This window comes from Papaver somniferum, chromosome 9 (genome assembly GCF_003573695.1).
Source record: "Papaver somniferum cultivar HN1 chromosome 9, ASM357369v1, whole genome shotgun sequence".
Classification (NCBI taxonomy): Eukaryota; Viridiplantae; Streptophyta; class Magnoliopsida; order Ranunculales; family Papaveraceae; genus Papaver; species Papaver somniferum.
In genome coordinates this window covers 164,514,949-164,587,037 of record NC_039366.1, presented here as the reverse complement: position 1 = coordinate 164,587,037, position 72,089 = coordinate 164,514,949, and the positions used below count along the sequence as shown (strand labels likewise).

The window sequence follows — 72,089 nt, the reverse complement described above, 5'->3', positions numbered from 1 at the left end:
GGTCTGGACAATACTTAAACAAATAAGGATCATCCCAAAAGAAGTGCTTAACCTCGGCTAAAAACCTAGAACGATCTTGTTTACCCCAATGTTGGGGCATTCGACCAGTAACAAGATAATTCACTATATTCGCATACCAAGGTGCTTGGGTAACAAAGAAAAGTTGTTCATCAGGAAAACTATCCCTTATAGGAAGGGAATCATCAGGGGAATCAACAACTAGCCTAGACAAGTGGTCTGCTACTACATTTTCGGCACCCTTTTTGTCTCTAATGTCTGGAGAAACTCTTGCAACAAAAGGATCCACCTAATCAATCTAGGTTTCGTATCCTTCTTAGACAAAAGATATTTCAAAGCAGCATGATCAGTATATGACGATCTTAGAACCTAAGAGATAGGGTCTAAACTTGTCTAAGGCAAACACAATGGCTAACAGTTCCTTCTCGGTAGTGGTATAGTTCAACTGGGCATCATTCAGAGTTTTGCTAGCATAGTAAATCACATGAAGTAATTTGTTTTCTCGCTGACCTAGCACAACACCAATAGCATAATCTGAAGCATCACACATGATCTCAAAGGGTAAGTTCCAGTTGGGTGCCTGGACTATGGGGGCGGTAGTGAGTAAAGTCTTAAGCTTCTCAAAAGCCTCTAAACAAGCATCATCAAAGACAAACTTAACATCTTTTGCAAGCAAGTTGCAAAGAGGTCTAGAAATCAAGCTAAAATCCTTAATGAATCGACGATAAAAACCTGCATGCCCTAAGAATGACCTAATATCTCTTACGGTTTTTGGGACCTGTAAAGTCTTGATAAGGTCAACTTTGGCTTTATCTACTCTATACCCTTAGAAGATACGATATGCCCTAAGACAACCTGATCGAACCATGAAATGACATTTCTCCCAATTAAGCACTAGATTCTTTTCCTTACACCTAGTCAACACTAATGACAAATGATGCAAGCACTCATCGAAAGACGAACCAAACACTGAAAAATCATCCATAAAGACCTCTAAAAACTTTTCTACCATATCGGAAAATATGCTCATCATGCAACGCTGAAAAGTCGCAGGGGCGTTACATAGCCCGAAAGGCATGCGTCTATACGCAAAGGTACCAAAGGGACAAGTAAAAGTAGTTTTTTCTTGGTCTTCTGGGGCAATAACGATCTGATTGTAGCCTGAGTAGCCATCTAGAAAACAGTAATGACTATGTCCAGCTAATCTCTCTAGCATTTGGTCGATAAAGGGAAGGGGAAAGTGGTCCTTCCTAGTGACCTTGTTCAATTTCCTATAGTCAATACAAACACGCCAACCCGTGGTCACTCGGGTCGGGATTAACTCATTGTTATCATTCTGGACTACAGTAATACCGGATTTCTTGGGAACAACCTGAACGGGGCTGACCCACTTACTGTCTGAAATGGGGTAGATAATGCCTGCATCTAACAGCTTAAGAACCTCGGTTCGAACTACTTCTTTCATATTAGGGTTTAGTCTTCGTTGCATCTCCCTAGAAGGTTTGGTATCTTCCTCTAAATAGATCTGATGCATACAAACAGTAGGACTTATACCCTTAATGTCTGCTATGGTCCACCCTAAAGCTTCCTTGTTGTTTTGAAGGACGGTCACTAGCCTACTTTCCTGATCACTATCCAAGTCGGAAGCAACAATCACAGGTAAAGTCTCAGACGGGCCTAAAACACATACTTCAGGGTATCTGGCAATGGTTTTAGGTCCAACTTAGGAGGCTCTTCTAACGAAGGAACTAGGGTAGACTTAGAAACTGGTAGTGGTTCGAACTTAGGTTTCCATCCGTTACTAGTGTCTAACAAAGGGGTTGAATCTAACAAAGCATTCACCTCATTAATCACATTATCATCATCGAAATCAATCCCAAAGTGAGCTAGGCATTTCTCTAACGGATCTTCTAACAAAGTGTTTGGTAATGACTCCTCGACTAATGTTCCTATCATGTTTACCTCTTCTATGCTCGAGTCATCTAGTTCAGAGGGTAGCTTACTAATATGAAAGACGTTCAGCTCAATAGTCATATTACCAAAAGACAAGTTCATAATACCAGTTCGACAATTAATGATCGCATTGGATGTTGCTAAAAATGGGCGACCTAAAATCACTGGTATCTGGTTCTCTGGGTCAGGGACAGGTTGGGTATCTAGGATAACAAAATCCACTGGATAAATAAACTTGTCGACCTCAATAAGAACATCCTCGATCACACCACGAGGAATTTTAACGGACCTATCAGCTAACTGAAGTGTCATCTGGGTAGGTTTCATATCACCAAGTCCTAGCTTAAGGTACACATGGTATGGAAGTAAATTCACACTGGCTCCTAAGTCAAGCAAAGCTTTCTCAACACGGTATTTACCTATTGTGCAAGAAATGTAGGGGACCCTGGGTCTTTATACTTAGGAGTAGTGGTATTCTGAATAATGGAACTCACGTGACTAGCTAGGAAGGCTTTCTTTTGGACACTAAGCTTACGCTTTCGTGTACACAAGTCCTTAAGAAACTTGGCATAAGCGGGAATCTGCTTAATCGCATCCAACAATGGTAGGTTGATAGTTACCTCCTTAAAAACCTCCAATATATCATTAAAGTTGGACTCCCTCTTAGTTGGAACTAGCAGCTGGGGAACGGGGCTCTGGGAACAAAGCCGGGCTCAACAGGACCCTCATTGGTCTCTTTAGAGACTCTATCAGTCTCCTCATTTTCTGGCTCAGAAGGGTGAACTACAACATGTTCACTTTCAGGCATGGTGACCTTATTGTCAACTTTCTTCCCACTCCTAAGGGTTGTAACAGAATTCACATGATTGTACGATTTCTCTCCTTTTGGATTAGGATCAGTATGACTAGGGAACCTTCCATCTTCTCTCTCAGTGAGAAACTTAGCTATTTGGCCAACTTGAAGTTCTAATTTAGCAAGAGACTGGGAACTATTCTTAAAATTCTGCTTGGTTTCCTCTTGAAAATTAACCTGGCTCTTTATTAACATTTCCTGGCTCTGTGATAGCATATCCTGGCTCTTTTTTAATATACTAAGAGATTCCTCTAAGCTAGTCATTCTATTCTCAGAAGGGTTCTGGAACTGGGCTTGACCTGAAGAGTTCTTAGCATAACCAAAACCTGGGGGAGGCTGAGAATTACTAGACTGACCTTGATTCTGGCCCTTAGACCAAGAAAAATTAGGATGGTTTCTCCAATCAGGATTGTAGGTCTCTGAGTATGGGTCAAACTTCTGACAGTTCTCAAACCTAGGATTGTTATAGACATCATGGGCATGCTCTTCACTAAACTGACCTTCCCAAAATGAGTTATCGGGTTCTATTCCACAACTAGAGACTTGAGAGGCTTTATTGGGTTCAACAAGAGACCTATGTTTAGGCTGATTTAATTCCAAAGCTTCTAACCTTCTAGACAAAGCAGCAAACTTAGCATCTGACCCGATGCTTATATCTACTACATTGGTGCTACTTTTATTGACGAAGAGTCTTTTAGGGGGTTCAACACAAGACTCTCACTGTTGGGATTTTTCAGCAATAACTCCTAAGAAGGTAAAAGCATCATCAGCATTTTTACTGGTGAACTCACCAGCGTACATAGACTCGACTATGGATTTGGTCGAATAGTCTAAACCATTATAAATAATCTCAACAAGTTTCATCTTATCAAATCCATGGTGAGGACACTGGGATAGGAGATCATTGAATATCTCTAAAAACCTATAAAGAGACTCTCCCTCTTGTTGCACACTAGCACTAATTTTCTGCCAAACAACTACAGTTTTATGCTTAGGGTAGAATTTCATATAGAAAGCAGCAACAAGTTCCTGCCATGTTTCAATGGACTCAGGTGGTAGGTTGTTCAGCCAGGTCTTGGCTTTATCTCTCAAGGAAAAGGGAAATATCTTAAGTTTCAAAACTTCATCTGTGAGGTCTTTTATTCTAACTGTCCCACAGATTTCCTCAAAGTCCCTAATATGAAAATAAGGGTTCTCATCATCTTTTCCTAAGAATATAGGGATCATCTGAAGAATACTAGGTTTTATCTCGAAATTAGCCGTATTGGCCGGCAATTTAATGCACGAAGCTCGGTTGGTCCTAGTTGGGAACATGTAATCTTTCAAAGTTGCCATCGCTGGCACAACTGAAGTACTAGGGGTACTTTCTTCAAAAAGAGACATATTCTCAAAACTGCCAAAAATGGGGCTCTCAAAAGAAGAGTCTTCGAGCTCCCCGCCTTCACAAGAAGAACTACTAGGTTTATCACTAATCAAACGACCTAGAGTGTTTCTTTTCCAAGCCCGCTCTCGAATAACCTCGGGCATACACTAGAAAAACAAAATAAAAAGAAAAAATCCTAAAAGGAAGGGAAGTTCTATGCAAACACAAACAAGGCTGACTCCACCACAGCAAACCTATTGATTTCTAGCAAACAAAAAGCATGATGGATCCACTTAGATTGTTTCTAGACCAGCTTTTAATTCTTCGAATGGGAATTCGTTACAATTTGAGCAAACGCCTCTGGAATCAATCTGAGTCAAAGTAAGTTGAATAGAGGCGAGGGAATCTGCATAGAGCTTTGATACCCAAGGCCTCACCGCATTCCAAGGCGGCGCAGTCACGCATTCAACTCACAGAAACCATCATGAACTTCGAAGTATGCTCAAAAGAGTAACCAATATTTTTCTGACGACTTTCCTATTAAGCTCGTTACCCTATAGGTCTCGTTCTATTCCAAATTTTAGGTTTAGGTTCGCGTTTGATTTTGTTTTCCTAAGGCGGGCAAGAAGAGAACGGTGATGAAATCCGAACCCTTATCTTGTAGGGCCAGTCCTTTCCCTTTACTAGGAAATTAAAGCAGCCGTTTTCAAGTCCTCAGCATATATGCAAACGAAGGAATACAGTAACTCGCTGACAGGGGATTCACGAGTGTTTCGACAAACTTACCTCCCGTTCCAGACGGGGGATGAACCGCTGAAGTCGACTCGGGCCACAACTCCAATGTCGTGTACGAACCCGAGGGGCCGAGGTGATATCGTAATCACCGTCCTTCTCTGCAAACAGTTTAATATTTAATACTACCCTTCCGTAGGGTTTAATAATAAAAGAATGTCCAAATGTCCAAGTCCAAAGTCCAGAAGAAAAGGAAAGTCTAAAAAAATATAAAAATAAATAAAAACAAAATAAAATGTCTTTTCTTTTTCTCTTTTTTAATAAAAACAAAAAAAAATCTTCTTTCGCTCCTTTCACTTTGTCTTTTACTTCAAGTCTTTAAGTATTCACCAAAGCTTTGGCAAAATTTTCTTTCGCTCCAAATTCCAAAATTTGTAAGGAAAAGACAAAAACCCAAAAACGTAAAGAAGAACAAATAAAATAAAAACAAATAAAAACCTAAAAAAATCTAAAAACTCTAGCCTAAAGACAAGTCCGCGTCGGCGGCGCCAAAAGTTGATGTGACTAGATAATGTTGTAGTAAAAAGGTTCGTTGAGGCTTGTGAAAGCAATGGATTTTTAGACTTAATAAAAATTTAAAAACAAACAAAACTTATTACAAAATTGACTTCAAGATATGAGAAAATAACCAAGACAGTGATTCCACTATTACACATGAATTAATGATGGTAAATAATCCAAAACTCTAATTATCTTTTAAGTCCTTTATATCTTAACTCACTAATAATCAAGCAAATTCTCAAACATCAATTGTATCCCTTAAGCATAGATTATCTAAACAAAGCATAACCTATCTAATTGAATCACAACTGATTAGGAAAATTACGCAAACAATTTAAAACTCTGCAAAAGCAGTGATTGAGTGAATTATAATTAAATATTAGAGAAAATAAAATAGTTACCAATTATTCATGCGTAAATAGCTTCCTCATTGCCTTGGTTGTGGGAGAATTTAGCCTCTCATCATGTTGGAAACACGCTCAAAAGTTGATTTCATTTATGCTCAAAGATGGGTTTACAAATGATAAAAGTGTGAAAATAATTAAAGTTACAGAGAACGATATATGTTGACTGTCGTTGTCACTGTAACAAATAAGACTGCCTTACGACAGTCGCTGAAACTGTAGCTTTTAAGACTGTTCTGTAACATTCGCAATCACTGTAGCATAAACGGCACAAGGTTGTGCGTCTTATGTTCTTCGTGTTCTCCATCAGCAGCAGAAAAGTGGAAGCTCTGTAACTTGATTTTTTTCGACTTTCTGGTGATCTAAAACTCTCCCAAACTATCCGTCGTCCCTCCATGTAATCCCAGCAGCCTATAAATACTACTCCAGGCACCAGAATCACGCGTCATAACTTTCGAAAATTCTTCATTTACTCGGAAATATTTTTCTTGCTGGCCACGAGATTCTTCCCTGAATTAACTTCCCACGCTGTTAACGACTGCTGAATAGTTCTGAATCTTCCTTTTTTAACTACTTCACGCTTCTGCAGCGGTCAGTCTCTATCCAAACACATGTATCCACGCTGTAATCCCGTGAATATTTCCTTTGAACCGTGCTTGCTCTGTTTTCTTCTCGCAGAAAATCTGGCCACGCTGGACTGAAACGAACACGTATACCACGCATGTTAAGCCAAACACAACCTCCCCACATGATTTCAGATGTTGAGTCTCGTTGAAACTCCTAAAACAAATCCAACAGAAAATAACGCAGTGAACTGCATCATTTTCCCGCCAAAACAATATTCAAACGAGAAAGGAGATGGGTGCCCTTATCCAACATCCAGGGTGCCGGATAAAACAGTGGGTGCTATAGACAAATGGGATACACATAGCCGTGGGTGCCCCTTAGCAAAAGTGGGGGTCCGTATAGTGATTTTCCTCTGGGGATGCTCCGAGCAACTTTTCGAGCCGAATTTTCCAACAATATTTATTTCCAAAAAATACCTACAAGCACACAAAACACCATAATAAGGACGAAAACGAGTACTAACAATACGAAACATTGAGGACAAATTAGACACATAAATGCGTCTATCACTTATCTATTTCTCGAAATATGTGTTGGTAAGCTTTCGCTTTTGCCAAATTCATCTTTTCCTAGTGACTAAAGTCATGTTATGTTTCAATCACTTTGGAAATTGCTCTGACGAAAAATGGTATGTGAATAACGGCTATATATAACGTCCTCTGAGAATGTTTCAATGATTGAAATGAGAGTTTAGATTACATAACCATTGGTAGGATATAAGCATTGTTGTGGAAACACATATATGTATAAGTCCTTATTCCTTGAACAAAAGTTTGTGAACTTTGTTGATCAAGAGAAACGGAATGTGGCGTGAGCCAAGTCCCCGAACTCAGTCCGCGAACTGGCGGAAGTTCTCGACCCGAGAATTTCTGCTAGAGTTTGTGAACTCCTTTCGTGAGCTTAAGTATGCGAACCCAGTCCGCGAACTTGAGGACGTTATATCTAAAACCGGTTGTTCTTGAACTCATGTTTATATAAACTAAGGAATGCTTTTGCAAACCGCGGCTATAAATTTCATGAACCGATTTGAGTGAATCAACTCTCTAACTAGTTCATTTGAGTCATTTGAACTAGTTATGGTGAAGAAGAATATGGTGGATATGAGAGTAATCATATGGCTAACCATTTGGTTAACTATTGTTGAACCAACAAATGTTAATGTTTGGGAACGGTTCGTAAACCTAAAATTGGACATTTCATTTGTGTGTAACAAGCTAAGTTTTCGATCCAACGATTGATAAATATTAGCTTGAATCTAATCAAGTTTTCATCTAACGGTGAATATTGAATACTTTGTTACCAAGCTAACATTGATTGCAAACCCTGATTTGAAAGACTATATAAAGGAGAACTCTAGCAACTGGGAAACCTAATCCCCACACCTTACGTGTGATACTAGTTTCATAGCTAGAGTAGATTCTCCTTTAACCTTTGGTTTCTTCTTCTAAAACCGGGTTAACGACTTAAAGACTTCATTGGGATTGTGAAGCCAGACCGATACTACTTTTCTTGTAGTTGTGTGATCTGATCTTGCATCTTCTATCGCTACGAGTACAATTGTAATAATTGGCTCGAGATTTATATCTCCGATAGGCAAGATAGAAAAGTAATCACAAACACTTCGTCTCATCATTTGTGATTCCATAATATCTTTTTTCGCTGCGTCGATTAGGATTATTATGAGATGATTGATAATACTAGTCCGGTTTATCAATTGGTTCATCACTAGTGGAAAATGGAAGTTAAACCACTGTCAGAACAAGAAGTAATATGATTAAAAATGACTGTGTCCATCAGCAGTAATATTTAAGTGGTTTTTTCCTAAATGACTGTGCCTGGCAAAGGTTGAATTCATTAGAAAAACTACTTTCTTTGGCAGTAGAGTGACAAGCACTGATAGCCACAGTTTTTTAATGAAGATATTTTAAATAAAAAAAATGATATTGATTATTGATTCAGTTGAATCCAAATCTGGCTGATTCAACTGAATAAAAAACTAAAAGCTAAATCATGATTAAATTAACAATGACAAACTGAATTTAACAAAATTAAATTGATAATAACCTTAAAACCCAGTTTGTATTGAAAAGTGTATTCAGTTTACAATTTCAACTACCTAAAATACTGCAAGTTCCAAGTCTCAAAATATTCTAACAGTAAGTTGGAAAAACTTAACTTATATTCATATAATTACGAGCATAAGATAACAAATTGGATCAACTCAGCAGCAAGGTTCTACCATCAGTTAATCAAACCCAGTTTAAAGCTTTGCAACTATTCACCATGACATTTTAGCTTCTCTTGCATCAAGCTTTGACTGCTGTAATTGTGGTTAATATTCAACGGCTACGGCTCTTCATCCCTTCAGGTTCATTCTACATATCATGCTTATGCTTTGCATCAGTTCTTGTCGAGCTTAAATGCATAGGTTTTCATATATATATATAAATATTATGTAAAGGGTTGAAAATAAAGGGAAACAAAAACTTATCTTTGAATTAATGATTGTTCAAAGATAATGACGACTCTGTAACGCCCTTTTTGTTAACTGCAACCATTCAGAATTCAGATATTGTTCAACTGCAACACTGAAACAAAAAGGAAGTTTAAAGGATAAGATATGATATCTTTTAGGTAGATCAAATAACACAACAATTACATATGGTACGCCGGCTAGGAACTACTTCAGATTGACAATGCAAATCTGGCAAACCATTTGCCAACAATTACACATTTAAACTAAAAAGGCATTCTGGAAAACCAGCTAGCGTGTTGAAATATTTTAATTGGGTGGCGTGTTGATATATGCTCAGTAGCTTACCCTATTCATGAAAATAAGTGTTTTTTCTGCATCAGCTCTAGTCTTATATTCAACATATACAACAGTTCTAATTAGAATCCACCTTAAAAACATAATAAACACTACCTGAATCTGGTCCTTGTTTCAGGCAGTAATGTCTGAGACAGTACATCAAGCTTATTTCACAGAAGGCTTGCATTCAAACAGACTTTTATTTCCGGCAGTAATGTTTGAGATAGTCCAGTAAGCTTCTTTCTTGATGCTTTTTATGGTACTGAATCAACAGGTTCATGAGGTAGGAAAGTGCTTGAAGTTCAAAGATACACTAGATAGAGGACAGGAAAAAAAAAACATAAGCCAACATAAACAAAAACCATTTACATATAACAATTCATCACATTCCATAAGGATTGATACCTGGGTGTGGCGATCATCTCCAGTAACAGTATTTCCAACCGTGCATAGGGGATGATTGAGTACAGTAGGAAATAGGTCTAGAAAATGTAAGCTGGGGGAACTCAGAATGTGCAATAAAAATTGCGATAGGTCTGTGATCAATGACTGCTATAGTATTCTTCGAGGTTCCAGAAGAAATGTTCACAAGATCCTAGGCCACCTCCAACTGTTCAACAATCAAAGTCATGAAAAACTAGTGCACACAAAATAAGTGGAACAACCACAATGTTTCACTATAAAGAAGGGGAAAAACCAACTCACTTTAAGAGTAAGGCCTTCTGCTAATGTACATGTAACTGTTAGCATAGTAAAGAAAAATTAACAATGGAATAAGAAAAGAGGAAATGGAATTCACATCTGACACTGAAACGAGTGATATTTTATATTTACAGAAACAACACAAAGATCTCAACATTCAAATCCTTATGAATAGAACCTACAGAGAAATCATGATAACCTTTTATAACCTCGAATAAAATTGCAAATTTGTCATAGATCTACAAAACTGAAATCAAACAAGTATAAAACAAAAACGAAAAACAAATTTAGGATGACCATATATCAAATTTAGGATTCTCTAGTGTTCCCTGCAACAAAAATAAGCACCAAGGATGACCATATATCTCCTAGCAAGGTTAAGGTTTATGCTAGTCGAAGAAGTCATGTAATAGGTGTAACGATTTTATGAGAACTGTCCGGCATTATAAATGGTGCAGAACTCTATATCTAATCTAATTGGTGTGGAAACTGTCGAAGGAGAAAATAAGGGCGGGGAAACTTGACTAACACATTGTTCACGAACGAGGAATGGTATATTATGGCTCATACTATCTCGACTCAATTTGATGTTCAGGATCCCAAATCAAAAAGTGATCTATCACATACAAAATCAGATGTAGATAAAAAACATACAAAATAAAGATCCTCTATGCTCTATTAGTTCAGAAGTCATCTATCATTGCTGCCTGGGGAAACCGACAATCCTCCAATCTAATTCAAAATTTATTCATCCAAATCTCGTAATATAGATTCTAATGAATTTATGCAATGATACCTAAAATCTGCTACACTTAACAAGAAACATCATTTGCTAATGTCTGTATAGAAATTCAGCCACTTCAATCTAAGTAGATGACACACATATATCTTCATCCATGGAGAACCTTAGAAGCTAATAAAAATGAATCCTTTTTCTGCAAATTACTTTGTGAATCATAGAATTCAGATATTTAGATGAAAAAAATGAAATCTAAGCAACAACCCAAATCTTAAAATACCAAATTGACATACTTGAAAAACCAAAAATCATAAATTGTCATACCAAATGAACACCAAATAAATAAACAACATGACCGAATCATGGATCTGAACTTGAAGCTGAACAACATGACCAAATACAGTTATTATCAACAAATACAATTGAAATCATACAAAGAACTAAAATATGTGAAATTCAACATATAGACAAACAGTGAATCCAAATTCCTTCACAAAAATTAAATTGAACAAATTAGATCTACTAAAAACAAGTCAAACTACCAATCAAAGTCAAAAAATCTTACAACATACATCCAACATGATTCAATCAATTTCTCCTCCGATCTTCACGAGCCCAAAAAATCAATTCGTTTTTCTTTTTCTTCTTCAAGACTTGTATCAATTTTTTATTCAAAGTTAATAAAAAAAATTATGAGCATTCCCTAGAATTTTTCAGAGATGAAGACAAAAATGAAACTGCTGCAGATTCTAGGGTTGTAAAAGAAATACGAATTATTTTTTTTTATTTTTTTTGGTGTTATTCAAAGTCTGAAACTTCGGAGATGAGATTTGGGTTTAGGGATTTTGGGTATTATTAAGTTGTTGGTGGTGAGTGAATGGAGATGCAGAAGAAGAAAATATGGTGTGCTCGGACTAATGAAGGTGGTAGATTGGTAGCTGTGGTGGTGAGTGAATGGAAAAGAGAAGAGGGATTACAGGGTTAGGGTTTGGTAGTTTCAGTTTGATCTTTGTTGGAAGAGATAACTAAGATGGAAGAGAGAGGCGCAGAGGTTAGACTAGAAAGAGATAAAGATAGATAAAGTTTGGGGGGACAGAAATTTCGTGCTATAGAAACTATTTACTCTCACAGTGGTTCTTAAAACTCTGTATTTTTACAAAAATGCCCCTTAAAAAAACTGTTGTGCCTGAGACAAGTTTTTATAAAACAACTGTTGCTCACAGCATCTCTAGTTACGTCAGCCGAGTATCAGCGGTTTTCATGAAGCCTAGGAAGTGGTTAAAAATTTGTTTTCCACTAGTGCCTGTTCACCTTGATTTATCAAAAGACAGAACAAAATTCATAGGTATATTCGTGGGAGACGGATTTATCTAATACCGTAGACTTTTCTGTGTGATACAGATTTGTTTATTAAAGTCTTCGACTTTGGGTCGTAGCAACTCTTAGTTGTGGGTGAGATCATCTAAGGGAATCAAGTACGTAGCATCCTGCTGGGATCAGAGGCGTAGGAGCATAACTGTACCTTGGATCAGTGTGAGATTGATTTGGGTTCAACTACAGTCCAGACCGAAGTTAATTTGGAGTAGGCTAGTGTCTGTAGCGGCTTAATACAGTGTGTGTTCAATCTGGACTAGGTCCCGGGGTTTTTCTGCATTTGCGGTTTCCTCATTAACAAAATTCTGGTGTCTGTGTTATTTCTATTCCGCATTAAATTTGTTTATATAATTGAAATATCACAGGTTGTGCGTTGTTCAATCAATTGAATATCCAAACTTTTGGTTGTTGATTTAAATTGATTGACACTTGGATATTGGTCTTTGGTACCATCCAACTTATCTCTCTAGTATTTGATAAACTCTTTGATATACTTTTTATCTAGATTGAGTTTGACTGTTTACTTGATTCTCTAGAAAGTATTTGGAGTTTGTCCATACAGATTGCTAAGCGAAATATTGGGTGTGGTTGTTGTACCCCCACTTTTTCACTCTTCTTTTTATTTTTTTATCTTATTTTATTATTTTCCTAATCTTATGAAAACTCCCTTGTTTGAGCAAACTTCCTCATTTGAGCAAAACTCCTAGTTTCTCCATATTTCCTCACACAATGAAAAAAGAAATTATTAACATATAATCATAAACTCGGTTGAGAAAAAGCTCTGCAACTCGGCGACTGAATCGGCGACCGACTCAGTGTTTTTTCTCAATTTTCTCGTTTTTTGTGCTTGTTCGTCTCATTAATTCAGGTGTTCATGATGATTGGTGTTTCATCATGGTTGTTTTCTCATATTAAATCTTCTTAGAACATGTCTGAAAACATCAATATTCATCCAGTAAATCTTTATAGTTGTAAACCTAATCAAAAATCTTCGTAATCAAATTTAATGGAGAATATCGAGATGTCTGAAGCTCAGAATGCTCCTTCTTTATTCATACCAGATGAGGTCATCGATGATGCTTAGATGAATGGAGATTTAGCTTGATTGGTAGATTGGATTTGGTCAAATTAAGATTTGAAACTGCTGCTACTGCTTTGAGGAAACAATGGAACACTAAAGGTAATATCCAATTAATTCCTCTAGGTAAAGGTTATTTTATCTCAAAATTAGAAAATGAAGATGATGGGAATTCGGTTTGGAAAGGGCATTGGGAAGTTGGAGACCAAAATTTAAAACTTAGAGCATGGGAACCAAATTTTAATCCAGAAAAACAAAAATCTTCCTCAATTTTTGTTTGGGTTCTCTTCCTTGGTCTAAGTATTGAATATTGGAAGGAGGCTATTATACTTCAAATGGGCAATAAAATTGGTAGAGCTATTAAAGGTGATGCTACTACTCTGGAAAAGGAAAATGGCTATTATGCAAGTGTATTGGTAGAAATTGACTTGGCTAAGTATATTCCCAGCGAAATTCAGGTGGAATCCAAATATGGTAAATTTGATCGGTCTATTCAAATACCAAAACTCCCAAAATTTTGTAACCATTATAAGTTTGTGGGACACTTGGTTGCTGAATGTAGAACAAAGAAGCATGAAGCATTGTCACAAGACTCAGTCCAAGATTTCGTAGATGTCAAACCAAAAAGGCAATGGAGACCAAAATCTTTAAAACCTCAAGTCACCATTGGTTTTAATATATGCTATCCATAAGCAGGTGAGACTTCAGAGCAAACTTTAGATTCTACTATTGGGGGAATTAATAAGGGTGATATTTCTTCAGGGAGATTTAATGTTCTCAAAGATCAGCCAGAGGAAGTTGGTGAAATTTTGTTTCCTCCCGAAGATTTTCCATCTTTACACGTTGATAAATCTATTTTATCCCCAAAAGTTTATGCATTACTAATACTGTGACATCTAAGGAACAACCAGTTCAAGTATTAGATTCTCATATTCCAGATTCTGAGGTTATTATTACTTCAAGTTTTTCTGATCCTGTAAGTGAAGAAAACAGTTCTTTATCCAGCTTTGAGGATGGAGAAATAAAAGAGGTCAGTATTTCATCTCTCATCCATAATAGTAATATCCCTCAAACTATTTTCATCTTAAAAAATGATGTTGTTGATAACTCTGTAAAAGGCAAGAAAACTGCTCAAGAAAGGAAAATTCCTCCACTTAAAAAGCCACCTACTATCAGAAAAGCTAGTAAAGAAGTTCAGAAATTAGTGATCAACAAGGGGAGTTCCACTCCTCCCCATTTTTCTTCTCAATGAGAATTTTATTCTGGAATGTCAGTGGTCTTAAAAGAGTAAAAGCCAAAGACAAACTCAGATCTTTAGTTAATCAAATAAATCCATCTCTTGTCTGGATAGCAGAACCTAAAATTCATTATAATTCTAAGTATAGAATAAAACTACATGGTATGCATCACCAAATAATTCATAATACTTGTGGTGATAGGAAAGCTAACATTTGGTTATATTGGAATTGTTCTATTTCTACTCCTTCAATAATTTTTTCTTCATGGCAGAGTATTACTGTGGAAATTGGTGGGGTTCTGGTTACTGGTGTTCATGCAGATGTTCTAGTAGTTAATAGAAGGGAATTATGGGCTGATCTTACTAAGATAAGTAATCTTCAAAAACCATGGATGGTTATTGGCGATTTTAATACTATTACATCAGTGCATGAGAAAAAAGGTGGTAGAAGTCCTCTTACTTTGGATATGTCGGATTTTAATGAATGGATTGATTATTGTGAACTTCTTCAATCTCCCAAAAGTGGCCTTCAATTTTCTTGGTCAAATGGAAGGTGTGGCAGAAAAAGAATACTTTGTAATCTTGATAGGGCCTTATACAATCTTCATTGGTTGAATGTTTACAATGGGTAAAAATACTAACTGTCTTCAAGATGGATTTCATATCACAATTTCTTGATTGGTACAAATTCATACATTCCAAAGCCATTAAATTCTCCTTACAGATTTCAATAAATGTGGACAACTCATCCAAGTTTCATCCAGTTGGTACAAGATTCCTGGAATGAGGATATTAATGGTAATGCCATTTATATTTTTATGAATAAACTGAAAAGACTGAAAACTATTTTGAAGAAGTGGAATTGAGAGGTTTTTGGTAATCTACAAATGACTCTACAACAAGCTGAAAAAAAGTAACTGAAACCAATATCTTGTCTGATAATGATCTTTCTAACACTGAGCTTTTGAATAAATATATTAATGCTAGAGGAGTCAGAGACATAGCTGCCCAAAATTATCATACATTCTTAAGTCAAAAATCAAGAATCATCTGGATCAAATTTGGTGATGCAAATACTAAATTTTTCATACTTCTATCAAGCTTAGGTAAGCAAAAAACTTTATATCTGAACTTGAAGATGATGCAGGTAATATTGTTACTAATGAATCAGACATTGCTACCTTACTTATCAACTATTTTCAGTCAAAATTTAAAGCTCAACCAGTTCAAATATCTGAAGAGATTCTTGAAGCAGTTTCATCTCTAATAAGTAATGACGATAATAGTTTTTTGGAACTGATTCCTACAGCATAAGAAATTAAACAAGTTGTCTTTGACCTGAACCAAGATGGTTCTCCTGGTCCAGATGGGTTCACATGGGTATTTTACAGGGGTAGCTTGGGAAATCATTTATAAAGACTTGATAGCTGTTATTCAATATTTTTGGTTCAATCAAGAGATTCCTGCAGGTTTAAACTCAAACTTTCTGACTTTACTTCCTAAGATCAAAAGTGCAAAGAAGGTTAATCAATTCAGACCCATTGTTCTAAGTAACTTTTGTTTCAATATTATCACAAAGATTCTCACTACAAGAATAAATAAGCTCATACAAAAACTATTCTCTCCTCAGCAATGTGCCTTTATTAAAGGGAGAAATATTCATGAATAGGTCTTATTGGCATCTGAATTAGTTAATGAAATGAGTGTCAAAATAAGAGGAGGAAATGTGGGCTTAAAATTGGACATATCACAAGCTTATGGTGCTCTCAGCTGGGATTTATCATTAGATGTTCTAAAGAAATATAGTTTTTCTGGAAGGTTCTGTAACTGGATATGGGTACTTCTAAAAACTACTAAATTATAAATCATGTTAAATGGAGGTCCCATTGGCTATTTTGGAGTTGGAAGGGGTGTTAAGCAAGGTGACCTCCTATCACCTATACTTTATATTCTGGTTGTTGATGTGCTGAGTAGAAGAATACTCCAATTCATCCAAGAAAACAAAATTCAGCCTTTAGTAATCAGAAAAGGTATTTTCCCTTCCCATTTATTCTTTGTAGATGATATCTTTATATTTTGTAATGGTGGTAAAAAGTCTTTCTTTCATCTTAAGAATCTGCTATTTGAGTATCAAGCTGGTTCAGGCCAACTTGTTAGTGCTGCTAAGAGCAAGTGCTTTGTTGATGTTACTTCTAATACTAGATAGTTATAAATTGCTGAATTCATGGATATGAGTCTATCCTGTTTCTAGGATAAATACCTGGTGTAATGCTTGTCCAAGGTAAAATTAAAGTTGTGCATATGTGGTCTTTTGTTGAGATGTTACAAAAAAGATTAGCCTCTTGGATAGGAAGATTCTTAAACTTTCAAGCTAGGATTACTCTTATAAAATTTGTATTGAGTAGTATTCCAATTTACAATGTCTATCAATAAATGGCCAAAGAAGGTAACTGAAGATTGTGAGAGAATTATTAGAAATTTCTTGTAGAGTGGGAATACAAATGAGAGAAAATTCATAACTATTTCTTGGGATAAATTTTGTTCACTTCTTGATGAAGGAGGATTGGGAATTAGAAGTTTTGAAGATATCAATAAAGCTTTGCTGTTGAAATTACTATGGAAAATACTTACATCAAATGAAGATTGGGCAAAAAAAATTCTAGTAAAATATAAGGATAAACATGGTAGATGGATTACTTTCTATAAAAAATCACCCATATGGCCTGGGATTAAATGGGTAATTCAGGATTTTGAAGAAAACACCAGATGGTTAGTTGGGGATGGAAGTAATATTTCTCTCTGGTATGATACTTGGATTCTTGAATCAAGCATCATCAAAAATTTCCCTGACAATGACTTTATACAGCAGCACATTCATATGAAGGTGGAAGATTTAATTACTGATAATACTTGGTCTATCCCATAAGCATTATTATCTTTTTTCTCTATTGAAGACCTGCCTGTTCTTTCTTCTAACCAAGATAAATTAGTATGGACTGCAACTCAAGAGGGCATCTTTACAGTTCATAGTGCAGTCAACATAGTAAGGAAAAAACAACCAAGATTGCACTGGTTTAAGAAAATTTGGAAATCATGTGTGCGTCCCTGCACTGCTAGTAATATATGGAAAATCACTAGAGGGGCCTGCAACACTGATGAAAATGTGAACAAGAGAGGTATGCAGTTGGCTTCAAGATGCTACTCGTGTTCTAAAAATCAAGATTCTACTCATCATATATTGTGGGATTGTGATTATGGACAAATACTATGGAATTGGATTGGTGGTGTTTTTGCTTTTAAAACCCCCGAATCCTTTGATGATATGATTAAATTTTGTAAAAGAAAAGACCCAGTAATTCAAGAAATATGGTACATTGCTGCTTTCAACATCATGGTGGATATCTGGTTCACAAGGAATAATTGTTGTTTTGAGAATATAAGGCCTGACAGCAGAAAAGCTATCCAAAGAATATCTAGAATGATCTATGACTGTGAAATAAGGATTAAAGGAGTCATGAATAATACTGCCTATGATCTGCATATATTAGAAATTTTCCATATCGATTGCAGAAAGGTTAAATCTCCCAGAGCTATTGAATGTTCATTTACTTTGCATGTGCCTGATACTATACTCCTATGCTGTGATGGAGCTTCTAAAGGTAACCCTGGGTATGTTGGTTATGGATTTATTGCTAGAGATAGTGAAGGTAACTATATTACAGCTGAAAGTAGAGGTCTTGGTATTACTACAAACTTCACTGCAGAAGTGGTGGGGGTTATTGCTGCTTTAGAATGGTCAATCATCAAAGCTAAAACCAAAGTGATTATTAATTCTGATTCCACTGCTTCAATAACTACTTTTACTAAAAATATACTGCCCTGGTGTGTGTGGAACAGATGGAAAGTCATTTGAAAGAAGATCAAGAGCATTCATTTTAACCATATATACAGAGAAGTAAATTTCTCTGTTGATTACTTTGCAAAGAAAGGTGGCTACCTTAGTAAAGGACATGTAATGACATTCACTGAAAGGCCATCAGCTATGTACAGGATGGAATTCCCTGACACAATCTATTATAGGTTTCAGTAAAGGATACTAGCTACTTAGAGCACACTCTTTAAATGGGCTCGAGACATGTAGTCTACTTTAAGCATATGTTTTATGTCTATTTTTTCTTGGGCTTGAGACATGTTGTCTATTTTAGCCTGGTTTTTTTTTTTTCTATTCTGTCATTTCCTTTGGTTGTATTCTTTTGTTTAATCAATAAAAAAAATTGGTAAAAAAAAAAACTCACACAATGAAAAATAATAATGTATTGTTACGAGAACGGGCCCACTGGCCCGCCGATCATGCCCTAGCCGTGGCCAGTCCCACAACCTCTCTAATTGCTTATTTTATTATTATTTCTTCTCTCATCTCATAAAACTCTCTCGTTTGAGCAAAAACCTGATTTTTCCATATTTCTCAAATATTGCTCAAACTATCAAAAAGCCAAATGGTCACACGACCATCTAGGCTCCTCATGGAAAATACTAAGATATCATTATTTTAATATTCTCAAAATATTGGTCGCACGAGCAAAGTTCTACTCGTTCATTCAAGCAAAATCGAGAGTTTCAGTAAAGATCAAACTCTTCTGAAAATCCAAAATATTGCTCAAACGCGCACCAGAAAATTCCAAAATTCTCAGAATTGAGTCACGAGCAATATGGTGACACGGGCATGCCACCTTGACCGACCAAGGTCAGCCCTTTGGATTGTGAGATGCCGGTCCCACACATTTTCATAATTCTGACCTAATTAATCTTCTGCAGATCATATTGGGTTCAAACTCTTTCCAAACAACTTGGAATTTGATCAATTAACCATCAGCTGGTCCCACGACCACCAAGAGCCGGTTATATACTCCTTGGTTGGTCCCTCCTCTCTCCAAAATTAGGTTTTATCACTTAATGCTCAAACGAGCATTATTTTAATAAATGATTAAACCAGCATTTAACCATTCTTTCACCAACTGGTCTGCAAAGGACTTTGGTGCTTGCTCATTCGAGCATCTGGACGCTACATGGTCGGCCCATATAGCCGGTCCCTCTCTCACTCATTAGTTGATTTTCATAAATCATCCCTCGATTAACCAAAATTACGATTTTGAACCAAGTGCTCTGTAAAGCATAATTTTGAACAGGTTCAAACACCACTATTTTTATGTTGATCCAGCAGTCAACATTTTAATTAATTGTGATATAATATTTGGTCCAGCTGCCATCATTTTAATTAATATTTTATTGGGATACCAACAATTCATTAATCGAACAATATTTGTTCAATCGAGCAATATTTGCTCAGACTATAAATATTGATTCAACTATCAATATTTAATTCTTCAATCGAGCAATATTTGCTCAGACTAACAAAATCGATATAACTATCAACATTCATCATGTCAATTCTTCAATCGAGCAATATTTGCTCAGACTAACAATATTGATTCAACTATCAATATTCATCATGTCGATTCAATGATGAATGTTTATTCAAAAACTATACATTTGTCTCCGCAGACATGCTCAATCCATGAATCATAGAGCATTCGTCAATCATGCTCGACTCAACAATACTAAGACTCATCGTCTAATCAAGTCAACAAATGACTAATTAAATACACATCTGCCTTGCAGACTCCACAATCATGAAACATCGATCATGTCACATGGGGGGATATTTATTAGGATTTTGGTCTGGCGGCCTGCGGCACATGTGTACATCTGCGATGAGAAGTGTGAGTAAGTCGTGTAATCGCACTTTCCCACTCTTTCACTCGAGCAACCGTCAGACTTACTGGAGATCAATGTGTCTACATTCTTGCAATATAAATAAGTCTCGAAATTCATGATCGGGATAACCTCATATATATGGGAATTAACACAAGAATTCTCATATGAACAATCACTCTCAACATAGCAGAATTCAGACTTATTTGAACTCCATAGTTCATTAATTTGCAGAAACCTACAACACATTCACGATCCTTAGATCTCACACACACACACTTCTCTGCTTCCCTCATACAGATCGACCCTTATCACTCTTTGTGACCGAATTGACTCTTGAACGACCATTGTCTTGGTTTAGGCCAGAGTCCTACAGATTGATCTCTCGAACTCAAAGCACTCACGTGCAGTGCATTTGTTTGCAAAAGGTTAGGAAAATTTGCTCATTTGAGGAATCAACCCTCGTCTCACCACTTTTCCTCAAAAACCAATAAATCGTTTTCTCCCATCAACACTTCCATACTAGAATCGGGCAATATGGGCATGAACATCAACCGATTCTGGTCAAATGCTCTTCAACCAGAAAAACATATAGAATAATCGGTTGACGTGGTCATGAACATAAACAAATTATTATAAGGATCGATCAATATGGACGTCGACCGATTATGGTCAAACACAGAAAACCAAGATTATTTGTAATTTTAAATTTTTAATGGATTAATCAATCACAAATATAACTAAGAGTTATAGGTTGCAATCGACGATGTTTAGTTTGATTTTTATTTCAAAAAAAAAAAGATAATGAAATTTCCTTTAAAACGATCGATGTAGCTAGAAACGATTGATGAAATTAGGTTTTAATTTTAGTTTGTGAGAGAATTGATTTGAGTGTGTTTTAGTTTTGATAGGATTTTAATAGGTTTGAATCTAGAAGGATAAGGTTTAGGATTAAATTTTAATAGTGAGGGAGACTTAGTACTTTTGCCTAGTTTAGACACCCCTTATCCCTTTAGTGTAGATGGGTGAAGAAAATGATAGGCCTCAAATAATTCTTATAGGCCTCAAAATATGAAGTAAATTTAAAGGTTGATGTATTAAAAAGAAAAATATGTCACAAAAATTGGCAGTGCCTTACATAAGCTTTCTAGTTCAAAAGCATACCATCTATTGGGACATTCCTAATGTTAATTTTCTCTCTCTGAATGCCGGATGCTTGCGAGACCCTTTCTTCGCTAATAAATTTAGGATGGTTAGTTTATACCATAATGTGGATAATCTCACATGCAACTGAAAACGGAATATGCTAAAATCTTGTTGCTAGAGTTGTTCTAATCAAAGTTGTTACCACTATGGGATTATACTAAATATGAAGCTTTAAAATTTTAAAGAAGATTACTCGAGAGTTGAACAAGGTTTAGGGGTATTTTTTCTGGAACAAAGAGCATGGTAAACTTAGGAGTCTATACCTGAAATCCCGAGATACTATTTGCAAATCAAAAGAATGTGGAGCTATCGGTTATCTGTGAATATGGATAAGTACGATTTTGTTATTCTTTCTAAGATGGGTTGGAGGCCGATGAATCAGCCTAATATGTTATATGCTAAAGTTATGAAATTTAAATGCTATAAGAATTCTGATATTATGAGGATCTTCACTACTCCAAATGATTCTGGCTCTTGGACGCAAACAAAACATTATGTTAAGAATCATTAATATCCAATAGGCCAGGGTCATGGAAAGTTGGAAATAATAGTTTTGCAAACATTTGGGGTGATATCGGATCCCTAACATAAATTCACCAATTATTAATCCTGAATAGTGTTCACAAAATATGAGAAAAAAAAACTTTGATGACCTTCTTCTCAACAATGTTGATTGAGATGATAACATTATTTCTCAATGTTTTATGGGGCTACTATTTCCAAGATCAAAGTTATTATTCCTAAAGGTCCTAATAATGATGATACTATAACATGGCCTCGATCAAAGTCTAGTGATTTCCCCATGAAATCACTATATGACTCTATGGTTACGAATAACAACTCTTCTTCTACACAACAACCATGGATAAAAATTTGGAAAATGAAAAATCACCCTATCAATCAAAATGTTGTTATAAAAAATGATAATGTTATTCGACCAATTAGTGCTACAGTTGCAAAAATATTTCTTCATATTAGTACCTATTGCAAGTTGTGCAATGTAACTTTTGAGACTATGTCTCATCTATTAATAAACTGTAACTTTGTCAATGAAGTATGGCAATTGCTAAGTCTTGTTTTTTTATAAAAGAGGAAAGCCCTCAAAACTTACAATGATAATTACCTGATTCAAGTAGGGATAAGTTATATGACTCACTGTAATCGAGAATTTCAGGCATTTTAAAACCATCATGTTCAACACAGCTAACATCAAATTTCTAAATACAATCAACAACCCATCTAACACCAAATTTGTAAATACAATCCTAATTCTTAAGAAAAATCTTATCCATTCCAAGAGATCGATTCAAGAGATGCATAACTAGGTTAAATGGCCTGGTTAGGATAGTTATTTTATCCAAACTGATTTTCAAATCTGAAAAATACAGAGTTGTTAGGATCCACAAAGGACCCAACTGTTTCTCAAGATTTTTTTTCACCTTTATAGTAACAACAAGGGTTAAATAGTCTGATTTGGATAGCGAATCTATCCAAAACTATTAACAAATTTGCAAAATGCAGAGATGTTAGGATCCATAAAGGACCCAACCACCTCTCATGATTTGTTTCTTCAACACTATACAAAAGGAGTCAACGGGATTAAATTTTTCATGCCGAAATCGGTCGGTATCTTTATCAGAATTGGTGTGTCGTAGCTATTTGTTGGTGTCATTGATGTTGTTTTGTGTGTAAGAGTCTTGGATGTTGTTGATGCTTCTGGTGTCTCTGATGGTATTGTTATTGATGCTTCTGGTGTCTTTGATGATGTTGTTATTGCAACGTCCTGAGATTGCGTTCTCTTGAAAAGAACCGGGCAATTAATCTTGATAAACTTTATCATAACTAGATGAAAATTCAATTCAGGAATCAATTATATCTAGAACATGAAAAGAACAACTTAATAAAAAATAGAAATAAAATAAATCCTAACAAATTTATAAGTAAGTAGAGAAAAGATATATGAAGATTGAGGAAGTACTGGTCTGTTTTGCTCAGATATGCTCCGAAGGAGCCGTCTGAGCAAGATAAATGCATTTGCTATGTCTATATATGAAAATTTGTGACTATTATATGGATTTCCATGAATGGATGACCCGTTCGCTTCTATTGGAATATACAAATATACTAATATGAATATAAAACGTATGATGGAAATGACTATATGAAGGGGACATTTGGCATATTTGGAAGGCAAAATGCTGGTGTGTCTTTCAAGTAAAAATCAATACTCCACAAAATAGTACTACTATAATTATAAAATTCATAAATTTGCACAATGTTGTTTTGGAAAAAGTTTACATTCAAAATCAAAACAAAGTTACCTTGATAAAAAGACCTATATGCACAAGTAGGCTCAATATTCAATCTGATTGACAAAACTAGGCCCGTTTATTTTTTGCATTTTGCAAAGATATTCCTATCGTCCATATCTCCATCCATCTTAGTTAAGTCAGTTTAACAGTACTTTTTTACTCTCCGCATCATTTTTCAGGTTCGTCGAGCTCGGTTCAGGATCGTTACATTTTTTTCGGGTTCATGACATCATTACCAAGTGTCTTGGGGTTTTAGTTGGTGGGAAATCGACTTTCTACGAAATTTTTCAGGTTAGTCGAGACTGGTTCGGGATCTTTACCAGCTTTCAGTTTCTTCGAGCCCGATTCATATTCGTTACATCGCTTTCAGGATCGTCGAAACATTTACAATCCCCACCAAGGAAATGTGGTTCAAGGATAAATATGACTTTTTAATAGGTGAGATAACTTTCATCTAGCACTTAACTGATGGAAACCTTTTTTTTTTAATAAAACAGTATGAACAGGCTTATATTTGCAAACTGAAAAAGAAAAAAAAAAACGAGCCTAGTTTTGTAACCCTGAAAAAAAGAGGCTTATTTCCGTAAATGGCCCAAAAAAGAAATATGTATAGCAAGTAGGCTCGATATTCAATCGGATTCGACCCTGAAAAAAGAGGCTTATGCCTGACAACACCAGAAACAAAAAGGGTTCCAAATCACCAGAGTCTAAAGAAATTTTTATATGAACTATAAAGAATTTTTTAGACAAGTTATAAACGGAGGGACGATTCATGGCGATTTGGAGGCGATCATGAAATTTATTGGTTTTCACTTGATCAAACCATCTCTTTTGGATTCTTCCATTTATGTTTTCATTCCTCTTATCCTTTATCCCTCTAGATAGTTCCCTTTAGATACCTATCCTGCCTTTTTGTTGCACGGCGCCTTCTTCAGAAAACTCTTTTAGGGGTTGCTATACGTCGACTTCTGTTTATGACTGACACTGTTGTTATACATCGCAGCACATTAACAGAAAACCTTCGAGTTCCTTTAATGTCTGGGACTACTACATTCAATGAGTCTAATCCAGAGACTCTACCTGGTACCATTGTTGTTAACCCTAATTCCCAGGTTGTTGGTGGTTGCGATGATTTTTTTTATTGCCCTTTCTATGGTTTGGATGGAAGCATGGACGGGGTTGTAGGGAGAGGACTTTTGAAGGCTGCATTATTTAATCACTTGAAGAACCAGCATTACAAGGGGGAAGAAGGTTTAACCCGATGCTAAGAGAGGTTACAAACTAGTGCAGTCGTCTACAACGCTTGGGAAACCATTTTGTTGCAGATGAAGAGATGGTTGTGCTCTCAATGTATGAGGATTAACGCTTGGGACAAAGGGTGTAAGGTACATCAGGGTTTTGCAGTACCTTCTCCTCCTAATACCTTGAATCCAGGGTGTCTCATACAAGGTGTAGCTGCTTCTGGTTGATCTACTTCCGGTGACACACCTGGAGTTTCTGACGAAACCGTTCCAACTTTAAGTCTGGAGCTATTGAACACAGTTCTCCGAGCTCAAATCCCAATTGTTTCGAGTATCCCAGCCAAGTGCAGACTTATTTTTTCTAGTACCTTCAAATCAGTGCTGCAGAAGGTTGTTGCCTCGCCTTTGGAGCAAGCTTACTGGATCCAACTTTTGCTCTTCCCAATATGCGTTCTCCACACATATATACCTCAGAACACTCAAGAGGATAAGGATGCTAACAGAAAGAAGCTACAAATTAAGTCCATCAATGTTTCCCTTAACTAATGGGACGGTAGGAGTGGCTGTATGCTTTTGATTCAGCGAGTTTTGGAGGAACACGCAGTGTTGCAAAGTTTTTTGGAGAAGAAAAAGAAGTCCAAACCTGAGAGCTAGGAGGCTACTAATCTACGGCTATGCAAGGGGAAGATTCGAGATAGTTTATATGATGTTGTCGTTCGAATCCTTACTTCCAGCGGAGTTGCACCTCACTGCAAAGGCACATTGAATGAGTTGCGGAACAAACACTCCAGTTCGCCCCCTCCTCTTGTCTCGTCCCCTTCATCCATGTAGGAAGCTATGGTGGCGACCCCAGACCTTGTTCTAGGTAGAATTAAAAGTTTCCCCAAGGGAACTTCATGTGGAAGAGATGGTCTTAGGGCACAACATCTCTTAGATTATCTTAGTGGTTCTGCGGCTGCTATATCGGAAGAGCTTATTGCATCAATCACGGCTGTAGTTAATCTCTGGCTTGCTGGTTTATGTCCACGTGGTTTGGGGGAGTTTGTTCCTAGTGCTCCGCTTACCCCTTTGGTTAATCCTGGTGGAGGTCTGCGCCCTATCTCCGTTGGAACAATATGGAGAAGGCTTGTCTCCAAATATGCGGCTTCTCATGTTGGTAAGGAGGTTAATGTTTATTTGGGTGATTATTAATTTGGAGTCGGGGATAAATGTGGTGGTGAAGCAATTCTACATGCTGTTAATCGTATGCTCGAGGAAAAGGGGGGTTCGGATAATCTGTCCTTGTTGCTAGTGGATTTTTCTAATGCGTTCAACCTCATTGATCGCTCGACTATGTTATCTGAGGTACGTAAGATATGCTCTTCAATCTCTTGCCGGGTAGAATTTTGTTATGCTTCTCCAGCTCGGTTATATTATATGGATCATTGTTAGAGCATATCTCGGTTGAACCCACCAAGCGTTGGTATGTCAAGTTTGGTTGTCATATTTTAGTGAATCAAAACTCATTTAAGAGTCGCTTGATTATGTACTAGAGTCAACTTCGTATAGGTTAGCTTGAACGTATTAGGATATGAGACATTACAAGTATTGCGAAGACTTGAAGAAGTGAAGAAGTAAGAAGCTACAACGACAACATCATCCTTCCACTTGAGGTTAGTGATATTTGACTTGAACTGTTTCATTCCCTAACGTATCTTTCAAGTCGTGCATATTGAAAACGAAACTGCGAAGCATGTTTGAACTCTAGATAGACATAGTATTAAGGAATACAATATGAAGTTTATTTCTTAACCATTAAACTTTGTAGATAAGACATCGACATAATCGTTTAAATGCTATTGTGATTATGTATGGGTATGAGGTGAGGATTTCATCCTAGGAAACAATGTTTTTACATGTGTTTTAAGGAAGTAAGTTCATAAACTTGTTTATGAATCGAAAAGGAAATCGCCAGGCGTTATTAGGATTGTTATTCATTGCATATCTTGTGAACATCCAATATGTATGATTTAGTATAACCGCTCACGACTTGTTTGTATTCTTGGTAAAACTATTCACAAGGGACTGACTTATGTATTGGTATGACTTTTATTAGTGAAACCGATCTTAAGTAATCACCTGTGAGGTATGATGGAGTTTGTGATTTGTTGAACCGAATCTGGGTAAGGGGAACCGATCCTATGCAGAGGTGCAGTGCATCACAAAGGGGAATCGATCCTTGTACGGGGTGTAACAAGGTTTATAGCATAAAGGGGAACCGATCCTATGAACATGTGCAACATGTTTTTAGGCAAAGGAGAACCGATCCTATGGGCATGTGCAACACATATAAGTTAGATACCATATATATGTGGGGAACCGATCCTAGTACCTAGTCAACCGAATTTTGGAAAGCTAGTGTGACTATGCACAGTACTCACATGGAAATAGAACCGAAACTTGTTTTGGTAGAACCATTAGACCCATGATTTGTGATTGAGTGTTTCTTAATCAATCGCATAGTTCTTGAAAGTCAAATGAACCAATTCTAAACTTGTTTGGAAGTGTGGCAAATCGGTTTCAAGGTTGTAAGTATGAAAGAGGACTTACAAAGTAAGGATGCCGACATACTTTGAACACGTACAATAATGTTTATATTTTATTGTTCAAAGTTTGTCCTTAATAGCTAAAGGAAGAAAATCCCAGGATTGAAATTAAATAAGTTAAGAATCTTTTAATTAAGGTTTTTAATTTTATATATGGAAAATGAGAATTAGTAATGTGCATTTACTAGTTGAGATTTTCGAAAGAGATTTTCGGTTATTATTTTGGACAAAGCATTTCCAGGAATTATGGAAACCGAATTTGGAATGTATTGAATATCTTTGAGAATATTTTCGGTTTTGGAAATTCCTTCGTGACAACAAACTTCCTTGGTTGTGTTGTTACTGGTGAAGCCACCTATTCGGAGAGGAGAGTAAACTAATTAGGCGAAATCTCTTACGGCCGCTCAGTTTAAAGTCTTCTTTGGGATTGAGAATCTCTACGAGTACCGTTGGTGGGAAACTAGATAATTGCGGTTTATCTTGTGTTTTTGATTGATTTGATTGACTAACGGTGGTTGAACTTTGATTGCACCTAGTTTGTTAATGCTTGAGGATCTTCTCTTCTGATATAAGATTTACTCAAATTAGATCGAAGTTTCAACAGGGATCTTTAGACTATTGTTAGTGCTAAAGACGATTTTGTGATAATCCATTGTTAACAGACTTCGTTCTGTGCGTGATTGATCACAAGAGATTCAAGTTGTTGTATGCAGGTGTTTATTGAAGATTTAAGAAGATTTGAAGACAAAGAAGATATTGAAAATCTGACTTGGGTTTTTAATCTTTGGTGTGCACAATACTTGTTTCGGTATAAAGAGGATCCAACTATAATCGATTTGTCGTTGTGGTAGATTGGATTGATTAGTCGTGTAGATCGCATCAATACAATTCTTTGTTATTAAAAGTATTTATTGCAAAATCTTAACGATTACCTTTGGTAATTGAACATAAGATAGATCTAAGAACCTGACGAAGGAGTTTATGTTAAGATAAACAGAATAGCCTTTGTCTAACTCATATCACTTGGTTGAATAGATTTGATACCAAACAGATTTGTTGTTCCTTTACTGTTTGGAATACGAACCAAATGAACTTTTCCAAGTACGTGACTTATTTATAAGTTAGAGGCGTGGGAATACAGACGGAACTAGGTGAACTATAGGTTTAGTTTCTTGGTCTCAACTATACGAAGTTGGTGTAATTTTGTGTGGCGGCTTAATCCTGAGAGTATTCAATTATGGACAAGGTCCCGAGGTTTTTCTGCATTTGCGTTTTCCTCGTTAACAAAATCTTGCTGTGTCATTTACTTTATATTTCTGCATTATAATTATCTTATTATAATTAAAGTAAATTACACAAACGTCAATTCCTATTTACTTGATAAGCAATCCTACTGTGTTTGGTTAAGTCCGAACCTTTGTATCAAGTAAACAAACTTCTTTGTTGTATTGTCTCAATATCGTATCCATAGACGGTCACACGAAGTGTGAACCGATTAGTTGTATTGTCTCGACTCAGTCCATAGACAATCACTTTTGGAGAAAGGACTTATAGGTAGGAAAAGTTTTAGCTTGAGGTATATTTGGGTACCCTCGCCTTTTCAATCATGTTCTCTATTCTTCCCAAGGAGTGCAGCAGGGGGACCCTTTAGGGACATTGTTTTTTGCTCTTACTCTTTATCTCTTAATCAAGAGTAGAGGCGCAATGTACACTTGAAATGCAAGCCTGGTACCTTGATGATGGCACCTTAATAGGGGAAACATTGATGGTTGCAAAGACTTTGAAGATTATACAGGATGAAGGGGCAGAAAGGGGGATACATCTAATTGTAGCGAAAACTGAGTTGTTTTGTCCCTCCCCTGACCCCAGAGCTGCGGTTGCAGGGGTTTTCCCTCCCAATATTAGTAGGCCAGTTGAGGGTGTGAAACTTCTGGGTGGTCCAGTCAGTCTCGATGCTCAGTTCAACAAAGATTTGATTGTCAGCAGAGTGCGCAAGACTATGATTCCAATAGATGCGGTAGAGAAGCTAAAAGACACTCAATGTGAATTGCTCTTGTTTAGGAATTGCACGGGGGTGTCGCGGATTTACTTCGCACTTCGAACTACCAGGCCAGATTTTTTGCAGGAAGCTCAAGACTTGTTTGACACGCGGCTGCATCTTTTCCTCAAGCACATCATTACTGGAGATGGGCCTGGTTATGGGCTTTTTCAGCAGAGACTCTCTACCTTGCCTTTAGAGCACGGTGGGTTGGGCGTCTACACTATGCAAGATACCAGACATTATTGTTTTCTTGCTTCTAATATGCAGACCTAGGATTTGCAGACCATCATTTTGAGAAACTCTGGCATCAATGGGAGTGGTCCTACTCTTCAACAAGCCATCGACTCCTTCAACTATCTACCAGGTGTTGTCCCTTCTCTATGTACTAGTAGTGTTTCCACCCCTTCCATGAATTCCTTGACAACTATCTACTTTGATGCGATTAAGAAGAACTTACCCACTAGTTATGTTTTTTCGGAGCGTGATTCTGTGCTTTGGCAATGCAACCAAACAAAACATGCTTGGGATTTCCTGATGGCAATTCCTATTATGGGGATCAATCAACATATTGGTGCTAGGAAATTCAGTGCAATTCTCCAGTATAGGCTAGGGATCCCCCTTTTCGAAGTGGGTGGTTTTTTCCCCTTCTGTAAGAGGGATATGGATGTTTTTGGTGATCATGCCCTGCATTGTGCAAATGAGGTTGGTCTTAACTTTAGGCATGACTTAGTGCAGGATACTATTGCTGACATGTGTTACCGCGCTGGCGTGCCAGCTATGAAGGAGGCTGATTTGGGGATTCTTGCCAGCAACGACACTGCTCTGAGACCAGCTGATGTCTTTGTGTACAACTGGGATAATGGACGGGACATGTGTTTTAATGTAACAGGTGTTTCACCCTTTACTGGTGGCGGCATACGTACTTTCATCCCGGGTCTTGCCATCAAGAATGTTGTTATTCGGAAGAACGCCAAATACTTGGAGCAATGCACTACACATGGATACGGTTTTGGGACACTTGCCTTCACCATCTTGGGAGAGTGTAAGGATCTACCTCACAAACGGCATAGAACATCTCTTAGAACAACAAGAACAGTGAAGAGGGGAGGAACATAAGGTTTCGATTAATATTTTTCTTTCCGTACAAACACATCAAAGAGAGAGTATAAACTAAACCCTAATCGAGTAGCCGTGCGAGTCACACACAAGCACGTAGCTAGCTCATGATTAGTAACGGATAATACAATTAATTAACTAACGTAATTAATTAACTACTGATAAATGACTAACCCTAGTGGGTGCTCAAAACACGGGGTCTGCCCTTAGTAACAAAAATGAGTTGATGATACTTAGGGTCCTGACATTACCATCTACTCCTCCAAATCCTTGACCTCAAGGATCAGCTTAGGAAACTGAAAAGCCATGAAATCCTTGTCTTCCCAAGTTGCATCTTGTGGTAGGAGGTGTTCCCACTGAACTAGAAACTGTGAGACAATGTGGATGTTCTTCTTACTTTGTCGGTGGCTAGCACTCTGAGTGGCTTCATCTTCATGTCACCATTCTTGTCAAGTGTAGGTAAAGCAGTCTGTGGAAGGGAACCTTGACCCAGCTTGGCCTTCAACTGAGAGACATGAAAGGTAGAGTGAATCCTTGATTCTGGGGGCAGTTGCAGCTTCTAAGCTACCTTCCTTATTCTCTCAATCACTTGGTAAGGGACAAAAAACTTTGCAGCAAGTTTAAGGTTCTTCCTTAGCTGAACTGAGATTTTCATATATGGATGGAGCCTTAAATACACCCAATCTCCCACTTGGAATTCTCTTTCGATTCTCTTTTTGTCAGCTTGGTGTCCCATTCTCTGTTGTGCTTCCTCTAACACCCCTTTTAGAATCCCATCCATGGTTTGTTTTTATTGAAGATAGTCATCTGCAGCTGAGCTGATACCAATACTGGAAGCGGTCACACCAAACTGTGGTGGAGGGTAACCATATAATGCCTCAAATAGAGTTAGCTTTGGACTAGTATGGAAACTAGTATTGAACCACCATTCAGCTAGTAGTAACCAAGTTACCCATTTGCTTCGTTTGAAGCTAGCCATGCATCTCAAGTATGTTTCAAGACAAGCATTTACTCTCTCTGTTTGTCCTTCAGACTGAGGATGGTATGTTGTACTCAAATGCAAGGCAGTTCCCATTCTAGAAAATAATGATTGCCAGAAGTTGCTTAAAAAGACATTGTCTCTGTCAGAGACAATGGTCTTTGGTAACCCATGGAGCTTAACAATGGAGTCTAGAAATACCTTAGCTACTGAGGCAGCAGTGTAAGGATGGATGAGTGCCAAAAAGTGACTATATTTTGAGAATCTATCTACCACCACTAGTATCACTTCTCTGCCTTCAGATTCTGGAAGCCCTGTGATGAAGTCCATGCTAACATCTTTCCATGCTTGATCAGGTACTGGTAAGGGCTGAAGTAGACCAACTGGAAGTGAAGTAAAAGTCTTATGTTATTGGAAGATGTCACACTCTTGTACCATTTGTAGAATGCTTTGTTTGAGCCCTTTCCAATAAAAGTACATCTTAGACCTTTGGTAGCTAGCTCTAGAGCCTGAGTGTCCACCAACTGATGAAGCATGTATAGCATCCACGATCTTCTGCTACAAATCTCCATATATAGTCCCCAATGTAAAGTCTTCCCTTGTACCTGATTGTACCTGATTATACCTGAGTATAACTTTCTTGCACTTCTGTAAGCCATGCTGGTTGTAGAATGGAAATTGCATTGCAGTTAGATTCTTCTGTTAAATAAACTCTAGACAAGGCATCTGCAACTTCATTCTCACTGCCCTTTCTATACTTCAGCTCATAGTTGTAGCCCAGTAGCTTAGTTAGCCATTTTTGCTGCATCATGGAGTGAACTCTTTGTTCCAAGAAATGTCTAATGCCTTGGTGATCTGTGTAAATGGTAAATTTGCTCCCCAACAGATAAGATCTCCATTTAGTCACTGACATAACCATTGACATAATCTCCTTCTCATAAGTGGACATAGCTTGGAATCTAGCTCCCATCCCTTTGCTAAAGAAAGCAATGGGTTTCTTGTCCTGCATCAACACTGCTCCCACCCCTGAATCACAAGCATCAGTAGCTAACTCAAAGGGTTTATTAAAGTCTGGAAAGGCTAGAACTGGAGTAGTTATCATGGCTGTCTTGAGTGACTCAAATGCCTTTTGAGCTTCTGTACTCCACTTGAAGTTTTTCTTCTTAAGTAGCTTTGTCAGTGGCTTTGCAATGAGTCCATAGTGCTGGAAAAACTTCCTATAGTAGCATGTTAACTCTAAGAACCCCCTTATCTCCTTCAAGGTCTTGGGAACATGTCATGCCTTCATACATTCAATCTTGGATGGATCAGCAGCTACACCCTCTCCTGATATAATGTGCCCCAAGTAATCAATAGGGGATTTCCCAAAAGAGCATTTACTCATCTTAGCAAACAAATTGTGCTTCTTGAGTAGTTCTAGAGTAAGCTCCAAGTACTGAATATGGGTCTCCATGTCTGGACTATATATCAAGATATCATCAAAAAAGACAAACACAAATTTCCTTAAGTAAGGCTTAAAAACATAGTTCATCAGAGCTTGGAAACTAGCTGGTGCATTGGTCATCCCAAATAGCATAACCAAGAACTCATAATGGCCCTGATGTGTCCTAAAGTCTGTTTTGTGAGTGTCTTGAGGATACACTCTAATTTGGAAGTAGCCAGCGCTCAGATCAATTTTGGTGAAGATAAAAGCTCCCTTAAGCTCATCAAGTAGCTCATGTATCACTAGAATGGGGTATTTATCTTTGATGGTGAGATCATTTAGCTTTCTATAGTCCGCACAAAATCTCCAGCTCCTATCCTTCTTCTTAACTAGTAAAATAGGTGATGAAAAGGGACTGTGACTAGGTGTAATTACACCAGTAGTTAGCATTTCTTGAATTAGTTGCTCAACCACTCCTTTTTGAATGTGTGGAATCCTATAGGGTCTTTGGTTGGGTGGTGTAGATAATGGTTTGAGGGGTATATGATGATCATGGGCTATTTGAGGAGGTAAAGTAGTTGTCTCTTTGAAAATTGGTTGGTATTTATCCAATAAAGGTTGTATTGGTGCAGGTGTTTTTGATGTAGATTCTTGAGTTGTGAGGGAAAAGAACTGACCCACCATTCCATGCTTATGCTTCGTAAAGTACTTAGCACACTCTCCTGCTGACATCATAGCAACTTTCGCAATATCTGACTCTCCCTTGAGCTCAATTGCTTCATGGCCTCTAATAAATGAGAGAGTTAGTTTCTTGAAATCAAAGTTGATATGGCTTACCTCCCTCATCCAATCGACCCCCAATACCATGTCACAGCCACCTAGAGCCAACAGTCTAACTCCAAATTGGAATTCATGGCCTTGCACACTCCAATGAAATCCAGGGCATCTTGCATCACTGATCAATTTGTTCTCATCTGCTACAGCTACCTGAAATGGTGATGTTGGTTCTATATAGGAGCTACTGAGCCGAGCTATCTCAGGGTCGAGAAACGTATGGATGCTGCCATTATCCACCAATATAGTTATTGGCCTCTTATTAACAGTCATGCATTGTATTTTAATGGTGTTATGCGTCACATTACCTGACAAGGAATGGAGAGATATCTCCACCACCTCTTCGACTTCTTGAATTAAGGGACTACCTTCAGGTGACTCCTTTTCTGGTGTGAAGTTCTCTCCGTCATCCCCGACCAACATGAACAGCTGCTGCTTCTTGCATTTGTTCCCATAATAATAACTTCGTCGCAGTTGTAGCACAACCCTTTTTCTCGCCGAACCCTCATATCAGCATAAGTAAGATTCTTAATGGGTGGTAGTCTGGGGTTGGAATTACTTCTTGGAAATGGAGAGCTGGTCTTCGGTGAAGTTACAAAACTCCTATTTGGGCTGCGTGCAGGGATGGAGAGAGGTGGCAGCTTAGGAAGGAATTTAGCCTTTGTCATAGTTTTTTATTGTATGGATTCCTGCATTCTGGCTAAGTACATGGCTTGCTTGAGGCTGCTAGGAGAAAACATTTGGACCCCTAGCCTCAATTCTTCTTTTAACCCACTCACGAAGCTGGATGTGAAGTACTCTTCAGTGAGATGTTTATTTTTGGCTAGCATGAGGGCCTTTAGCTCCTCGAATAATTCTTGATACTCGATCACAGAACCTTCTTGACTCAGCTTGTTAAATTCACCCACTATATCATCGTGCCCTAGCTCTTGAAACCTGAAGTTGATGTCAAAAGCAAACTCCTCCCAAATCAGCACTTCTTTCCCTTCTTGATAGTCTTGAAACCACACATATGCTCTCCCTTCCAGATATATATATGCTAGTAATACTTTCTGTTATTCTCCCATGGGATGCAACTGGAAATATTATTTGCACTTTCTAATCCAAGATCTGGGGTTATTACCATCGAGTCTTGGAAATTCTACCTTTGGCTTGTGAGGGTTAGAGAACTATGGTGAGATCTATATATTTCCTCCATCCTGTTGATTTCCCGGATGTTTTTCATGAGAGAAATGATTGTGAGGATTTCCAAACAATCTCCAGTCTTCATCTTATCTATTATCCTTCCCTCCATAGCTTCCATTTCAGAGCTGATCGATTTACTGAGATTCCCTTGAGATTCACCAAATTTGGGAAGTACATCTTTATGGATTTTCATAAGGAGGTTGAACTTTTATGTAGATCGTCGAAATCCTTTTGATTAACCATTTTCACAGGCACTCAGATCGAGTGCTCTGATACCAATTGTAAGGATCTACCTCACAAACGACAAAAAACAGCTCTTAAAACAACAAGAACAGTGAAGAGGGGAGGAAGATAAGGTTTCGATTAATATTTTTCTTGTCGTACAAACACATAAAAGAGAGAATATAAACTAAACCCTAATCGAGTAGCCGTGCGAGTCACACACATGCACGTAGCTAGCTCATGATTAGTAACGACTAATACAATTAATTAACTAACGTAATTAATTAACTATTGATAAATGACTAACCCTAGTAGGTGCTCAAAACACGGGGTATGCCCTTAATAACAGAAATGAGTTGATGATACTTAGGGTCCTGACAAAGAGCTTGGGGATGAAACCACAGATTTTCTGAAGCGCTTGCGTAATTACATTGCTAGTTATGATGCTAATGCGCGTGCTGGTGATTTTGTTTTCCATAGGCTAGCTGTGGTCATTCAAAAGGGGGTTGGAGCTCAGCTTGTTGCTAGGCTTCCAACTAATTTCCTGCCGGATGATAGTCTTTTTGAGATGTAATTGTTGGAATTAGTTTCTTTATAATAATTACTCATCCTAAAATTAAAAAAAAAAATCCTAATATACAGAAAATGTGACAAATATAATTATAAAATTCATAAATTTGCACAATGTTTTATGGGAGAAAGGAAGTTTATGTTAGAGCACTGCTCGGTCGAACTCGCAAGCGTTGCTATCTCAAGCTTGTTTGTCAAGTTTAGTTGCCAAAACTATAAGTCTTGATTTCTAGTCTACTATAGCTAAGTCTCGGATTATGATAGAAAGTTTAGTTGAGCTTTAGACTTCACGACATCCAACGATTGAAGATGAAGAACTACTAAGGGGAGCTTATGGAACTTCATCAGTAAAAGGTATGTGCAGACTTGAACTCATCTATCACTCAAAAGTCTATCTACTCTATCTCCTATTTGAGACAAAAGTCGTATAGCTATATAGACTTCGATTATACACATTTGATATTTCGAGCTGAGTTTAACTCGCTTACATATTTCTTGAAATATGTATTGGTAAGCTTTCGCTTTAACCAAGTTCATCTTATATTCTTGACGAAAGTCAAAATATGATCATGTTGAAAATCGCCTGGTAACATCTTACATGATTTGTGTGAGACAATTATTTGATGTAGACTCGGAATGTTTCGTATAGATCTATCGATCACTTGAAAATTGCTTTGAAGCTAATAGTTTGTGTGAGACAGCTATTGTCGTCTTCTAAGAATGTTTCAATGATTGAAATGGGAGTTTAGAAAAATTAACCATGATTGGATATAGCACAGTATGCGCACTTGTATACTAACTGTTGCAAGTTATTCCAAGTCCCGGAACCATAGTATGCATACCCGTATGTGTACTGGTTGGTTAGTTGAAAGTCCGGGAACTTAGTATGCATACCCTCATGCGTACCGGCATAAGTTCAAGTCCGGGAATTCAACTGAGTACTATCTTTTCTAAGATTTGCTCGAGATTTAATCTCCGATAGGCAAGATAAAAAGTGGTCACAAACATCTTCGTCTCATCGTTTGTGATTCCACAATATCTTGTTTCGCTACCATATGATTAAGATTATTGTGAGGTGATTAATATTACTAGGTTGTTCTTCGGGAATATAAGTCCGGTGTATCAATTGATTTATCAAAAGACGGAACAAAACTCATAGGTATTTCTGTGGGAGACAGATTTATTTATTCAATAGAATTTTCTATGTGAGACAAATTGGTTTATCAAGTCTTCGACTTTGGGTTGTAGCAACTCTTAGTTGTGGGTGAGATCAGCTAAAGGAATCAAGTGGGTAGAGTCCTGCTGGAATTCAGAGGCGTAAGGAACGTGACTGTATCTTGATCAGTGTGAGATTGGTTAGGGCTCAGCTATATTCCAGTCTGAAGTTAACTTGGAGTAGGCTAGTGTCTGTAGCGGCTTAATACAGTGTGGTGTTCAAATCTATACTAGGTCCCGGGGTTTTTCTGCATTTGCAGTTTCCTCGTTAACAAAATTTCTATCGTCTGGGTTATTTCTTTAACGCATTATATTTTCTATATAATTGAAATATCACAGGTTGTGCGTAGTTCAATCAATTAGATAATCCAACCTTTGGTTGTTGATATAAATTGATTGACACTTGAACATTGGTCTTTGGTACCGTTCAAGTTGTTTCACATAATAATCAGGCTCGCGGATTTCTATCTGTTTGATTTGCTAATTACATTGTGAAACAAGGATATAACTCTCGGATATATTTTCATTGATTGAGTCTGACTATTTAGTTGATTCTCTTGGAGTTATATTGGAGTTTGTCCATACAGATTGCCTAAAAGAAATATTGGGTGAGGTTGTTGGACCCCCGCTTTTTCAATTGATATAAGAGCACACAAACACGTTTAAGACCTTATAAGTCTGTGTTTATAGCAATCTAACATTATGGACAAAAGTGCTATCTCTGTAAACGTACCACCAGTCTTCGATGGATCAAATTACATATGGTGGAAAATTTCTATGCGTGCCTTTCTTCAAGCGTGTGATTTTCAATCATGGGTTTATATTTTTAATGGATACGATCCAATGGTTACAATAGACAGTTTCTCTATTGCGAAGGATATTGGTAGACATGAACCTAACGAGATTCTCGTTGCAAAGCAAAATTCTGACGGTTTAAATGCTATTATTCATGCCATTACCCCAGATCTTCAGCACCATGTGACTACGTGCACTCGGTCTAAAGATGCGTGGGATATCTTGGAAACTGTATTCGAAGGGAATACCTCTGAAAAGGAAACTAGGCTTCAAAACCTAAATTCTGATTGGGAAAACCTTCGTATGGCTGAAGAAGATTCATTTGATGAGTTTAATCACAAAGTGTCTGAAATTGTTAATGCATCTTTTGTATTGGGTAAGACTATTCCTGAAAAGGACATTGTGATGAAAATTCTCAGATCGTTGCCAGCCAAATACGACTCTAAGAAACATGTCATCGTTGAAGGAAATAACCTTAATACTTTATCCAGAAATACTCTGGTTGGGAAGTTAAAGATCTTTGATCATGAGCATACATCCAAATCTGGAAAGGATATTGCTTTCAAAGCACAGAATAACACAAAATTGCTTGACAAAAGTAAATATGTTGGAAACTCTGTGGATGATCCTATTGAGACTGATTCATTTGATGAAGATCTTGATAACTCAGTTTCTCTGATCACAAGACAGTTTAAAGATCTTCTCTTGAAGATAAATAAACGGTTCGACAGAGATAAGCCTAGATCATCAGCTAAACCTCATAACCATGTTCCTCCTAAAAACAGGGATACAATCAATACTGATGATGAGGATATGCCTCAGTGCTTCAAGTGTAAAGGTTTTGGTCATTTTACCAATGAGTGTCCAAATCGTACAAAATACACTGGGAACAAAGGTCTTGCTGCAACTCTTGTTGAAACGTCTGATCACTATGATTCAAATGAAGATGAAAAATCAAGTGTTGCGGTCCTTGATGAAAATACTGATTTTCATAATTGTAGCAATACTCACATCAATCTTGATTCCTGGAGAAACTTCTTCAACTATTTTGGAAGATAAAATGGATTTTTCCATGTCTACTGGAAATTCTATTTCTAATATTTCAGGTATCACAATTTGTCTAGCAGCTTGATCTGCTATGGTGTCTTAACCAGCCTCCACTTTGACATGTTCTTATTGTACTATGAAGGGTCACAGACTCTAGTTGCTTCAAGTACAAGCATAAAGTAAGTTATGTCAACAAACTTCAACAGACAACAAATCGATCAGCAAACAAGCTTAACCTTGTTTAGATGTCGTCTTAGGTATGTAAACTCAACTCTTCTCCGAAGAAGTTAATTTCTAAAGAAAAATTTAGACCACCACAGAAAAGAACATGCTCTAAACATTCTATGAAAGAGGATTTTAGGAACTCTTTCCGAAAAGGTCATGGTGAACGGATTATCTTTCACCCCAACACAGCCTAATTGTGTTGGTTGTGTATGTTGTCTCAAGTGCTTGATCCCAAAGAAACAAGAGTTAAGCACTTTCAGGTATTAAAGAAAGAAAAAAAAATGTTCTTTTTTCTGGTTGGGTTTTGGTTGATCTTTTCATATCCTAGTTTGGTATTGAAAAGAGGTTTCCTTGTCTGTTCATTAAAAGAGGGGTAAAATCGACAATTATGCCTTCTTTAGGGCTGTGAGTTGTGCGTACGTGAATCTTCTTACTTTTTATAAAGTTTCTGTAACCCTACATTCCTTTTTACTTCCTGGAAAAACTCTTTTTATCACAAGTTTGTTTGTAGAGCTTGTTTTGTGAATTTCTCTCACGAACCCATATTTGTATGGAGACTCCAAGCATTATGACTTCTGATAGAAAAGAGGTTAATATGATTATTAGGCCATCAATCATGAAGGAAAAAGATAAATCTCTGGTACCCTTTTCCTTGAAAAGAAAAAGGAGGAATGTGAGGAAACCAAGGGTTGTCCCTCAAATCTTCAGAAGTTTTCTGGTGTTCTTGAAGAGTTGAAGGAGACAAGAAAAGAGATACAACAAATAAAGGCTATTGTTTTTAGGACTCTTAAAATTCAGAAGGCCTTGGTTCGGCATGAGTCAAGAAGGTTTGTTGGAATTGACTCCTTTCTTCATGAACATAATGTTCCAATGACTGTTGACGACAAGGAGTTTGGGGATGATAATAATTTTTCAAAGGTCTTAATGTCTAGGAAACTTCTTTTGAGAATTTATTCTTGTGTTTTAAGAAGGGTAACTAGGGTTTGGAATATCAATTATTGTGAGTACACATAGCTATTGCCGATGATTTTCATCTTGCAATGTTTTTAGATTTATTTATTTATATTCTAAAGTTTATTTCGAAGAAGATTTTGCAGTATTAATCTGTGTTTGTTTTTAATTTTATGGTATATGTGTGCTAACGTTCGTGAAATATGAGTCCCATATATGTCAAAAGTTAAGTCTATTATATGTATTTATGCAAATATTGATGGAAAATAGAATGAACTTTTGATAACAAAGATTAAGTCTATGGAATCATTATGCAAATATTGATGAAAATAGAATGAATCTTTGTATATTCCGTAATATTGATATTTCCTTGATCCACTTCTATGTAAGTATTGTGCGACTCTGTAAATTCTCCTATGTTGAGCATTTCCGATTAAATTAATCATGGGTTCTCTTGTGGATAATTTAATTGAGTTTTCTGGATACAAATTCATGTTTCATGTAATTTGTTATGTCCAAATAAATCCTTCTTTTCTTGTAAAAGTAAGGTAGCTCTTGTTGTTCTTTCGGGAATGACATTTTATGGGGGAGAGTTCTTAATTGAACTTGTGCTTAATTGCCAATTCTTTGTGGGGAGTGCACTGTGGAATATTATAGGAGTTATCTTGTATCTTTATAAACTCCTTGATGAAGACACTAAATTTCGACTATGTGAAATCATCGAAACAAAGTTGATATGTTCTTTTTTAGTCATGAAGTATCTCTATGAGAATTTCATTATGATCCCGCTAGTTTTCGTACCTTTTCCAATTTATATTGAAAAAAAGGGGGAGAATTATTGTGTAGTTCACACTACAAATACATATGGCTTACGGATCATTATATAAAGGGGAGTAGTTTTCATTGTGAGATGAAGTATTGACTAAGGGGGAGTGATACATATCACCATAGTATTGTTGTCAAAGTTGTGATGCAATTGGATTTTGATGCTGTGTAATAATACTATGACACTGTATAACAATACAAAAAAATCATGTTTTTATATATTGTTATAGCTATGGATCTTCAATAACTAAGATGCTGAGTTGAACACGTTCAGAATCACTGGAGTACTTGGAAGTGACGAAGATTTCGAGTAATGTTGAAGAACCAAGGAAATCAAGCATTTGGATGAGAATCTACAAAGTTTATTTATTTTGTAATCCATATGTATTGATAGGTTTGTCACTAAAATTGACAAAGGGGGAGATTGTCATAGCATTGCTCGGTCGAACTCGCAAGCGTTTCTATCTCAAGCTTGTTTGTCAAGTTTAGTTGCCAAAACTATAAGTCTTGATATCTAGTTTACTTATAGCTAAGTCTCAGATTAGGATAGAAAGCGTAGTTGAGTTTTAGACTTCACGACGTTCATCGATTGAAGACGAAGAAATGCTAAGGGGAGCTTGTGGAACTTCATCATCAAAAGTTATGTGGAGACTTGAACTCATATATCACTCAAAAATCTATCTACTCCATCTCCTGTTTGAGACAAAAGTCGTATAGCTATATAGACTTCGATTATACACATTTGATATTTCAAGTTGATTTTAACTCGCTTACATATTTCTCGAAATATATGTTGGTAAGCTTTCGCTTTAACCAAGTTCATCTTATATTCTTTACGAAAGTCAAAAGATGATCATGTAAAAAGCGCCTGGTAACATCTTACATGATTTGCGTGAGACAATCATTTGATGTAGACTCGAAATGTTTCGTATTGATCTATCGATCACTTGAAAATAACTTGAAGCTAATAGTTTGTGTGAGACAGCTATTGTCGTCTTCTGAGAATGTTTCAATGATTGAAATGGGATTTTAGAACAATTAACCATGATTGGATATAACACAGTGCGTACTTGTATGCTAACTGTTGTAGATATATTCCAAGTCCGGGAACTTAGTATGCATACATGTATGCATACGATTTTAGAACAATTAACCATCATTTGATGTATGCTAACTGTTGTTGTAGATATTTTCCAAGTCTGGTAACTTAGTATGCATACAGGTATAACACATACGGGTATGCATACTTGTATGCATATGAGTTTAGAACAATTAACCGTATAACACATATTGGTATGTATACTACGGTTCCCGGACTTGGAATAAATTGCAACAGTTAGCATACAAGTACGCATATTGTGTTATACCCAATCATGGTTAATTGCTTTAAACTCCCAGTTCAATCATTGAAACATTCTTAGAAGACGACAATAGTTGTCTCACACAAACTATTAGCTTCAAAGCAATTTTCAAGTGATTGATAGATCAATACGAAACATTCTGAGTCTACATCAAATGACTGTCTCAAACAAATCATGTAAAATGTTACCAGACAATTTTTACATGATCATCTTTTGACTTTCGTCAAGAATATAAGATGAACTTGGCTAAAGCGAAAGCTTACCAACACATATTTCGAAAAATATGTAAGCGAGTTAAACTCATCTCGAAATATCAAATGTGTATAATCGAAGTCTAGATAGCTAAACGACTTTTGTCTCAAATAGAAGGTAGGGTATATAGACTTTTGAGTGATAGATGAGTTCAAGTCTCCACATACCTTTTGTTGATGAAGTTCCACAAGATCCCCTTAGTAGTTCTTCGTCTTCAATCGATGAACGCCGTGAAGTATAAATCTCAACTGCACTTTCTATCAAATCCGAGACTTAGCTATAAGTACACTAAAAATCAAGACTTATAGTTTTGGCAACTAAACTTGAAAAACAAGCTTGAGATAGCAACGCTTGCGAGTTCGACCGAGCAGTGCTCTAACATGAAATTTAATATAGCTATAAACTTACCTTGTTCTTTCAATAACTGTGTTAAAGTTATACTAACTCTCTAATTGTGCAGGAAACTGTGGAGGAGATCCTACAAGCATCCATAATCTGGAAGATCTAGAGACCACATAAGATGAAGAAGCTTTCAAGTGGGGCGCTGCGCTTGACCTAAAGATTGAATTTGGGAGCATCCCCAGAGAGATTATCCAGCTTCTGGTCACCAAGAATTAGGGCCTTTTGGAGGGAAGATTCAAAATAGTACAAATAACATAGATGGAAGTTGAGCCGCAACCTTCACTTATTTTGATACTAATAACAATAATCAAGTGGACACAATTTTATTTGAATTAAAACCATAGATCACAATCTTATATATGGAGAAATCTTGTAACTCATAATGATATCCTCAACTTTTATACTCTTCAAGATCATTTCGTTAACAAATGTCATCGTAACCTTATTTCTCCATTCTATTCTATAATATGAATCTGTTAGTATTGAAGAAGGGGAGGGGATATAACGGGTGGTTATAACTACATAATGTTGTTTTAGTTTCTTTTTCGGGAAAGAAAAAATATTGAAACACTCTTACAGAAAGTATAATTCGAAAACCGTTGCACCTTAACAGATATTATTACACTTCACAAGATCCATTAGCTATTTCCACAAATTCCAAACTATTGTGTACAGAAGTAATCTCAAAAATTCTTTTATTTTTATTATTGAATTTAGTCATCCTTCGCCCTATGAAGTTATCTTGCAATGAAATCGAGAAGCACCATTGTAGTTAAAGGCACGTATAAATAAAAATCCAAACCTTCCCTGGGAACCTATAATAGGAAAAGAAAAATTAATTGTTGCACGACAATTATTTGAAGTCTTAAAATTTTCCAATTTAAACTCAAAATAATATAAATTTTTTACAAAAACGAAAAACATATCAAAAGAAAAAAGATATATACATGAGTTAAGTCAAAATGCCACCATAAAAAAATAACCAGAAAGAAATTACTGTACAACATATTTCCTCTTAGTAACACATGGTTTACGGCGTAGTCATTGAACTCACATTATTCAGTATGATATAAGCTGATATGACAATTATTGGTGTAAAATTATATATTTTAATTATTTTTAGTTGATAATAAAATTGTAACCCCTAATTAAAACTTATTTCATTGATACTCGAGCGAGGATTCATATAGTTGTAATTAAACAACCAAAATTATAACATAAACAAAATAAAATCAATATTAAACACATAAATCATAATTTTGGATGATACCATATTAAGTAGCTAACACGGATTAGTATCGATTAGTATCACTAAAATGGATGTATATTATGAATGAGTATTGATATTGTACTGACACTTATACCTACACAAGATATCAAGAACCACAAAAAAAACATGCCCAAGCTATTTTCACTCTAAAAAATAATTCTAACTTTTATTGATGCTCGAGTTACCCGATTGTCTTGTATTGATATCACTAAAAGGGAGATCAATGTAAATCACTATATTCAGAAAAAATAAAAAAAATTGTTACATTAAAGCTAGTATACAATTTTTTGGTGTTGTAGGTACCCAAAAACATGTGAAGGGGCAAAGATGAGTTTTTAGGGTTTTATTAAGAGTTACGAAAATTCGAATACGAGCGATCTTCTGCTAAACCAAGACAATGGTCGTTTGAAGATTGTTTTAGTCACAGGGATAAATGAATCAGGGTTGGTCTCGTGAAGGGAAACAGAAAGAAAGTGAGAAATCATTGTAATTCCTTGGTTTCAGAAGAATTCCCTGAGGGTGTCTTTAGCAGGATCGTCTAATGACTTATTTACGGTTGAACTCTATGATCTCAATGCCATGAGACAAGGATGTGGAAGTGTGATAAGCCTCACATCTGTAATCACATGATTAGATAAATATGAGTTGAGTTTATCCCTTGATTCTCGTAACCTCTGTCACATGATTAGCCAAATGTGATGCAAAAGGCGTGTTCAAACTCCGCTGGCTTGTAATTTGGTTAACTTCCGCTTATGACCTTACCCAATTCGCAATTGGTGCACACCAACGTCGAATGACTTGGTAGGAAGTATGAGCGTCTAAGGAATAACTAAAATTATCATCAAGTATTCCATAATCATATCGCAATCATATGGTTAAAGAGTGCACCTCTAATATGGGAATGCTTATTCTGGATTTTATGTACTCCTGGATCGTAGAGTCGTGAGGCTTGAGTTTGATTCTGGCTCTCTATGTATAAAGAATTTTACTTATTTCATGAATTGGCCATATATAATTGCAGTGGTACTCTAACGTATTGCGTGACACTTTTGCAAAGGATTCATGTCCCTAGGGCGCCTTGTTGTTGGTGGTACCCTCTTTGAGTTATGCATGAAAATGATATAACCCGATCACCAGACTATGGCGCAATTCAGTATGTTTTGTTTCCATGCTTTGTCATATTCTCAAATATGGAAGAAAAATATGGTCGTACCTTGAAGATCTTAAAAGATACCTCCCCTGTTAGCAACAATTCTTGTTATATTGTAAAGGAGAAGCGTCTCACACCCTTGATCAACATTACTGATGAATAGCTGAAAGACTGGGAATTGATGATTTCCACATGTAAAGAATTCTAGATCAACGTTGCATGGAGCCGCCAACGACTCGACTCTATCAAGACGAAATAGCTAGAACAATACATACTTGAACGAAATGAGGGGACGCTAGTCAAGGGAAGTTAGTTGCTCGTCGATAAAGGGAGACTTTAACAAAAGAGATGAAATACATCTAAAGAGGTTGAAGAGGTTGGTGGTGGAGATCAACATATGTTAGACGACCTACTTTAAAGGGTCGTTATTTTATCTGACTGATAGGCTAGTGAATAGTAATTGTTTGTACCCAAAATTACTTTTAGGCACTAAACACGATGATTAAATGTTGATCATGATGAATTAGGGCTAAAAACGATTGAAAAAAAATAAGAAGACAGAAATTTAACGTGGTTTTTGATTTCAATAAGTTGATGGTCTCCTTTATTAGAGTTTGTGTTGAAATTGAGTTGCAAGGGTATCCTGATTCTGACAGGGTGTCTATAATTAGTGGAACTGAGTTACAAAAATATTTCAAGAAAACTGACCATGGATTGGTTGGACACACTTTTAGTATTTCATCCACCCCACCTGCTAACCAACAACCTACCCCTCCACTAATTTCTAAACTGCTTGATTCTTTTTCTAATATTTTTCAAGAACCAACTTCCTTACCACCATCTATATCACATGACCATCACATTACCCTTCAACCTTCAGCCGTACCACCTAATCAAAGACCCTATGGAATTCCTTATGTTCAAAAAGAAAATGTATATAAACTGGTACATGAAATTCTAGAAGCTGGAGTCATTCAGCCTAGTCATAGTCCATTCTCTTCGCCAATCCTTTTGGTAAATAAGAAAGATGGTAGTTGGAGGTTTTGTGTTGATTACATGAAGCTTAATGATTATCAAAAACAAAAATATCATATTCCATTTACTGAGGAATTGTTGGATGAGTTCAAGGGTGCAACCACATTTTCTAAGATTGATATTAGAGCAGGATATTTTCAGATTAGAATCTACCCTGCTGATATATAAAAGACTGCTTTTTAAGACACACCAAGGGAGTTTTGAGTTCTTATCATGCCATTTGGACTCACCAATGCACCATACACCTTTAAAGCTCTTATGAATGATGTGTTCAAGCTATATTTAAGAAAATTTATTTTGATCTTCTTTGATATTCTCATTTACAACCCTGACATGGACACTCACTTGCAACACTTACAACTCACTCTAGCCACTTCACAGAAACACTTCTTATATGCTAAGATGAGTAAATGCTCTTTTAGCCAATCTCATATTGAATATTTGGGACACATTATATCTGGAGAAGGAGTTGATGTTGACCCAGAAAAAATAGCTTGCATGGTTCAATAGCCAATTCTTGTCTGCATCAAGGACTTGAGAGGGTTCTTAGGCCTCACTGGGTACTACAGAATTTTTTTAGGAATTATGGTCTCATTTGCAAGCCATCAACTGAACTTCTCAAGAAAAATAGTTTCACTTGGAATTCTACAACTCAAGCTGCTTTTGAAGCTCTCAAATCAGCTATAACTACAACTCCAGTCTTGGTCTTACCTGATTTTTCAAAGCCATTTGAGATAAAAATTGATGCTTGTAATTCAGGTGTAGGAGTTGTCCTCATGTAGGAGAAAAGACCTATTTCCTTCTTCAGTAAATGAATGGATGCAAGGTTTCTAGCCCACTCAACTTATAAAAATGAGTTGTTGGCCATTGTCATGGTAGTGACCAAATGGAGAACTTATTTATTGGGAACTCATTTCATTATCTATACAGATCATCAAAGCATCAAAAAAAAGAAAAAAAAGAACAGAGGATGCACATTATGCTTCAACGAAAAATGGTTGGCTAAACTCATTGGTTATGACTATGAGCTATGTTAATTATAAGAAGGGCTCTAATAACAGGGTTGCTGATGCTTTATCTAGAGTACCACATAAACCTGAGTGTAACAGTATGACACAAATACATCATTCTTGGTTTGTTGAAGTGATCAAGAGTTATCAGAGAGATAAAAGCTTTTTCTTCTTGATTGGCTTAAAAAAAATACTTAGTGCAATACATTCAAGAATGTGATATCTGTCAGCGACATAAGAGTTCTAACACTTCATCTGGATGATTGCTATAACCTATCCATGTACCAGAACAAGCTTGGCAATACATAAGTATGGATTTCATCACTGGCTTGCATAAGTCTGAAGGTAGAGAAGTCATTTTGGTGATTGTGGATAGATTCACCAAATACAACAACTTCATAGCTGTCAGACCCCTTCACAACTTCATCCATTGCTAAGGTATTCTTATCGACCATTTATAAGATGCATGGATTACGTACCTATTTCCATAGTATCTGATAAAGATAGAATATTGTTTAGTAAATGCTTTACATATGAGCATAGCATATCATCCTCAATCAGATGGATAGACAGAGAGGGTAAATGCTTGTCTGGAGACTTATCTGAGATGTATGACTAGTTATAAACCAACTAAATGGGTCAGTTGGATGCCAGTGACTGAATGGTGGTTCAACACTACCTATCACACCAGCCTTAAACTCACTCCATTCCATGCACTTTATGGTTACTCACCACCCCAGTATGGCCTCTTCTGTCCACCAACTATCAATACTTCAGTTAATGATTATTTGCAACAACGACAAGCTACGGGGATCCTACTTAAGTCTATATTAGAGGAAGCACAACATCACATGAAACAACAAGCTGATAAAAACAGAATCAAGAGGGAATTTAAGGAAGGAGACTGGGTTTATCTTCAACTTCAACCTTATCGTCATACTTCTGTGCAGCTGAGGAAATCTAAAGCTACCTGCAAAGTTTTTTGGTCCTTACAAGGTGTTAGTGTTAGAGCATTGCTTGGTTGAACCTACCAAGCGTTGGTATGTCAATTTTGGTTGTCATATTTAGTTCCAAAACTCGAGTCGCTTAATAAGTAAACTAGAGTCAACTTTGTTAGGTTAGGCTAGAAACAATAGAAATATTGTTCTCCAGTTACTCACAAAGATCTGAAGATAGATTGAAGACAACAAAGACATTATCCTTCAGCTTGAGGTTAGTAACTACGACTTGACTTGTTCCATTTTTATCTCGTTTCCTTCAAGTCTTTTAGATTGAAAACATAACATGCGAAGCTGTATATATATAATACTCTAGTGGTTAGACTTGGTCATATCATTATGATCAAAGTGTACATCAAGGAAGTATATTGAATTACGAAGTATAACGCTTATATTTTGAACTTCGTAGATATGACATCGACATAATCTTGTATATAGTTTTATGATTATGTGTATGGGTTTATGGTGAAGATTTCATCCTAGAAAACAATGTTTTACATTTGTTTAAAGGAATCAGGTTCTGAACTTGTTTCATGAATTGACAGGAAAAAATCAATAGGTATATTGGTCTGGCTATTCATTGCATATTCTTTGGATGACTAATATGTGTGATTTGGCAGAACCTATTTTAACTCAGGTTATGCATCTTGGTATAACCGACCACAATATATAGACTTATGATTTGATATGACCGGTTCTGATAATTGGAGTAACCGATCCTAAGTAATCACCATGATATGGTATGATCGATCCTTGTAATTGTTGTGACCGATCATAAGAGGTTGTGATCCTTGTAATTGGTATGACCGATCTTAGTGACTGGTATGACCGATCACAAGTAGGTACCATGTTTAGGTAGAACGGATCCATGTGATTGGTATAACCGATCTGAACCCATGTATGTGACTTGGTAGGACCGATCACAACTAGCCATTGTGACTTGGTATGACCGATCACATAGTAGTCTTGGAATTTTGATAGAACCAATTCTAAACTTATTTGGAAGTGTGGTAGAACCAATTCCAAGATGCAAATCCGTTTTTCCATGAATGACATATTTTCTTCATGAACTTGTGTAGTTTCGGAAGTAGGATTTGATGTGTGAAGATGTCAACATACTTTGAACATGAGCATTAACTCTTATCATTTGTTGTTCAAAGATATTCCTTGGTACTCAAGGTGATCCTATACCGAAATAAATCGAGAATCTTTTAATTAAGGTTTTTGGTTTTATATGCTTTAATTACCAGCAATTAAAGCATAGCTCTAGAGAATAAAAAAATAGTAATGTGCATTTACTAATTGGAGATTTTCTATGAGAGATTTCGGAAAATATTGGACTACATATATTGGAATTAGGAAAACCGAATTTGGGCATTCATTGCATGTCTTAAGAATATGTTCGGTTTTGGAAATTCCTTGGTGCCCAAACAACCTTGGTCTATAAATACCTAAGTTTGCATTTCTAGCAAACTATCCTAATAGCCGGGCAACATCAATTTTGTTTTTCAGATGGAGCCGTCTATCCGGAGAGGAAAGTACCCTAATTAGGCGAAATCTCTTACGACCGTTCGTTTAAAGACTTATGTGGGATCAAGAGGCTATACGAGTATCGTTGGTGGGAAACGAGATAATTGCATTGTTATTTTAGTTTTCGATTATTGATTTGATTGACTAACGATTATTGAATATTTGGTTGCACCTAGTTTGTTTATTCCATGATCCTTCTCTTCTGATATAAGAACACTCAAACTAGATCAAAGATTTAACATTTATACGGATCTAAGTTATTCTAGATATGTAAGACAAATTCGTTGATTTGCTATTGTTCACAGACTCCGTTATGTGCGACAAATCAATAAGGAATAAAGTTTCTTTTTGCAGGTTGTTACTTTGAAGATTAAATCGAAGATTGAAGACTTTGAAGATTTAAAGACTCTGTTCTTGTGTTTTGATCTTGGTGTGACTTTCTGTGACTTGATTTTCCGGGATTAAAAGGTTGTTTATTTTCGATAAACATAAGCCTTTTGAGATCAACAAGTTGTTTGTGATTTTATCATAGACCATATAATCAAGATTGATTATTTCGGTAATCACTGTCTTGTTTGATCTCGTAACCTAGGAGCTTCAGATCTGATAACGGATCTTAAAAATAAAAGATGCGTAACTGTGCTTTATCATATATTTTGATATTGTGATTAGAAAGTGAGTTTGGTTACCAAACAGTTTTGATCCTTCACTGTTTGGAATATGATCCAAAGGAATCCTTGTCTTTCCCGTTGAAAGATTGGTAGAAGAAGTTATTGTGACCACTAAGAAGATATACTAGATTTAGTCCTAAAGAGAACACCTGTTCTGGATATCTAGTATCAAACGTCTATTGAGAACTTCGGTTCTACTAGATGTTATCAAAATAAGAATACTGCTGAAGCGGAGTAACTAGGATTTTAGATTGCTTGGTCTGGCCTACACGAAGTTGCAGGTGTACTTTTTTTAGCGTCTTAATTCATTGAGTATTCAAAACTGGACTAGGTCCCGAGGTTTTTCTACAAGATTATAGTTTTCCTCGTTAACAAAACTCTAGTGTGTGCTTTACTTTATTTCCGCATTATAATTGTGTTTATTTATAATTAAAGTAAATACACTTGTAGGTTAACTAGGCACTTGATATTGATCTTATAGTGTTTCGGTCTTGTACCGTAACTGTTATCAAGTGAACATCTTGTTGTTGTATTATCTCGATCTTGTATCCATAGACAATCACACAAAGTGTATTGTGATTTGCCACTTGGCTTTGATTTCTCACATTGTTAGGTCGGTCCGGACTAACCATGTTCCAAGTGGACACCATGTTGAAATATTCCTTTAGTGATTGTTGCTCAAAGAGGTTTATACACGGTGGGTCTTGAATAGGTCGTGATCAAACGAAAAGATTGTGGTGTACTTGGTTACCCTCGTCATTTCAGTTAGTCATAGTGGGGAAGGTTGCTTATCATCTCATCTTGCCTAGCACATCTATGATTTATCTGGTCTTTCGTGTTTCACAGTTCAAATTCAAGTTGGGTACTGCTTCCTCAAACAATACTTTCTTCCTTGGATTCTGCTGGTTGTTTGAAGGTTTCTCCATTACAAGTGCTAGGGTCTCGCCCGATACAGAAGAACAAGCAAACTATTCCTAAAGTTTGGTTCATTGGGTCCATTCCACTCCAGCTGAAGCTACTTGGGAGGACAACTTCATGAAACAACACTTTCCTAAACTGATTCTCGAGGACAAGAATATCTAAAGGAGATAACTTTTGTCATAGTCTAGGCTAGTACCCATGTTATAGGATACCCTTATTTGTATTACCCCTTATCTTGTTCTGGGTGCCTTTAGTTATTATACTCACATGTTTTACGTGAGTAGTAGATGCACTTTATTAGCTGTCTTTACTTCCCTGTACGGACATGAATTATTGAATCCTAATCTTATCCTCTCATTCTCTGAATATCTCTCTTCTTCTTCAACCCCTCATTCTTCTTATAATCCTCTCTAGATCTCCTCTAATCCTTCTATAATCTCCTCCCTTGAATGCACTTGTGGTGAATTCACTATAGAACATGTAGATTAGCAAACATGGTATCATTGTTAGAGATGATGTATTTGAGAATCATGCTCTTGAATGGGATCGCCTCTACCAAATTTGTAAAATTCTCTGTAGTTGTTATTTATAAAATGACAAAGGTATGCTTATCTAGTGTGGGGGGATATATAGGTGTAAAACAAGTTCCCGTGAATTTGGCACTTGTGACATTTCTGGACAAAAGATGCTGCATCATCCTCCATAATCAGCTAATAGTATTTCTCATGAACTTGTAGAAATAATTGTCTCTTTTCTTGATGTGTCTCTTTGAATATTGCAAGGATTAACTTGTTCCTTAGCATCACAATTAATTCCCTCTAAAATAAAATAAATAGAAAACACCTTCGTGGAAGAGGAATCTCCCAGTTCGTCGTGTTACTTAGCGGATGTTCACTTGTTTAAAGGAAAATTATCACACAAATAGTGGATGTGCAAATCTCGCTAGTCCCCAGTGTATAATGCATGACCAAGGCTTCTTCTTGATACGGAGGTTCCTGACAGGTGGAGCAAGACCCTTGTAATGCTCGTGTCTGAGTCTTCATAGTTGGCCAATGATACCTAAAGCGTTGGAGACATCTGTAGAGAATCGCATCGAGTGACTGTCCACACGCCTTCTTGTTTCAAGTGACGGTCTCCATATGTAAAGAGATATCATTTTTTTCCTTCTTTACCCTTGATAAGGATCTTCAAACATTGATTTTATTTTATATTTGATAAGTCTTCAAAGAATAATTACTATTAATACACAATTAAAGAAACTCATAGTCCAAGATAAAACAAGTGGATATTGTTAATATTTGTATGTGCAGATGTCATTGTAGTACAATGACAAATTTGTTAGGTGATGATAGTGACAATCTGAGTTTGAAACTCGTCAGCATCAGGTAGGATAGATTTTCTTTCTTTCATTGTCTAGCTATCTTAGCATCCGTAGAGGGAGATTTTCTTTCTTCTTTATCTGTCTACCTGAGCTTCTAGGTATCTGCTGTTATAAAAGGAAAAATAAAAAAATAATAGCTTTGTGGCAAATTTTTAAAGCCATCAAGTAAAATCGACACAAAAAGAAAAACTCCATAACTGGGACAACTAACATAGGCCAGATCTAGGGCAATCAATCCAGACCTTTGATCATTTCTATCTTCATCCCACAACCAATCCCAATGCTAAAACCATTTCCTTCTTCACCATTAAGATTATGACACGTCATATCCCAAATCTGGACTAGCCCCTGTTGTCCCGACTATAGCATTGAGATTGGTAGGTTGGGACGGAGGGTATACACTTGGTTATCAACATCTTTATTTCGACGAAGTTAAAACCCAACTAATCTTGTTAAAAGAAAGTGTTATGTTCGACTCATTCAGTACCTAATAGTAACTAACTCCCATTATGGAGTTCTTTTGTGTTTTTTTTTTACTCCCATTATGGAGTTCTAAACGATATTTAATTCACTTGTGCATGTATTCCGACCGTACTGTATTCTTATACAAAAGAAAATTTAACTTCACATTACTTTTGTTTCCCGTTGTGATTTTTAACCATCAGATTCCTTATTTGTTGAACTTTACCACCTTTAGGAAAAGAAGAATACATATACTTCGATCAAGATGCACAAAAACAAACCCAACGTTCATATTTGCAGAAGAACCACCGTCCAACTAGTCATCTGTCCCCGGCCCTTTATTTATGGAGTAGTTCAGAAAGGAAAACTTATTTAGACAAAAATCCAAACCATACACTGATCACTTCAATTATCAATTACATTACTCCATGTCCATATGGGTAAAATTATTCCATCTTTTCTATATAGTATAGTTTATAAGATAGGTAAAGGTGCATTAATAAAATATAATTCTGCAATCTGCAAATCTTCTTCTGATTCTCTTACACAAAGGAATCAAGTTTTTATCAATATCATGCATACACGTACGTGGTTAACTATGCCAACCGTTGATCATATGTTTATCCATAAGTCAAATCGAAATGCCCACAAATATGATTACAACTTAACTGTTTGATCAGCTTAATCTGTCCTAAATAGAGTTATCGTTAATGTTGATGTCTATGACTTTGAACAACCCAGTTCTACAGGTAGTTGGCATAACAGTCCGTAACAATTAGATGGTGCAAAAATATAATGCACCAGTCTCATAACAAGCGCAGTAAAGTCATTGAAGTATTAACTGTCAAAAGATACCCAGCTGACTCACGATTCTTGTACATCCTCAACGGTAAACTCATTAAATTGGCTAAATCAGGTACAAATAAGTAAAGAATGACAAATTCACCCACCTTTCCATTTACAGTTAGCTGAACGCGCAAGGATAATGCTGCACATCGTACAATTTGATGCTCATGCGTTTTTTAGGTGCCAACGGAAACTGACTGTCACATCCACTCATGCTTTCAGTCACAAAATATTCTTGCAACTTATGGTACCTCAAATTACTGGCATGGTCGTAATTCGTTTAAAAGCCAAGTCTGATTTCAGATCCTAGTCAGCGCACGCACAACAAAAATCCGTACATTCAGCACCCGACACGTCGTGCTGCGGCTCAGTTAACCCACCACCACTACGAGTTGTAAATAATAATTTCCAGACTCCAACAATATCCACGTGGATGCAGGATTATGTGGCAGGATACTGACGTGTCTTTTTCGAGGCTCTCTTTCCTTTATAAACAGTGCCCTAAATTAAAAAACCTAACCCATTTCTTTCTTCCCGTTGTAAAGTTATTTCTTCTTTCAAACATTTCAAAATCCTTCGTTTAACAAAAATAAAGAAAAACGATATTTTCAGTGAGCGAAGTTTTGATTTCAGAGTGAAATTGGGAGAGGAAATTAGGGGTTTCCAGTATGGGGGAAACTATCAATCGGAAGCTGGTGATTGAAATATGTAATGCGAAGAATCTGATGCCAAAAGATGGACAAGGAACATCAAGTGCATATGTTCTTGTTGATTTTGATGGGCAAAGAAGAAGAACCAAAACAATTTCTCGTGATTTAAATCCGCAGTGGGATGAAAAGGTCGAATTTGTGGTTCATGATATAGCTTCAATGGGTTCTGAAACATTAGAGCTTAATGTTTATAATGACAAAAAGAGTGGGAAAAGAAGTACTTTTCTGGGTAAGGTTAAAATTTCTGGGAATATTTTTCCTAAATCTGGATCTGAAACATTGGTTTACTATCCATTAGAGAAAAGAAGTGTTTTTTCTCAAATCAAAGGTGAAATCGGTTTAAAAATGTGTTACATCGATGAAATTGTTCCTGCACCTGCTCCTGCTGATCCTGCTGCTGCTACCACCGAGAAATCTGAAGCTGGGGAAACGATTACTACCGTTACTACATCGGAGGTGAAACCAGAAGATAAGAAAGAAGAAGAAAAGAAGGAAGAGAAACCAGAGGAGAAAACAGAGGAGAAGAAAGATGAAAAGGCAGATGAGAAGAAAGAGGAAGACAAGAAATCCAAAGAAGCAAATCCACCTGAGCCACCGGCTGAGAAGGTTGAAAATCCTCCATTAGCGCAGAAACAGATGAAGGAAAAAGCTATTACAGCAGGTAATAATAAACGCCATGATTCTTCTTCTCTTGAACTGAGTTCACTCAGTAATAGTAGTGATCGTAATCATCGGAACAGTGCATATGATTTGGTAGATCGAATGCCGTTTTTGTATGTGCGCGTATTAAAAGCAAAACATTCAGAAACGGGGTCAAATATATACGCTAAACTTGTTATCGGTACTCATAGTATTCGTACAAAAACTGTTGATATGGGTAAAGATTGGGATCAAGTTTTTGCATTTGATAAAGATTCGTTAAACTCAACAGCTTTAGAAGTATCAGTTTGGACCGAAAAAACAGAAGTGACGGTACAAGCTGATACAAATATTAGTACAACAACTGTTACAGAAACTTCTGTTGGTAATGTTTCATTTGATCTTCAAGAAGTACCTAAAAGAGTACCTCCAGATAGTCCTCTAGCTCCTCAATGGTATACTCTTGAAGGTTCTACTACTCCTGACAACGCATTGTCGGGATCCGATGTCATGCTTGCTGTTTGGGTCGGAACTCAGGCTGATGAAGCATTCCAAGAGGCTTGGCAGTCAGATTCTGGTGGGTTATTACGGGAAACAAGAGCCAAGGTTTATCTTTCTCCGAAGCTGTGGTATTTGAGATTAACGGTTATTCAAACCCAAGATTTGCAGCTTGGTCCGGTTGCTGAAGCAAAGAGTCGGAGTCCTGAGCTTTATGTGAAAGCTCAACTCGGAGGGCAGATTTTCAAGACAGGCAGGTGTTCTATTAGCTCATCTAGCTCAGCGAACCCTACTTGGAACGAAGATCTTGTGTTTGTTGCAGCTGAGCCATTTGAGCCATTCTTAGTTATGAGTGTGGAAGATGTATGTGCTGGGCATTCTGTTGGTCATGCAAAAATACACGTTCCTACTGCTGATAGGAGAATAGATGATCATGCTGAATCAAGATCCAGGTGGTTCAATCTAGTTGGTGATGAGAAAAGACCGTATGCAGGGCGTATTCATGTGAGGATATGCTTAGAAGGTGGTTATCATGTCTTGGATGAAGCTGCTCATGTGACAAGTGATGTGCGTGCAGCTGCTAAACAGTTATCAAAGCCCCCTATTGGGTTGCTTGAGGTTGGTATTCGGGGTGCGGCTAATTTGCTTCCTGTGAAGACTAAAGATGGTACAAGAGGCACTACAGATGCTTATGTGGTTGCCAAATATGGTCCCAAGTGGGTTCGCACACGTACGATTCTGGATCGATTTAATCCTCGTTGGAATGAACAGTATACATGGGATGTATATGATCCTTGTACAGTTCTTACAATCGGTGTATTCGACAACGGAAGATACAAAAAAGATGAAGCTGGTAAACCAGGTAAAGATGCTCGGATAGGTAAAATACGCATACGGTTGGCTACTCTCGATACAAATCGAGTATACATGAATTCATATGCGTTAACAGTAATACATCCAAGTGGGGCAAAGAAAATGGGTGAAATAGAATTAGCTGTTAGATTTTCATGTTCATCATTGATGAACATACTTCAGGTATACACCAATCCGATGCTGCCTCGAATGCACTATGTCAAACCACTGGGTCCAGCTCAACAAGACATCCTTCGGCATACGGCAATGAGGATCGTTTTAACACGGTTAGCAAGATCAGAACCACCAATGGGGCAAGAAGTAGTTCAGTATATGATAGATACAGATTCACATGTGTGGAGTATGAGAAGAAGCAAAGCAAATTGGTTCAGAGTCGTTGGATGTTTGTCTCGTGCAGCATCTTTTGCTAGATGGTTGGATGGAATTCGCACCTGGATAAACCCTTCAACTACAGTACTGGTACACTTGTTATTGGTGGCCATTATATTATGTCCACACTTGGTTTTACCCACACTTTTCATGTATGCATTCTTCATCGTAGCTCTAAGATTCAGGTTCCGCCACAGATTGCCAACCAACATGGACCCGAGGTTATCTTACGTGGATGCAGTCGGTCCAGATGAATTAGATGAAGAATTTGATGGATTTCCAAGCACAAGATCAGTTGATCAAGTCCGTCAGAGGTACGATAGATTGAGGGCTCTAGCAGGAAGAGCACAGTCATTGCTTGGTGACGTAGCAGCCCAAGGTGAACGCATAGAAGCATTGCTTAACTGGAGAGATCCTCGTGCGACAGGGATATTTGTGGTGTTTTGTCTACTGGCTTCACTGGTATTCTATGTGGTGCCTTTCAAGTGCTTCATTCTGTTTTCAGGGTTTTACTATCTGCGTCATCCTAGGTTTCGTCATGATATGCCATCACTTCCTGTCAACTTTTTCCGGCGACTTCCAACTTATTCTGATCAGATTCTCTAGGTTTCTTTCCCGTATGAGTTTCCTGTTTGGAACAGTTTTTGTTTGTTAACAGTGTTTTGTAGTTGTTAATCAATTATTTCAATTTATTCATTTATAATTCTTTTGTCAACATCTAGGACTCTAGTTTTCTAGATAAAAATAATTGCACAAACGACCGTTGTATTCCACTTGACATGTTAAAGTCTAGATGACCGTTAATCCCCCTGGCTCTTCCTAAGTGCAAAATCAATTTTGCACCTACTTTAGCTTAGACTTTAGATGGGTATCTGGTAAACTTTTATGGGTATCTGGTAAACTTTAGCTTAGATTTTGTATATAATTTGCAAGATTGAAAAGTTTCTCTGTTTTGGAGGAGTTTGTTTGAGTATTTGTGTCTAATGACTAATGTATATCTACAATTCTAACTTTTTTACGTCGTGGAGTGTGACTTCTGGAAAGGAGTAAAAGAGTTTATCCTGTATTGCAAATTTTGCAGAAGACTCGAGTTTATAAGATCAAAATCTATTCATTTTGGACTTCTGAGTTCTGACCATGGATGAAAGCCTCAAATCTTAATATGAGTTCCACTTTTTTTCTTTGAATAATAAAATACATATATTCTTCACACAAATAATTTCATCTACATTGCCTTCTAATACTCCTAACTGAACAAAAATCTGTTAATAAAGAATCCAATCTTATGGAGCCTGGACCAGGCTTTAGAACACCAAAATTTTCGCTCTTCAAACTAGAGCAGGTTGACCTTGCTGGTTTCTCTTCGTTACCTTCAAAACACCATCCACCGTAAGAAAATTCCCCATGTTTTCTTCTAAGAAGTTCACGATCAATCTTATCAAGAACGGGGTCATCTTGTTTAAACTTTCTAGCAAATGTTACATTTCTTTGAATCATTTTCTTGAAGTATTTGATTCCTAAGGATTTTGGATGCTGTTTTGGTGGATTATCCCATGCAATGAAATGAAGATCATGGTTCACGACAGTGTTTTTATAGTACTCGGAATTGCACACCAATGTTTGGAAGTAACCCTCTGGTGATGATACAAAGTTAGTGTAATATAGAAGTAGAGTTCTTGGTAAATTATCCCAACCTATTATACAGTATTCTGCGAATGATCTTGACAGTATAGTCCATGCAGAGCCTACAACAAGAGCATAATAAGGAGATTAGATTTGCCACTAGATGTTTGCAGGAATTCAACTATCGTCAGAAACCATTTTTCACCGCACCTAATGTTTTGGATATACTGCAAAAACCAAAGCCTGGCACGGGGGTTTCTGACCATCGAATTTACTAGTATATTTCAGTTTTCTATTTACGGGTACCAGAGAAAGATGGTTAAAGCAATACATTAATCCACCTCATGATAAGTTTGCAATAAGAAGACACAAATGCCATCTGAACCAAGGCATATTGATGTTCTGTGACTGTACTTGTTTAGTTTTAACTTCTAATTAAACAAGTTGAAATCTGTTTTAAGATTCAAAACGCAACAATTTATATAACATTAATCCCATTTAATAGGGATATAAGCATATCCAAGCTCTGCAGAGACCAAGCATGTTGCATCTGTTTAGGTCAGAAAAATCACATGGAGTCTATACCCCATAAACCTGAAACGAAGGACTTCCCATGTGCATTCACTTAAACTTAGCAATCTAGAAATTGGAAACATCATTTCATAAACTATCTTTTTGTGTAGCACTAAGTTTTATGCTCAATGATATTTATAATGACAAGAACTCATAATTTTACCAACAAGTCTGATTTTACCAATAATGTTAGGCAGGGGAAGAAAATGCAGTACCTGTATAAAGTTTGAAGGAAGTAGGCAGAGACCTTTGCTTTATAACCCACCAAATTTCAGATTTATTGAGACTATAAAGTCCAGGGTCTATCATGATTGGTTTTCCTCTTTTATTCCTACACAAATTTCGAATGGAGATCTTAATTATTAGCCCATCAAAACCAATAGAAAAATATGTAAAGAATAAAAGAATCTCACAGTTTCCAACCCAGACGACTAGAATGTTGTATGAAATTGAGATGTTTAGGCAATTTGGAGAAAGAATGTATCAGATCTGAAAAAATAAGTTTCATGAAAAACCCCAATAATAAGAACATGAAATTAATCAAATGAATAAAGAAAAAAAGATCAAATAAATTGTGAACTTACCTTACCATCTTGAGTGATTAATGGATAATCAGAAGCGCTTAAGTTGATAAACCAATCCCATTTACAGCTTCTCAAAAGCAATGACATAGCGTGAAGAGTAGTAGCAAGCATCGTAGGTCCTCTGTAAGTAACTAAATTAGGTTTTCCAACTATCCACACATTACCAATTTGGCTAAAAACTGGTTCTTCCGATACGAATTTGGCTAATTCGAAGTGTTCTGCTTTCGGCGCACCTTGATCCATATGTAGTAGATAGTAGTTATTCGGATGATATAATGCGAATAAAACACGCTTTAATTTCTCAAGATCACCTTTTGATGATGAGATCAAGTAAGCAAATGCCACTGGATATTGAGTATTAGTAGTGGATTGTAATGTGAGAGTTGGTTTGACTACGGGTTGGAATTTGGAAATGGGGTTAGTAAGAAGTAATGTTACTATGATGATAACACAAAAAATAATTGAGGATGCTAGAATGAAGGGGATCATGAATTTTTTGATGCCCATTGAAGTCGACGATCTATTGCAGAATTATCAACAGAAAACAGTAGATATAAGAAGTGGGAGAGGAGAAGAACAGTTCGAGTGTAAGAAGAAAGAAACCGAGGTAGTTATCTAGTTACTGTTGTTATTGGAGGAAAGTTAATTTTCCGTGAATAAAATAAAAAGAAAAGTGGTTGGTTTCCTTGAGAAGAAAGATATTTGGCAGTTTTTGATTGGTTGACTATGTTTTTAGGTGTGAAGTAAGTTCGTCTCTTTACGAATGACACACATTCTCTCTAGGCCTTTAGGAGGAGGATGCTGATAAGAGCAAGCACCCCATGGCGCTCATTTCCTTAGAGACATATTTTGAGGCATCCTCAAACTTTTTGAGGCATACTCAACGTTCCGCTGATAACATATGTTTTTGCCCAGGTTAAGCTGATAATTCAAGGTTTGACTGATAATTTTTCAGCTGAACTCAGATAAATGTATGCCTTAAAACATTTGAGTATGCCTCAAAACAGGTTTCTTTCTTTGGGCTTAATAACGACAATGTGGCCAATAGCAACTATTATGGTAATTAGTTTCTCTCATTTGTAAAATCTCCGCTATTGGAAGTTGAAGATGTGCAACATGTGTTAATCATGGCTAAGTTCGAGGAAACCGAATATCTGGTTGTGGTGAAATGATGGACACTCAATTTAAGTATTGAGGCAACGGATACTTAGTTTTATGAAACAACTAGTATATTTTATTTTATTTTGATATTTTGTAACTCCATATACTTAGTTGTATGAAACAACTAGTATATTTTTCTTCGATACTTTGGTCATAATATAATGACCAAGTCATCAATACAAGAGACAAGTAAACAAACTTTACTTTGTACATTCAATAAATACTGACTTGGAAGAACAAAGATAGAAATGGAACAAGGGAAGTATGTTGCTACCAACCTCGAACCGAAGGATGATGTGTTCATTAATGTTGATATATCTTCAGGTTCTTCATCAGTAACAAGAGCGAGTATCAACATTTGTATGTTCCTAGTCTAACCTGACGGAGTTGACTCTAGTAATCAAATTAAGTAGCTTCGAGTGTAGGAACTAAAATATGACAACCAAACTTGGCATGCCAACGCTTGGTGGGTTTAACCGAGCATGCTCTAACAATCTCCCCTTTGTCAATTTTATGAAAAACTCTTTACATATGGAGAATACAAGAATTAAAAGACAAAAATATTACATTACATAAAAATCTCTTAACTATATCTTCATACGCTTGATTCCAAGTTTCAACAACACAAAGTCTTGCACATATTCACGAAATAAATGTCGCGGTCGAAGCAGTTGAATAACAAAAACTTTGCTCCCCCCTAAAGTTGAGATAGGCCTAGGCATATATTCGATCTAAACATAATTTTTATTCAATTCTGTAGTATGTAATATTACCCATCATGATATGTTTCTCTTCCTTAATCAATGTTTTACTCTTTTATGTTGAGATATATACTTTACAATACATATATCCTCTCTCAAGCATTGAAATCATTATATATTTCTCCACATTTTGTCAAAAAAATGGCAAAGGTACGAAAAGTACAAAAAGTATTTCGAAAGGACTTCTCAAGATCATAAGAACTCGATATAACCTATATGAGTCTAAGAGAATCGGGGATCTAATGTACCACTTATAATAAGCAACACTAAATCCGAAACTACCGGAGTAATTGACTTAGGCTCTTACCAAGAAACAATTATCCGATGTAATTTTTCCTAATTTTGATAAGACAAATTAAGATCAGAAATAACTTAATTTTTCTTATATGGAAAGCAATTAACCAGAGTGATCGTTCCCTAATTTCAATAAGCCAAACTAGAATTGAAATTGATCTAGTTACTTATCAGTAAAACAATTATCAGAAATAGTTCTTTTCCCTTTATTTCAACCACACTCCCCACAAAGATATACATTATTAAGCACAACTTCAAAATAGACTCCCTCATTGTGTATGTTATTCCATGCGAAACAAAAGAATAACAAAAAGATAACATTTTTCAGAAAAAGGTTATATGACATCATCAATCTTTTTTTCTGGCTTGGTTTGACTTCACTTTATCCAGCACTTTTTTTCTTTCTTGACTTGTGATGAATTTTTTCATCATCGCAACATTCAATTGTACAAGAGACTTTAGAATTCATGAGATATTTCTTGAGTCCATCGAAGAGACGTTTGTAATCATTGTTTTTCTGAAAATTGGCATTTGAGTGTCATTCTTTTGACAAAATTCTGGTCTCTCATGGGGTACTTGTATGAAGGACTTTGGCATCCATTTATAAACAACCTTTGCAACTGTTTTTTCCTCCATACCATTAGGCCCTTTTGGATACATCGTGAAGCAACCTTTTTCCAAGTTGGGACATCAGAACTTTTCTTTGCATATACAAAGTTATATTTCTTTCTATTATCTGGTCTTTTATGATAAAATTTTGTTGAGCTTTGATAGGAAAACCTTGAACTATCAATATAATATTTCTTTTGCCTAAACTTCGAACCATAATCACCTAAGTCTTTAACGGGAATAACATTATTCAAAGGCGAATTTTGCCATCTGTTTCCCAAGATGCAACATTGTTAAACTTGTTAGCTTTCACGTCTTTTTCTTTAATCCTACAACTCCTTTTTAAGTGACCCTTGTTTCCACATTAATGACATTGGTTAGTAACATGAGGAATGTGATGTTTAATATGACAACACCGTGGTATCACTTTCTTTGGATATTGAAGGTTATGTTTATTCTATCATTTGAAGATATTATACCTTTGACATCAGTGGAAGTGTTTTCTTTGATAATTGTTATTGAGGTTCTGTTTAAACATGATTTTTAGCCTTCATAAATTTTACCTATTTACAAGAACTAGGAGCATGCATTTATTTCACTATAGACAAATCTTCGTGTATCATGAACATTTCTACTCGCTTCTACTATAAAGGTTAATTTGTTTGAGCTATCATTGGACTTGTTCAACTCTTTTACTTCTTCCAACAATTTGATTTTCTCAAGAGCAGCATCACGATATTTCTCTAACAATTTTGTTCGATAAATACTATAATTTACTTTGTTTTTAAGATTTAGTATTCGTTGAGCATCATTTTCATTAGAGCACTGCTCGGTCGAACTCGCAACCTAACTCAAGTTTGTTGTCAATGTTAGATATACAAAACTATATCTTGATTTCTAGACTAGTAAAGTCAAGTCTCGGGCTGGGATTAGAGTATTATAATTGAGTATCAGACATCACTAGATAATCCTCGGAGATTGAATGTTGAAGATCAAATGAACACATTTGGAGAACTTCATCGAAAAATAGGCATATGAAGACTGAACCATCCTATTTACTCACGGTGAAAAGACGAAGGTACCAAAATATACCTTAATCTAAAAATTTTCCACCTATAAGTCCTTCTCCGAAAGTGATTGTCTATAGACCGAGTCGAGACAGTACAACTAATCGGTTCACACTTCGTTTGATCGTCTATGGATATGAGATCGAGACAATACGACAACAAGATAACTTGTGTGATTGACTATGGATACAAGATCGAGACAATACAACAACGAAGTATGTTTACTTGATAAAAGGTTCGGACTTAACCAAACACAATACGATTACTATTAAGTAAATAAGAATTAACGTTTGCGTATTTTACTTCTAATTATAATAAAAACAATTATAACTATGGAAATAGAAAAGTAAAAGACACAACAAGATTTTGTTAACGAGGAAACCGCAAATGAAGAAAAACCCCGGACCTTGTCCAGAATTGAATACTCTCAGGATTAAGCCGTTATACAAAATCAAATCAACTTCGTACAGTTGAGACCAAGCAACTAAACCTATAGTTCACCTATTTCCGTATGTATTCCCACGCCTCCAACTTGTAATAAGTCACGTACTTGGAACAATTCCTTTGGTTCGTATTCCAAATAGTAAAGGAACAAAAAATCTTTTTGGTAACAACTCTTTTCAACCAAGTGATGTGAGTTCGACAAACTGCTCTTCCGTTTATCCCAATAAACTCCTTTGTCAGGTCCTTATATCTATCTAATAACAACTACCAAAGTAATTGTCAAGATTTTGCAATCAATACTTTGAATCACAAAGAATTGTATTGACACCGATCTACTCAACTAATCAATCCAATCCACCACAAGGATAAATCGATTATAGTTGGATCCTCTTTAACTGAAACAAGTATTGTGCACACCAAAGATTATGAACCCAAATCAGAAATCTTATTCATCTTCAAATCTTCTTAGATCTTCAATAAACACCTGCACACAATCAACTTGAGTCTCTTGTGATCAATCACATACAAAACGGAGTCTGTTAATAATGGATTATCACAAGACGTCTTTAGATCTACAAACAGTCTAAAGATCCCCGTAAACTTCGATCTAGTTTGAGTGAATCTTATATCAGAAGAGAAGATTCTCAAGCATAAAAAAACTAGGTGCAATCAAAGTTCAACAACCGTTAGTCAATCAAATCAATCGAAAACTAATAATAAACCGCAATTATCTAGTTTTCCACCAACGGTACTAATAGAGCTTCTCAATCCCAAAGAAGTCTTTAAACCGAGCGGCCGTAAGAGATTTTTCCTAATTAGGTTACTTTCCTCTCTGAATAGGCGGCTCCACCAGTAACAACACAACTAGGTAGTTTTGTTGGCTCTGAGGATTAGTTTGCTCGAAATGCAAACTTGGATATTTATAGACCAAGGAAGTTTGGACACCAAGGAATTTCCAAAACTGAAAATATTCTCAAGATATGCAATATATTTCCAAATTCGGTTTCCATAATTCTTGGAAATGCTTTGTTCAAACATTGACCGAAAATCTCTTAGAAAATCTCAAACTAGTAAATGCACATTACTAATTTTCATTTTCCAAAAATAAAATTAAAAACCTTAATTAAAAGATTCTCAATTTATTTTTCGATCCGGGATTTTTTCCTTTAGCTATTAAGGAATATCTTTGAACAATAAAAGATAAGTGTTACTGCATATGTTCGAAGTATGTAGACATCTTTACTTTGTAAGTCCTCTTTCATACTTACAATCTTGAAACCGATTTGCCACACTTCCAAATAAGTTTAGAATTGGTTCATCTGACTTTCAAGAACTATGTGATTGATTAAGAACACTCAATCACCACACATGGGTTTCACGGTTCTACCAAAACAAGTTTCGGTTCTACCTCCATGTGGGTACTGGAATTAGCCACACTAGCTTTCCAAAATTCGGTTGACTAGGTACTAGGATCGGTTCCCACATATATATGGTATCTAACTTGTATTTGTTGCACATGTCCATAGGATCGGTTTTCAATACCTAAAAACGTGTTGCACATGTTCATAGGATCGGTTCCCAATAACTAGAAACTTGTTGCACCTCTTACAATGATCGATTCCCCTTTGCGATCGCTTGCACCTATTACTAGGATCAGTTCCCCTTTGCCTAGAGTTGGTCATTCCAATTACAACAAATCGATCATACCATCTCCGGTGATTACTTAAGAACAGTTTCACTAATAAAAGTCATACCAATACAAAAGTCAGGCCTTGTGAATAGTTTTACCAAGAACATAAACAAGTCATGAGCGGTTATACTAATCACACATATTGGTAATTCAAAAGATATGCAATGAATAACAGTACCAATAAGCCTAGCGATTTCCCTTTCGATTCACAAAACAAGTTCATGAATTTACTTCCTTTAAACGAATGTAAAACATTGTTTCCTAGGATGAAATCTCCACCTCATACCCATACATAATCACAATAGCATTCAAACGATTATTTCAATGTCTTATATATGAAGTTCAAAAGATAAGCGTTATACTTCGTATTGTATTCCTTAATACTACGTCTAACTAGAGTATAATCATTCATGCTTCGCAGTTATGTTTTCAATATGCACGACTTGAAAGATATGTTAGGGAATGAAACAGTTCAAGTCAAATATTACTAACCTCAAGTGGAAGGATGATGTTGTCGTTGTAGCTCCTTAATTCTTCACCTCTTCAAGTCTTCATGTAATACTTGTAATGTCTCATATCCTAATACTTTCAAGCTAACCTATACGAAGTTGACTCTAGTACATAATCAAGCGACTCTTTAAGTGAGTTTTGGCTCACTAAAATATGACAACCAAACTTGACATACCAACGCTTGGTGGGTTCAAACAAGTTATGCTCTACAATCTCCCCCTTTGTCAATTTTAGTAACAAAACTCTTACATCATATGGATAAACAAATTACAAGAATTCATTACACATACACTTGATTCCCAAATTCAACAACACAATAACCTGTATACATTCAATCCATAAATGCCGTTGTTGACATTATAATAATAAAGCTAATACTCCCCCTAAAGGTAAGATAGGTAGATTTTCAATCCGCACGTCTTTTTAATTCCTTCATAATCCATATAACTACAAGTATCAATATGATATGCTACTCCCTATTAGTCTATGCTTTACTCTTTCGTTAGATAAAACTTTTAAGCACCAATGTCCTTTCCCTTAATGATACCAATCAATATAAATCAATACCATTATCACTTGTTTACTCCATATATTTCTCCCCCTTTTTGTCACAAAATGCCAAAGGTACGAGCAAATAAAGGACAAACTGAAAGGATCTTACAAATCTCACAAGACTTGCAACCTATAGAGTTAAGCACGATGGTTCTGCACACCATTTTTGATAACCAATATCAAAACCGAAACTACAAAGTAATTTTGTTTTGATATGTTACCAAGGAAACAATTGCCCGAAGCAATTTTCCCTAATAGTTTAGCAAACCAAAAATCGACTAAGCACCTTAGTTCCTTTGCTAAACCTATTGTACAAATACAATCGCTTATTCGATAAGACCAAAATAAAGATAACTCTACTTTTCTCATCAGGTTCTAATTATCCATATAACTTAGACCTTTCACTTTTAAACAAAACAAATACTAGGTTAGTTAACTAGCATTCCTTGTAAAGGCATTCGATTAGACTTGAATAACCGAAACCTCCACTTTGATAAGTTTAACTAAGATCAGAATTAACTTAGTTTCTCTTATCCGGAATCGAATTGGACTAAACAATTCATCCTGAAAACCTTTTCTTTTGTTAAGCCATAAACAATTCATACAAACCAAATAAATCAACTTGCATAATTATTTACCTCAACCGGAAGAATTGAAACAACATAGACATTAAAGCACCGCAACTGCACCAAAATTTTGTAAGCCTAAACGATTGGTACCAAACAATAAAGCAAGATAACAATATTTTTTCTTAACCGGAAACAATTGAATCACACACACATCCATACACAAATAATGGAACAAAACATCAATTGTACCGAAATTTTGTTAAGAAAAAGCAATAAATATACGCAATAAAATTAGGCTTTTCTTAAACAAGAAAACGAGCCGTTACCTCAAATTTCGCATCCTCTTCTCCAATATGTTTGCATCTTCTTTCCAGGGAGAATTGATACCGAAATATCATTATGTTGTCATCCTTATGCAAAACAAATGAATAACAACAACCAACCTTTACCAGAGAAAGGTTGAAAATCGATTTTAACTATTGCAAACAAAAGTTGAAACCCCAAAACACATATGCTTTTATGCTAAACCAAACGATTCAACATATTGTGACTTTTTCACATATTTTTTCGATCAGAACCCTTCATGATCCTTTGATAAAGCCTACCAACATGGGCTAGAACTTAATCATGCTAAACCAAAAAGTCACCCAAACCATAAAGGTTCACAACATATGAGACCGAATATTAAGGTCATGAAAACCGAAATCAAACATCTCATAAACATACATAGCAATAAGATACAACATTCAAGCACATGCTATGTAATCATAAACTATCACAAGAAAAATTATAAACTAAATAATTTTATTCATAATAAGATAGTTTTATTCATAATAGACCTAATACAATTAATGAAAGAAATCAAAAATTGATGTTTATTTTCTTTGCAACTCAGTCCTTCATATCAGTGCTAAATGAAGGCGGATTATTACTTTCAGTCTTCAGCTTGTGAATTTCTTCAAGTAGATAACCTTGTTGCTTGACCAGAATTTCTTGCAGGTGAGAAATTTTAGTAAAGGATTCTGCAAGAGCATGTAATTCTGTCTTTGATTGAACACAAAAGTGTGTCAATGCTTCAATACACTGGTCTTTCTTCAGCATATTCTCTCTTTCCTTCTTGCTAAGACAATCTCTCTTTTTGATTTTGCTCTTAATAACAAGAAAAGATGCAGACTTAATCTTAAGTTGATCTTTCTGATCTAGCATCTTACCGAGAGAAGATGTTGGATCCAGACTCATGGTTCGGACAAGGAATGACCAAATAAGGAGAAGGATCTTTCTATAACTTTCATACTTCCGAAAACATAATATTCCTATAAATACGAACATATCAAATATTTTCAAATACTAGATTTTATTCCCATAATCTACACAAAAGTGCCTTGATTTTTCTTCTTCCTTACCCAAAATTCGGCATACATGGTGAGGAAAGAATTCTAATACCGATCAGGTGGTATTAGTATGAGATTTTATCTCATTATGGAATTTTGAACAACCAGAGTATCCTTGATCTAGTATCGTATGAGAAATTTTCATCTTGTTACCTCGAACTAGCGAAGTATCTTGAGATTGACTTGGGTTGCCTATGCAACTTTTAGCAATTCTGTTTTTGAGACAGTTTTTGCATCTTGTCTTATTTTTCCCTTTACCATTAGATGCTTTAATAACATCGGAAGACATATCCATCTTTATAATGGGTAAATCACTAAAGGAGGAGGAAGAAATAAGATTGACAACTAATGCAATATTAGTTGTTTCCTCTTTTTCAGAATCATATGAATCAAAGCTCTCATCTAGAGTTACGGCCAGAGCCTTGCTTCCAGTGTTTCTTAAGATTGGGACAGTCTTTAGCAATATGACCAAACCCTTTACACTTAAAGTACTACGACTGATATTCATCATCTTCTTCATGATCCTTTTTAACAGGAACTCGATCATGTGGGCGAGAAGATCGATGAGTATCCTTTATGAATCTCTTATTTCGTTTCTTTAAGAGATCTCGAAACTGTCTAGTAATCAATGATAATGATTGTTCAATTTCATTATCAGAATTTTCTGCAATCTGTTCATCTGAATCATCCATCTGTTTATTCCTCTCCATTGGAGCTTTCGGAATTTTTGCATCTTTAAAAGCTATTCATTTACTTTGAATAGACTGTGATTCATGATCAAATATCTTTAACTTTCCAACGAGTGTGCTTCGTGAGAGAGTTGAGAGATCATTTGCTTCTATGATTGCATGCTTCTTAGAATCGTATCTTGGTGGCAACGATCTGAGAATTTTGCACACTATATCTTTTTCAGAGATAGTCTTTCCAAGAGAGAAAGAAGCATTAATTATCTCAGAGAGTTTAAGATGAAACTCTTCAAAAGTGTCGTTGTCATCCATTCGAAGGTTTTCCCAATCAGACATAAGAGTTTGAAGTCTAGCTTCTTTCTCTGAAGTGTTTCCTTCGAATACGATCTGAAGATTATCCCAAGCTTCGTTTGAAGTTTGCCATGTTGATACATGATGTTGTAGATCACGACTTACAACATGTATTATAACATTCAAACCATCTGAATTCTGTTTTGCAAGAGCCTTTTCTTCGTTTGAAAAATCTACTAAGCGTTTAAACTCAGTTTCCGAATTTTCTATCTTTGGACGAATATAACCATCGACGACTAATAGAAATGTATTAAAGTCTCGTGATTGAAGAAAAGATCTCATAGCATATTTCCACCATAGATAGTTTGTTCCGTCAAATCTTGGCGGTACGTTAATGGAAGTCGATTCATGCCAACCCGAGTTCATTCTTATAGGTTGGATCGCACCAAACACAAATTGTTAGATCTATTCGTGTTTGCCTGCTCTGATACCAATTGAAAAGACGAGGGTACCCAAATATACCTCAATCTAAAAATTTTCCACCTATAAGTCCTTTCTCCGAAAGTGATTGTCTATAGACCGAGTCGAGACAATACAACTAATCGGTTCACACTTCGTGTGATCGTCTATGGATATGAGATCGAGACAATACGACAACAAAATAGCTTGTGTGATTGACGATGGATACAAGATCGAGACAATACAACAACGAAGTATGTTTACTTGATAAAAGATATGGACTTAACCAAACAGAATAGGATTACTATCAAGTAAATATGAATTAACATTTGTGTATTTTACTTCTAATTATAATAAAAACAATTATAATCGCGGAAATAGAAAAGTAAGAGACACAACAAGATTTTGTTAACGAGGAAACCGCAAATGAAGAAAAAACACGGGACCTTGTCCAGAATTGAATACTCTCAGGATTAAGCCGTTATACAAAATCAAATCAACTTCGTATAGTTGAGACCAAGCAACTAAACCTATAGTTCACCTAGTTCCGTATGTATTCCCACGCCTCAAACTTGTAATAAGTCACGTACTTGGAACAATTCCTTTGGTTCGTATTCCAAACAGTAAAGGAACAACAAATCTGTTTGGTAACAACTCTTTTCAACCAAGTGATGTGAGTTCGACAAACGACGCTTCCGTTTATCCCAATAAACTCCTTTGTCAGGTCCTTATATCTATCTAATAACAACTAACAAAGTAATTGTCAAGATTTTGCAATCAATACTTTGAATCACAAAGAATTGTATTGATGTCGATCTACTCAATTAATCAATCCAATCTACCACAAGGATAAACCGATTATAGTTGGATCCTCTTTAACCGAAACAAATATTGTGCACACCAAAGATTATGAACCCAAATCAGAAATCTTCTTCGTCTTCAAATCTTCTTAGATCTTCAATAAACACCTGCACACAATCAACTTGAATCTCTTGTGACCAATCACACACAGAACTGAGTCTGTTAACAATGGATTATCACAAGACGTCTTTAGATCTACAAACAGTCTAAAAATCCCCGTCAAAACTTCGATCTAGTTTGAGTGAATTTTATATCATAGGAGAAGATTATCAAGCATAAACAAACTAGGTGCAATCAAAGTTCAACAACTGTTAGTCAATCAGATCAACCGAAAACTAATAATAAATTGCAATTATCTAGTTTCCCACCAACGGTATTAATAGAGCTTCTCAATCCCAAAAAAATCTTTAAACCGAGCGGCCGTAAGATATTTCGCCTAATTAGGTTACTTTCCTCTCCGAATAGGCAACTCCACCAATAACAACACAACTAGCTAGTTTTGCTGGCTTTGAGGATTAGTTTGCTCGAAATGCAAACTTTGATATTTATAGACCAAGGAAGTTTGGACACCAAGGAATTTCCAAAACCG

The 72,089-nt window shown here is 36.3% G+C and overlaps 3 protein-coding genes across 3 annotated transcripts; 1 reads left to right on the top strand and 2 right to left on the bottom strand.

The window, feature by feature from the left end:
• Positions 1-31,516: 31,516 nt before the first annotated feature.
• Positions 31,517-32,807, bottom strand: LOC113312821. Its single transcript, XM_026561558.1, has 2 exons — positions 32,331-32,807; positions 31,517-32,074 (listed from the first exon to the last, which is right to left on the bottom strand). The coding sequence occupies exons 1-2, from the start codon at positions 32,805-32,807 to the stop codon at positions 31,517-31,519; spliced, it is 1,035 nt and encodes a 344-aa protein (XP_026417343.1).
• A 22,018-nt stretch (positions 32,808-54,825) lies between these two features.
• Positions 54,826-58,029, top strand: LOC113308193 (protein QUIRKY-like). The gene has a single exon (XM_026556672.1). It carries the CDS (start codon positions 54,955-54,957, stop codon positions 57,979-57,981), a length of 3,027 nt encoding a protein of 1,008 aa, XP_026412457.1. The 5' UTR covers positions 54,826-54,954; the 3' UTR covers positions 57,982-58,029.
• Positions 58,030-58,470: 441 nt separating this feature from the next.
• Positions 58,471-60,765, bottom strand: LOC113308782 (beta-glucuronosyltransferase GlcAT14A-like). The gene is made up of 4 exons (XM_026557240.1): positions 60,161-60,765; positions 59,985-60,060; positions 59,787-59,902; positions 58,471-59,120 (listed from the first exon to the last, which is right to left on the bottom strand). Exons 1-4 carry the CDS (start codon positions 60,660-60,662, stop codon positions 58,597-58,599), a joined length of 1,218 nt encoding a protein of 405 aa, XP_026413025.1. The 5' UTR covers positions 60,663-60,765; the 3' UTR covers positions 58,471-58,596.
• Between the last annotated feature and the right edge of the window lie 11,324 nt (positions 60,766-72,089).

What these genes read in the sequence shown, in the direction of transcription:
- LOC113312821 (XM_026561558.1), bottom strand. Translation starts at nt 32,807, where the DNA reads ATGATAACTACTCCAGTTCTAGCCTTTCCAGACTTTAATAAACCCTTT. An exon ending in TGCAAGAAAGTTATACTCAG is followed by an intron (nt 32,075 to 32,330) that starts GTATAATCAGGT and finishes GGTCTACTTCAG; the next exon opens with CCCTTACCAGTACCTGATCA.
- LOC113308193 (XM_026556672.1), top strand. Translation starts at nt 54,955, where the DNA reads ATGGGGGAAACTATCAATCGGAAGCTGGTGATTGAAATATGTAATGCG.
- LOC113308782 (XM_026557240.1), bottom strand. Translation starts at nt 60,662, where the DNA reads ATGGGCATCAAAAAATTCATGATCCCCTTCATTCTAGCATCCTCAATT. An exon ending in TCCATTAATCACTCAAGATG is followed by an intron (nt 60,061 to 60,160) that starts GTAAGGTAAGTT and finishes TTATTTTTTCAG; the next exon opens with ATCTGATACATTCTTTCTCC. An exon ending in TTCCTTCAAACTTTATACAG is followed by an intron (nt 59,121 to 59,786) that starts GTACTGCATTTT and finishes CTCTTGTTGTAG; the next exon opens with GCTCTGCATGGACTATACTG.